The sequence below is a fragment of the Coregonus clupeaformis genome, chromosome 34 (assembly GCF_020615455.1).
Source record: "Coregonus clupeaformis isolate EN_2021a chromosome 34, ASM2061545v1, whole genome shotgun sequence".
Lineage (NCBI taxonomy): Eukaryota > Metazoa > Chordata > Actinopteri > Salmoniformes > Salmonidae > Coregonus > Coregonus clupeaformis.
This window is the reverse complement of record NC_059225.1, coordinates 43877748-43949836: the sequence shown is the minus strand read 5'-3', so window position 1 is coordinate 43949836 and position 72089 is coordinate 43877748.

The following is a 72089-nucleotide window of genomic DNA, read 5'->3' as shown; positions in this document are numbered from 1 at the left end:
GTCAGGATGCTCTCGATGGTGCAGCTGTAGAATTCTTTGAGGATCTGAGGACCCATGCCACATCTTTTCAGTCTCCTGAGGGGGAATAGGCTTTGTCGTGCCCTCTTCACGACTGTCTTGGTGTGTTTGGACCATGATAGTTTGTTGGTGATGAGTACACCAAGGAACTTGAAGCTCTCAACCTGTTGCACTACAGCCCCGTCGATGAGAATGGGGGCGTGCTCAGTCCTCTTTTTTTCCCTGTAGTCCACAATCATCTCCTTTGTCTTGGTCACGTTGAGGGAGAGGTTGTTATCCTGGCACCACACGGCCAGGTCTCTGACCTCCTCCCTATAGGCTGTCTCATCGTTGTCGGTGATCAGGCCTACCACTGTTGTGTCGTCGACAAACTTAATGATGGTGTTGGAGTCGTGCCTGGCCATGCAGTCATGGGTGAACAGGGAGTACAGGAGGGGACTGAGCACGCACCCCTGAGGGGCTCCCGTGTTGAGGATCAGTGTGGCAGATGTGTTGTTACCTACCCTTACCACCTGGGGGCGGCCCGTCAGGAAGTCCAGGATCCAGTTGCAGAGGGTGGTGTTTAGTCCCAGGATCCTTAGCTTAGTGATGAGCTTTGAGGGCACTATGGTGTTGAATGCTGAGCTGTAGTCAATGAATAGCATTCTCACATAGGTGTTCCTCTTGTCCAAGTGGGAAAGGGCAGTGTGGAGTGCAATAGAGATTGCATCATCTGTGGATCTGTTGGGGCGGTATGCAAATTGGAGTGGGTCTAGGGTTTCTGGGATAATGGTGTTGATGTGAGCCATGACCAGCCTTTCAAAGCACTTCAAGGCTACAGACGTCAGTGCTACGGGTCGGTAGTCATTTAGGCAGGTTATCTTAGTGTCCTTGGGCACGGGGACTATGGTGGTCTGCTTGAAACATGTTGGTATTACAGACTCAGTCAGGGACATGTTGAAAATGTCAGTGAAGACACTTGCCAGTTGGTCAGCACATGCTCGGAGTACACGTCCTGGTAATCCATCTGGCCCTGCGGCCTTGTGAATGTTGACCTGCTTAAAAGTCTTACTCACATTGGCTACGGAGAGCGTGATCACATAGTCATCTGTAACAGCTGGTGCTCTCATGCATGCTTCAGTGTTGCTCGCCTCGAAGCGAGCATAAAAGTGGTTTAGCTCGTCTGGAAGTCTTGTGTCACTGGGCAGCTCGTGGCTGTGCTTCTCTTTGTAGTCTGTAATAGTTTTCAAGCCCTGCCACATCCGACGAGCGTCAGAGCCGGTGTAGTACGATTCTATCTTAGTCCCGTATTGACTCTTTGCCTGTTTGAGGGTTCGTCGGAAGGCATAGCGGGATTTCTTATAAGCGTCCAGGTTAGAGTCCCGCTCCTTGAAAGCGGCAGCTCTACCCTTTAGCTCAGTGCGGATGTTGGTTGGGGTATGTACGTACGGTCACTGTGGGGACAACATCATTGATGCACTTATTGATGAAGCCAGTGACTGATATGGTGTACTCCTCAATGCTATCTGAAGAATCCCGGAACATGTTATCTTAGCAAAACAGTCCTGTAGCGTAGCATCTGCGTCATCTGACCACTTTTTTATCAACCGAGTCACTAGTGCTTCCTGCTTTAGCTTTTGCTTAGTAGCAGGAATCAGGAGGACAGAGTTATGGTCAGATTTGCCAAATGGAGGGCAAGCGAGAGCTTTGTATGCGTCTCTATCATTCCAGTATTAATACTAATTGTAATTATTTTGCACTATAGCCTATTTATTGCCTTACCTCCATAACTTGCTACATTTGCACACACTGTATATATATTTATTTCTGTTGTATTTTTGACTTTGTTTTGTTTTACCCCATATGTAACTCTGTGTTGTTGTTTTTATCGCACTGCTTTGCTTTATCTTGGCCAGGTCGCAGTTGTAAATGAGAACTTGTTCTCAACTGGTTTACCTGGTTAAATAAAGGTCTCTGTGTGTGGAGTAAAGGTGGTCTAGAGTTTGTTTTCCTTCTGGTTGCACATTTAACATGCTGGTAGAAATGAGGTAGAATGGATTTAAGTTTCCCTGCATTAATGTCCCCGGCCACTAGGAGCGCTGCCTCTGGATGAGTGTTTTCCTGTTCACTTATGGCCTTATACAGCTCATTCAGTGCAATCTTAATGCCAGCATTGGTTTGTGGTGGTAAATAGACAGTTATGAAAAATATAGATGAAAACTCTCTTGGTAAATAGTGTGGTCTACAGCTTATCATAAGATACTCCACCTCAGGCGAGTAAAACCTTGAGACTTCCTTAGTATTTGATTTTGTGCACCAGCTGTTGTTTACAAATATACACAGACCACCACCCCTAGTCTTACCGGAGTCAGCCATTCTATCCTGCCGATGTAGCGTATAGCCCGCTAGCTGTATGTTGTCCATGTCGTCGTACAGCCACGACTCGGTGAAACATAAGATATTACAGTTTTTAATGTCCCGTTGGTAGGATAAACATAATCTTAGGTCATCCAATTTATTCTCAAATGATTGAACATTGGCTAATAGGATTGATGGAAGAGGCAGTTTACTTGCTCGCTGTCGGATCCTTACAAGGCACCCCGACCTACGTCCACGATGTCGCCGTCTCTTTCTCATGCGAATGATGGGGATTTGGGCCTTGTCGGGTGTCTGTAGGATATCCTTTGTGTCCGACTTGTTGAAGAAAAATTATTCGTCCAATACGAGGTGAGTAATCGCTGTCCTGATATCCAGAAGCTCTTTTTGGTTATAAGAGACGATGGCAGAAACATTATGTACAGAATAAATTACAAATAACGCGGAAAAACACACATAATAGTAAAAAAAAATCAGTTTTAACCAAACATTATAGTTACACACTACCGGTCGAACGTTTTTGAACACCTACTCATTCAAGGGTTTTTCTTTATTTTTACTATTTTCTACATTGTAGAATAATAGTGAAGACATCAAAACTATGAAATAACACATATGAGGATAAAGTAATCCTTCTACCCCCCCCCCCCTAAAAAAAATTAATAATAATAAATAAATATTAAAAGACAAAAAGATGGTTGGTTGCAACCAAGGGTGGTCAATGGTTTGTTTGGAGTGGTGAGGGGCTGCAGCTTCTCTCTAGGAGTCTCTACAGTCTGTTCTCTGTGCTGCACCCTGTTGATGACAGACAACTCCTTTGCCATCTCCTCCTTTACCTGCACCGGCTCTCTCCTCATGGTGGCCTTTACTTCCTCAAGCGCTGTGGTAAGGCTCTCTCTCAGCTCCTGGACAGAGTTCTTCAGCTGGGTCCTGCACTGGTTGATCTGGTCCTGTAGAAGCTCTGTGTCTGGGCTGGAGGTGGTGTAGCTGGGGGGCTGCTACTTTAGCTCAGCAACCCATAGCTCTAACAGAGCCAGCCTGTCTCTCAGCAGGCTGATGGTGATGAGCTCTTGGCTCTGGTGGTCGTAGGTAGGCAGGAAGATAGACCTGTTATGTGGATCTGCGCCTGGGCTCCTGCTGTTGGGGTATGTGAGGGGAGAGGTCGGGGTGCTGTCTTTATCCTTTTTTGTTTCCGCTATCTACCCCAGGGTTGGGAAGTCCTGCACAAAAGAGCTCTCAATTCAATTCAAAGGGCTTTATTGGCATGGGAAACACATGTTTACATTGCCAAAGCAAGTGAAATAGATAATTAACAAAAGTGAAAGTAAACAACAACAAATTTACAGTAAACAGCTCACTCTCTCTCTCTCTCTCTCTCTCTCTCTCTCTCTCTCTCTCTCTCTCTCTCTCTCTCTCTCTCTCTCTCTCTCTCTCTCTCTCTCTCTCTCTCTCTCTCTCTCTCTCTCTCTCTCTCTCTCTCTCTCTCTCTCTCTCTCTCTCTCTCTCTCTCTCTCTCTCTCTCTCTCTCTCTCTCTCTCTCTCTCTCTCTCTCTCTCTCTCTCTCTCTCTCTCTCTCTTTCTCTCTCTGTCTGTCCTGTAGTGAACCCTCCAAAGCCCTGACAACCAGAGTTAAAGGACATGTGTTTTATGAATGTGACATGACTGTGATATTTCAGGCGTTTGCTACTTAAGCTTGGTTTGCTGGTTTTAGGTCAACACTACTGCTATCCGGGCTGGGTTGGATTGCATAGAATGTTGTGTCATAGACGAAACCAGAATATGACTGTTCGGGGTCATGCGGGGGTTGGGACTGAATCGCAGGCAGCTGTCAAATGAACAGGGACTGGCAGAGGTCGGCAGTGTGTTTTCCTCCATCCCAGAGTAAAGATATTGTAGAACAAATCACCTCAGAAATGATGAAAAATAACTCCAGTCGGTGACTCACTTAGAAAGTTAATCAATGGTCGCTGTACAGGGATGAACCCTTGTCACCATCTAGCTCTGTGACTTACTGCTACAGATCCTACCGCTGACACCAACAGACACCACTCACTGCAGGCGGACGGGATGAGAAACGAGAATGAAATTAGACAGTGCGACTAAGAGAGAATCACCAGAGGAAAGAAGGAGGTGAAGAATTTGTAAGTCTCTGTAGATAAGAGCGTCTGCTAAATGACTTAAATGTAAATGTAAGAATAAGAAGGGAGAAAGAAATCAAGCTTGTTTTGATGAAACAGAGCATCACCATAAGATTACATCCATAATAAATGACCAGAGATTCAGTGCATATACTATGCCACACAAGGATCACACAGAGGCTTTGTTTTGACATATCGGCCCAGCAGAGACTAATATCTGAGAAGATGGCGTGAGCTCCTCTCTCTGATAGATATGACTACAAGAGAGGCTAATTTCAAAAGTTGTACAATCTTTTCACACACAAAAAATATATTGTAGAACCAAATATCTTTGGAAATCTCATTAAGTCTCTGCGTTAGATCCCTCCAGCGAGGGGAGAATAGCTTTTTTTAAACTCTCTAACATCTCAAAAAGCCAGCCGCGCCGTAAATTGCTTTTCTAATGCACATTTCTCAACGTTTTTTTTCTCTGTCTTTAAGAGAAAGCAATCACTCTGACTGGGCAGAATAAAAGCAACATCTGAGCAGGGGAGGCCAGGGTTCTCTCTCTCTCGCTCTCCCTCCCCCTCCCTCTGTCCCTGATCTGATCTAGGAAGCCGTACAGCAGCCATTCATCTTTGAGTTCCTCTGGCGTTATCTTCCATTTAATCATGTTCTAGGTTTTATTAAGGCCTGTGTATACGTGTGTGTATGCGTGTGTATGTGTGTGTGTGTGTGAGACATTCCTCTGTCCTTTAGTCTGCATGGTAATGAGTACCTCAATATAAGAACATCAAATCAAATCAAATCAAATCAAATTTTATTGGTCACATGCGCCGAATACAACAGGTGCAGACATTACAGTGAAATGCTTACTTACAGCCCTTAACCAACAGTGCATTTATTTTAAACAAAAAAAGTAAGAATAAAAAAAGTAAGAATAAAACAACAACAAAAAAAGTGTTGAGAAAAAAAGAGCAGAAGTAAAATAAAGTGACAGTAGGGAGGCTATATATACAGTAAAATAAAGTGACAGTAGGGAGGCTATATATACAGGGGGGTACCGTTGCAGAGTCAATAGGCTTGAGAGAGAGAGAGAGAGAGAGAGAGAGAGAGAGAGAGAGAGAGAGAGAGAGAGAGAGAGAGAGAGAGAGAGAGAGAGAGAGAGAGAGAGAGAGAGAGAGAGAGAGAGAGAGAGAGAGAGAGAGAGAGGAAAGAAAGCGATAGAGAGGGAGAGAGCGATAGAGAGGGAGAGAGCGATAGAGAGGGAGAGAGCGATAGAGAGGGAGAGAGCGATAGAGAGGGAGAGAGCGATAGAGAGGGAGAGAGCGATGGAGAGAAAGAGAGAGAGAGACTGTGTTTGGAGTGAAGAAGGGGTCAGTGGGGCATGACTTAGGGAGAGTGACATGAGAGACAGAGTCTGCCGGCGGCCCAATTGTCCACTCAAGATGTGCAAACAAACACAGCTCTCATTAGCCAGGGTCCAGCTGTTACAACAGGGGAGGGAATGATGCTGGGCTGGGCACTACTGACCAATACACACATATATACACACACACAAACACGCACGTGCACACACACACACAGATATTCCAACACATCATAACACATTTTTGAAGTTTTCAAAGCACTTCAAAGCCCTATGGCTTTCACATTTGCAATTGTCTCATCTCTCTCTCTCTTTTCAATTCTCTCCCTAAATGTCTGACTCCCTCTGGTTCTCCCCATCCCCTCTCTCTCTTTTTCTCTCTCTCACCCCACTCTCTCCCTCTGCAGCCTCCTGTACCTTGGTCTCAGAGCCTGGCAAGCCAGAGAGAGAAACCTGTCTATCTCTACTCTCCCCATCTGTACTGCTTTACTGTGGGCAACAGAGCTGCACTGAGGAAGAAAGTCTCACATACAGTAGCATGTTGTAACAGTCTGTAGCACACTTCAGTGTCAGCATACAGTCAAGACAATAAGTGTAGGATTTTAGTTTTGAATATAATAATTCCCAGGAGATCTCATGTTGCCCATGTCACAGTGCATGCAGCTAATATCTATCACAACTAGTCTATTCTATAGTACTGAATAAAAAGCTAGCAGAACTGTAAAAAGGTAAGGGATTTCTTCTGATCCATCAGTAGTAGCATCCACAGCCTCCAGGCCTCCCAACTCAGCTCCCTGTGGACCCCAGCTCAGAAACTCCTTCTGGGGCTTAATACTCCTCAGGGGGCCCTGCCACCTCCAGCCCCTTCCCTGCACCGGCAGGCCCCAACATGGGGAGTGTGTGTGTGTGTGTGGTGAGTGTATTTGTGTGAGTGTGTGTGTGTGTGTGTGTGTGTGTGTGTGTGTGTGTGTGTGTGTGTGTGTGTGTGTGTGTGTGTGTGTGTGTGTGTGTGTGTGTGTGTGTGTGTGTGTGTGTGTGTGTGTGTGTGTGTGTGGTGAGTGTATTTGTGTGAGTGTGTGTGTGTGTGTGTGTGTGTGTGTGTGTGTGTGTGTGTGTGTGTGTGTGTGTGTGTGTGTGTGTGTGTGTGTGTGTGCGTGTGTGTGCGTGCCTACGTGTGTGTGAGTAGAGAGAGCTGTAGCATGGTTTTAGATGTTATTAGGATCCTCATTAGCTAGGGACTCTTGTATGTTGAGTCAGGGTGTGGAGATCTATGTTGTATATTCTATGTTTAGTTCTAGTTGTTCTACTTCTATGTTTGGCCGGGTGTGATTCCCAATCAGAGGCAGCTGTCGCTCGTTGTCTCTGATTGGGGATCATACTTAAGTAGCTTGTTTGGTATCATTAGTTGTGGGATCTTGTTCCGTGTGTAGGCTTGTTTTGTGTTTAGCCTGAGGACTTCACGTTACGTTGGTTTGTTGTTTTGTTCGTGTGTTTATCGTTGAAATAAACATGTATGCATTTCACGCTGCGCCTTGGTCTGACCCGTCCTTAAACGAACGTGACAATACTGTACATTTCCTTGAATTTGTTCTGGACCAGGGGACTGTGAAAAGATCCCTGGTGGTATGTCTGGTGGGGTAAGTGTGTGTGTCAGTATTGTGTGTAAGTTGACTACGCAAGTGAGTTGGAATTCCAACACATTAGTGTTTCTTATAAAAACAAGAAGCAATGCAGTCAGTCTCTCCTCAACTTTTAGCCAAGAGAGACTGGCATGCATAGTATTAATATTAGCCCTCTGATTACAATGAAGAGCAAAATCTGCCACTCTGTTCTGGGCCAGCTGCAGCTTAACTAGGTCTTTCTTTGCAGCACCTGGCCATATGATTGGACAATAATCAAGATAAGATAGAACTAGAGCCTGCAGGACTTGCTTAGTGGAGTGTGGTGTCAAAAAAGCATTTTATTATGGACAGACCTCTCCCCATCTTTACAACCATTGAATCAATATGTTTGACCATGACAGTTTACAATCTAAGGTAACACCAAGTAATTTAGTCTCCTCAACTTGTTCAACAGCCACACCATTCATTACCAGATTCAGCTGAGGTCTAGCACTTAGGGAATGATTTGTACCAAAGACAATGCTCTTAGTTTTAGAGATGTTCAGGACCAGTTTATTACTTGCCACCCATTCTAAAACTGACTGCAATTCTTTTGCAGTGATTTCACTAGCTGTGGTTGTAGAAAGGGAGTTGAGAAAAGGAGCGAGACAAAGAGACAAAAAGAACAGCAGTTTCAGTAGTCTCTGGCTACAGATAGCTAACCAAACTGTAACTGTATACTGCTTTGACAGCATTGAAAGCTGTTTTGAATTATTTGAATTTCATTTGAAACATGCACAAAGAACAGGGAGGGAGGGAGGGAGGGAGAAGAGAAGGCAGAGATAGAAGAGAGACGTATAAGATAAATAGACAGAGACATAGAGACGCTTTCAGAAAGAGAAAATAAACAGAGGTTGAGATAAAAGGTTGGAGTAAGGGAGTAGAGGCAGAAACATATGAAATAGATCAATGTACTTTGCTAGAAGAGGTTTGAGACGGTTAAAAGCAACAAGCAAAGAGGAGAAAAGAGGGACTGCAAACAGTGTGTTCCACAGGCCCAGGGTAAATGAAGCTTGTTGATATCAATAATTAAAATCAATTATGCAAAATAGGAAAATTATATTTTTCCATTGTTGTGCAGTTTACTGTAAATAATCATCGTATTGTTTAGCGCTTTTCTCTCTCATTAGGGCCATAACGCACCTTGAAATTGAGACTGAAATTGGAGAGAGGATGGAGAGAATCGTGGGTTTGAGGGTTAGACAGGAAGTCTAGTCGCAGAGAGAAAACGGATATATACACTGCTCAAAAAAATTAAGGGAAAACTTAAACAACACAATGTAACTCCAAGTCAATCACACTTCTGTGAAATCAAACTGTCCACTTAGGAAGCAACACTGATTGACAATAAATGTCATATGCTGTTGTGCAAATGGAATAGACAACAGGTGGAAATTATAGGCAATTAGCAATACACCCCCAATAAAGAAGTGGTTCTGCAGGTGGTGACCACAGACCACTTCTCAGTTCCTATGCTTCCTGGCTGATGTTTTGGCCACTTTTGAATGCTGGCGGTGCTTTCACTCTAGTGGTAGCATGAGACGGAGTCTACAACCCACACAAGTGGCTCAGGTAGTGCAGCTCATCCAGGATGGCACATCAATGCGAGCTGTGGCAAGAAGGTTTGCTGTGTCTGTCAGCGTAGTGTCCAGAGCATGGAGGCGCTACCAGGAGACAGGCCAGTACATCAGGAGACGTGGAGGAGGCCGTAGGAGGGCAACAACCCAGCAGCAGGACCGCTACCTCCGCCTTTGTGCAAGGAGGAGCAGGAGGAGCACTGCCAGAGCCCGGTCAAATGACCTCCAGCAGGCCACAAATGTGTATGTGTCTGCTCAAACGGTCAGAAACAGACTCCATGAGGGTGGTATGAGGGCCCGACGTCCACAGGTGGGGGTTGTGCTTACAGCCCAACACTGTGCAGGACGTTTGGCATTTGCCAGAGAACACCAAGATTGGCAAATTCGCCACTGGCGCCCTATGCTCTTCACAGATGAAAGCAGGTTCACACTGAGCACATGTGACAGACGTGACAGAGTCTGGAGACGCCGTGGAGAACGTTCTGCTGCCTGCAACATCCTCCAGCATGACCGGTTTGGCGGTGGGTCAGTCATGGTGTGGGGTGGCATTTCTTTGGGGGGCCGCACAGCCCTCCATGTGCTCGGCAGAGTTAACCTGACTGCCATTAGGTACCGAGATGAGATCCTCAGACCCCTTGTGAGACCATATGCTGGTGCGGTTGGCCCTGGGTTCCTCCTAATGCAAAACAATGCTAGACCTCATGTGGCTGGAGTGTGTCAGCAGTTCCTGCAAGAGGAAGGCGTTGATGCTATGGACTGGCCCGCCCGTTCCCCAGACCTGAATCCAATTGAGCACATCTGGGACATCATGTCTCGCTCCATCCACCAACGCCACGTTGCACCACAGACTGTCCAGGAGTTGGCGGATGCTTTAGTCCAGGTCTGGGAGGAGATCCCTCAGGAGACCATCCGCCACCTCATCAGGAGCATGCCCAGGCGTTGTAGGGAGGTCATACAGGCACGTGGAGGCCACATACACTACTGAGCCTCATTTTGACTTGTTTTAAGGACATTACATCAAAGTTGGATCAGCCTGTAGTGTGGTTTTCCACTTTAATTTTGAGGGTGACTCCAAATCCAGACCTCCATGGGTTGATACATTTGATTTCCATTGATAATTTTTGTGTGATTTTGTTGTCAGCACATTCAACTATGTAAAGAAAAAAGAATTTAATACGATTATTTCATTCATTCAGATCTAGGATGTGTTGTTTAAGTGTTCCCTTTGTTTTTTTTAGCAGTATATATATATATATATATATATATATAGAGAGAGAGAGAGAGAGAGAACAATACTCCATAACCTAATTTATCATATAACACCTTTATATGGTGTGTTGCATTCTGGGAGGTTTCCTCTCCTTTACTTCCATCTAACCATCCCCACGGATCATCCCTCCATCCCTCCATCCTCTGTTTTCATCCCCCTCTCCTCTCATCTCTCTCTTGACTCCCCAGTTTCATTAAAGACTGACACAACAGCTGTTACAAAGCACACACCTTCCCATCCCTTTCTCTCCCTCTCCCTCTCGCTCCCTCTCTCTCTTCCTTTCCCTCATTCCTCCTTTCTTCACTCCCTGTGAGAGGGGATGTCCTTTGTCTTTCTCTTGTGTGTTTGTGTGTGCTCTTGTCAAATATATAGTAGTCTAAACATAGCAGGATAGAGACACACAAACACAATTCAACACCACAATATGAAGATAGTGGAACCAAGATGATATTCGCTCATTCTTGTCGCCATAGTAGATCCACTTTTTATAACTACAGGGCCCAGAGTTTTTTCTGCACAGGCCATGTGATCAGGAAAAACAGTTTTTATTAAAACGTTGTAACATCAGAGGCAGGGAATTTGGGATTTCCACCGGTTCTAGAAGAGAAAGGAAAGGGAACCAGAGCTCGTCCTTTAACGCTGATGTCACCCCACATGTGAGGGGTTAAGTGACACATCTCACCACGAAGACAGCTGACAATAGAACACACTGTCGTTTACCATTTTAGTCATTTAGCAGAAGCTCTTATCCAGAGCAAATGTTTCACCTTGTTGGCTCAGGGATTCCAACCAGCGACCTTTCGGTAACAGGCCCAACAATCTAACCGCTAGGCTACCTGCTGCATGCCGTTTAGCACACAGCCTCCAGCTAGGAAGATGAGTCAATCTGAAATAAACTATTCGATCGTTTCCCGTCTGTCTCTGTCTACCATGTGGGAACTCAGACGTTCAAAGGAAGTCACATACGCGCACACACACACACACACTCACAGTGAGCAGGCACACACATTTTCACACACTAATGAGTCACCTATGATACCTGCTTTCTCTAACAAATGTTTCAAAGTGGCTCCAGATGTATTTTACAGTCTCTTTTCCTTCTACTTGATGTCTGCAGTGAGAGGGTTTCTGTGAAGTGGGGGTAAAACACCTCTGTCATTTCATAGAGGAAGAGTTTCAAAGGGCCTCTTTTCGACAAAGCTATATTTCAGAGAGGGAATGGAAGTGAAATGTGCTCCAGGTAAAGAGAGAACAGCTCCAGAGTAATGTATTATTATTTACTGAGATGAACTCTCATAGCTGTTACTGTTCCTTCACTTCAAACTGCTGGGAGGAATGGAGGGAGGGAGGGAGGGAGAGGGAGAGGGAGAGGGAGAGGGAGGGAGACCCGGGAGCTATGAGTGAAGAAAACAAAACTGCTGGATTCTCCAAACTCTGATGGATCCCTTAAGGCCAGATAGAATACTAGAACGATGCTACAGAATGAACAAAGACAGGGTAGATCTATAGAGGAGACAGGGTAGATCTATAGAGGAGACAGGGTAGATCTATAGAGGAGACAGGGTAGATCTATAGAGGAGACAGGGTAGATCTATAGAGGAGACAGGGTATATCTATAGAGGAGACAGGGTAGATCTATAGAGGAAACAGGGTAGATCTACAGAGGAGACAGGGTAGATCTATAGAGGAGACAGGGTAGATCTATAGAGGAGAGGGTAGATCTATAGAGGAGAGAGGGTAGATCTATAGAGGAGACAGGGTAGATCTATAGAGGAGACAGGGTAGATCTATAGAGGAGACAGGGTATATCTATAGAGGAGACAGGGTAGATCTATAGAGGAGACAGGGTAGAGGTAGGTATGCAGCCAGGCACACATCACACAACTGTCAAACACAGACATACACACACACACACACACACACACACACACACACACACACACACACACACACACACACACACACACACACACAGTGTACACTGTGTACACGGACACACAAAATGCACACACACACGCACGAAAGTACGCGCACACACACGCACACACACATACACACACGCACACACACACACCAGTGAGACACCACTAGAGAATGAAAAGCGTAGCCTAGAAATACCTCGGGGGACAATTACAACAGTGTGATCTGGGCCATAGATTTTAATAATCTAACTATCTCATTACTGTATTCTATTTTTCACGCCTCCGCTGCTCCGCACACCCTAATCATCATCATCACCACTACCATCATCATCATCTTCATCATCCACTGGAATTACAGAATCACACACTCCCCAACACCACTGAGAGAACTATTCACTGTGATGTTTTCTCTGATCCCCTACAGGTGAACACCACAGCTCCCCTCAGACCTTAACCACCACATAGCCTTCAAATAACCACCAAACAACAAACAGATCAAAGTTCCTTAGAATCTAGAGAAAGTTAGTGGCCCTTTACTAAACACCAAACAACAACTTAATAACCCACAGACAACCAAGAAATTACAGCTCCCCTCAAACTTGGAGAGAGATAGTGGTTTATAACAAACCAGCAAATAACCACCAAACAACCAACAGATGACTCATTAAGTCTAGATACACAAAGTGAAATCAATTCCCTGAAACAATCCTTTATTAATGCCATTAAAGACAGATGGGATGGGGACGTCATCATAAAACAACCAAAGATGAACGTTTTTATCAAGGAATTAGGGCACCAGTGTGAACACACGCAAGCAATACCATACACACACGCACATGCGCTCACACACACACGCACACACACACACACTCACTCCAAATCACTTAGCATGGTAACATGGCATTCTCATGGGTCAGTGAACCAATGGCTTCTCAACCAATCAGTCTCCGTCTGTAACAGTAGTGCAATGCTTTATATTTCCCAGCAGAAATACAGTCAACTCAACTAAAGTAGAGAGAGGAAGAGGAGGTGTGAAAACAAATAACGTTGGATTAATAAGAAGCATGGTTGAATACAGAGTATAGTAATGAGGTTGATGAATAATGATGATGAGAAGGCGGGAACAAAGTCTAGGGTAGATCTATAGAGGAGACAGGGTAGCTCAGTTAAAGGATACTGTTTCCTTGCACATGTATGCACTCACCCCCCCACCCAACCACCCACCCACGCACACACACGCTGGGTATCCATTCTCTAGGCATGCCTTCTAATGTCATTAGCTGCAGGCAGTGGAGAGAATAGAATAATGAAAGAGCTTTCATGGTATAAATGGGGGTAAACAAGTTCATTTTGGAACTACTCTACCCATTACTACCACTATTAATACTGGTAATAACAGGGCTATCACACTGTTCCAAATACACACTGTCCTTCGGTTCCTAACGGTTAAGGGGAAAATACAACGCCCCACCACCAATACATAGCAAGGTGGAACAAACGTGACTAAGTCACTTGCCTCAGGCACACACACACACACACTGGGGAGTTTGAATTTGAAACACACACAAATGCATGCACATACATACTCTCATCTCAATCTTCCATTTAGGATGCAAGTGAAGCACGTAGCAGTGCAGTGTATTTGTGAGGCAATAAGCCAATCAGTGTTTCACAGCTGTCTCTAACCTATATACACACACATACACACACACACAGTTTGTGGCCTCCACACACACTTTGATGTTCCACACAGGAACTGGCAGAATGCTAAGTGTCTGTTCAGCAGTAGGAGAGTGTGAGTAGATACCTGTAGCATCAGTCAGCATTAAAACAGCAGCCATCTTAGAACCTTACAGCCAATCTAAAGATAATGGTTAAAGTCAGCCCTCCACTACATCACTAGGAGACTGTCAAATAAGCCAGACTACAGTCATCTTTGGTAAGTACTTGTGTGAAATCCTGCATCCGGCTCTAATGACTGTGAAGAAAAGATTACAACAATCAGGCAAAATCTAGCTGAGAGCAGAATGCAGGTTTTCTATAACTCTCACACTAACATTATGTTGAACGGAAATTAGATATTCTATGTTTGGCAATTTAGATCCCAGAGTTTTTCTTAGCTATGTGACTTGACCAAGCACAACTCTTGTCCCTACTTATAACATGGAACTAGTCCCCAAGTTTTTTTCTGGTCTGCTGGCTGGTCGGGAAGCAATCTCTAAGTCATGAGGCTGGCAGGAGTCTTATTCCTACACCAACTTAAAACACTGGACTAGTAGTTAATATTAGAGATCTACTGAACTATGGATCTTCAAAAAGCAATATCCTGCCATAATAACTAGTCATTTTCAATATCACAGACCCCAGAGCTGTTTGAATGGAGGTAATTAAGCACTTTCATCTCTGGCTCATTTCGAATAAACGCGATCTAGATTTTCACCAGGGGAACGGTGAGAGAGAGAGACATAGAGAAAGAGAGATGGAGAGAAAGAGAGAGAGAAAGAAGATATAGAAGCAAACCGGATGGACATCATGAAAATGATCGGAGAGGTTGAGGGTAGAGGAAGTTCAGGAGTAAAAACAAACAAAATATAATTATTTCAAATTGACTGTGTCCATAAAATGTATATAGTATGTATAAGCTGGAAATAGAGGCCTAAGCATTGTTGTTCAATAGTTTACTCCAATTAGGGAAGGGGTGGTGGGGTTGGAAAGTAATAAAGGGAAATATATATTTTTTAAAGGATATGTATATATATGAATGTATATGTATTTATATTTATGTATGTGTATGTATATGTATGTATATATATATAGGCGAGAGAAAAAAACATATGGGGGATTGGAAGTGATGCAGACAATTACATTGATGGAAGTTACAATCTATCTGCAATATTAAAGCTGATCTACCCCCTAATTTTTTTTTTTTATCAGAAAAAGACAGAGAGAAAGAGTGAGGGAGAGAGAGAGAAAGATAAAGAGAGAAAGAGAGAGAGGGAGAAAGAGAGAGAGGGAGAATGATGAATATCTACTGCATAACCAACAATTGATTAATTTGATTAACTTGGTTAATTTGGTTTACTTAAGTTTAGTTCTTTTATCAACACTTTTAGAGGCAAACAAGATGAGTTTAACCCCATTTACACTAGGGCCAGGAAGATACCAGTATCGCAATATTTTTTTTCATGGCAAAAATGAAAACACGAAGCAGACCTAACTCTTTGGTCCTTTAAAACCCTGCTGTATGTAAAATATAATGTGCTATATAGTGTGGAAAATAAATGTGACTCATGATGACAACATAATGATGTTTGTTTCCAACATTAGGGCTGCTTTCCTTAAGAAGTCAAATCCGCTTCGTGTTTTCTTTCCTTGCCACGATACTAATGAGTGTTGCCCCGGCCCTAATTTACACTCATGTTTGTACAGCATGGTCAACTACCATTACGCCAAAGCTCCTCTGTTTACTTTTGTTGAAAGCTCACAATGAAGACAAGCTAGACCGGAGAGCAGTTCAAGACTAATATTTGCATTGTTGGCATTGTTCACTGGAAACATAATAGCAGTCGGGAAAGAATCCGCTAGGTCAGCTGTGTGTGTGTCTGTGTGTACAAGTATGTGTGTGTGTGTGTCGCTGTGTGTGTGTGTCGCTGTGTGTGTGTGTGTGTTTGTGTGTGTGTGTGTGTGTGTGTGTGTGTCTGCCCCTGTGGCGGAAGAAGGATTGGGATAATAATTGCTCACCATCTGGCCGCTGGTCTGTATGAAAGTGTGTCTGAAGGACAGCCATGTGATGTCTGTCCGGAGGTCTGAACCAACATCATGGCTGCTCCACTATGAGGCTCCGAGACAAGGCAGCAATAGAGGCTGGCACTGCCAAATGTGTGTGTTTGTGTGTGTGTGTGTGTGTGTGTGTGTGTGTGTGTGATGCAGCAACCGAAGCTAGCACTGCCAGCAGACCATTAGTCTATCAGCCAGAGAAAGAGAGAGGGAGAGAGAGAAAGATAGAGAGAGAGAGACGAGAGAGAGAAAGATAGAGAGAGAGGGAGAGAGAGAAAGATAGAGAGAGAGAGGGAGAGAGAGAAAGATAGAGAGAGACAGAGAAAGATACAGCCCACTAGCTCTTCAATATCACAACAGAGTGCTGAAGGACAGGGTGATTTCAAATGATGAGCCATAACATGAATGTGTCATTCATTTTGTTGAGGAATTAAAGAATTTAAAATGCATTGGAGGTTTAATTAGTTCAGGCTACAGATAATGAATGTAAGGATGAGTCACAGCAGGAGGGTGTTTTTCTACACTTCTCTGAGCAGTAGAGAATAGATAGAGTAACCCCCTGAACACAACGCTGTAGCAATGTAACGATAACATCCATATGACAACTATTCTGCAACATTATTGCGATATGATGCTCTAATGTGGAGCTCTCTTTGCCAAAAATCTAACCTGGCTGAGATTTACGAGGTTTTCAACATTATTTTTTCATAGATGTTTCTTTCCTCAAAGAAGCCCAGCAGCCGACACTGCTGCAACGTCTACATCAGTACTGATGTGGATCAGAGAGGGGTGGGTGACTGGCATCCAGGGAGGAGAGGAGAAGGTGAGGAGAGGCGAGAAGAGGAGAGGAAAGGAGAGGAGAGGAGCTGGCAGTGATGTGATTTCCCAGGCTTTAAAGGCAGCTATTCCCAATCTGCTTGAGGACATTGCTTTGGTTAATTATCGACACACACGTTTTCACGTCTTGTACAAACAATTAATTTGAAAGCTGTTTTCAAATATTTAACAAGGCCGAAGCCACATAAAATAACACAAAATAACCCCAATACTCAATACAACCAGGCCATTTTAGAGCCGTAAAACAAAAATAAACTATTTTGCCGATTCAGAGTTTTCAGACTCGTGCTAGAGAAATGAGAGAGACTGAGTTTGAGTTACAGTAATAAAGTGGTGACATCACTGTGTAGTTGTTGGGCCTACATGACTGGAAGGGAGTGTCCTAACAGTACTATCCACAGCTGTGGCCATGGCAACCACAACCCCTCCTCATCAGTTTGTGTCTGTTTGTGTTTTTACCTAATAGAAACATCACCACGTGAAGATATTTGCAAATATGTACCGGTATGTATCTACTGTGCATTCGGAAAGTGTTCAGACCCCTTGAATTTTCCACATTTTGTTACGTTACAGCCTTATTCTGAAATTGATTAAATTGTTTTTTCCCCTCATCAATCTACACACAATACCCTATAATGACAAAGCAAAAACAAGTTTTTAGAAATGTTTGCAAATTTATTAAAAATAAAAAACAGAAATATCACATTTACATAAGTATTCAGACCCTTTACTCAGTACTTTGTTGAAGCACCTTTAGCATCGATTACAGTCTCAAGTCTTCTTGGGTATGACGCTACAAGCATGGCACACCTGTATTTGGGGAGTTTCTCCCATTCTTCTCTGCAGATCCTCTCAAGCTCTGTCAGGTTGGATGTTACTTCAGGTTCAAGTCCGGGCTCTGGCTGGGCCACTCAAGGACATTCAGAGACTTGTCCCGAAGCCACTCCTGCGTTGTCTTGGCTGTGTGCTTAGGGTCGTTGTCCTGTTGGAAGGTGAACCTTCGCCCCAGTCTGAGGTCCTGAGCTCTCTGGAGCAGGTTTTCATCAAGGATCTCTCTGTACTTTGCTCCGTTAATCTTTTCCTCGATCCTGACTAGTGTCCCAATCCCTGCCACTGAAAAACATCCCCACAGCATGATGCTGCCACCACCATGCTTAATAGTAGGGATGGTGCCAGGTTTCTTCCAGACATGACGCTTGGCATTCAGGCCAAAGAGCTTAATCTTGGTTTCGTCAGACCAGAGAATCTTGTTTCTCATGGTCTGAGAGTCCTTTAAGTGCCTTTTGGCAAACTCCAAGCGGGCTGTCATGTGCCTTTTACTGAGGAGTGGCTTCCGTTTACTGAGGAGTGGCTTCCGTTTTCCCCCGATTGCTCAGTTTGGCCGGGGGCCAGCTCTAGGAAGAGTCTAGGTCAGGGGTGTCAAACTAATTTTAGCACAGGGGCCACATGGAGGAAAATCTATTCCCAAGTGGGCCGGACCGGAAAAATCATGGTATATATATATATAAAAACAACAACTTCAGATTGTTTTCTTTGTTTTAATACGATCAACATACAACATAAAGCTGGAGCCTGAGGACAGTGTGTCCAAAATAGTACAAGCACAACATCACTATTAATCATAAAACACGTCAAGTTTATTTGAAAATTCTAAAGAAAAAGAACACACAAACACACAATGCCTCAGTGATTAACAGAACTGTTTCACAGATCACAGAACTATATCAGGGTGTCATTTCTCAGGCAGAAATGTAGATAAAAATAATGAAATCCTGTTCCCCAAACAAGTGCAAGAACCACAGACTCAAGAATAGGTTAAATATACAAATAAAATAAAATCTATTAAAAACAATAGCACATCAACATAAAAACATATAAACATAAAGCTGGAGCCTGAGGACAGTGTCCAAAAGCACAACATCACTATTAATCATAAAACACCTCAAGTTATTTGAAAGTTCTGAGGACAAAGAACACACAAACACACAATGCCTCAGTGATTAACAGAACTGTTTCACAGATCACAGAACTATATCAGGGTGTCATTTCTCAGGCAGAAATGTAGATAAAAATAATGAAATCCTGTTCCCCAAACAAGTGCAAGAACCACAGAGTCAAGAATAGGTTAAATATACAAATAAAATAAAATCAATTAAAAACAATAGCACATCAACATAAAAACATATAAACATAAATCTTAAAGCGTTGCTCAAACTCCCGTAACAGTCCCGTTATTTTATCTTTGAACCGCTTCATGTCTGCCACATGTTGGGTCGCGCACACATTTTTCAGACAGGGGAAGTGAGCTGCATCACCACCGGCAAGTTGCGTCTCCCACAATGACAGCTTCAACTTGAAAGAACGTATGCTGTCATAATACTGCGTGACAACTTTGTTGCGCCCTTGCAGCTGTTTGTTCAAGTTATTCAGGTGCTCTGTAACATCCACCATAAATGCAAGGTCCTGCATCCATTCTGCGGAATGAAATTCTAACACTGGTTTGCCCTTTTCTTCCATGAACTGTTCAATTTCTTCTCGTAAATCAAAGAAACGCCTCAGCACAGCACCTCGGCTTAACCATCTTACCTCAGTGTGGTTTGGCAGGCCATAGATGTGGTCTTTCTCTCTGAGAAGGCTGTCAAACTGACGGTGATTCAGGCTTCTGGATCGGATGAAATTAACAGTTTGGATGACCAACTTCATGACGTTATCCATCTTTAATGACTTGCAACACAAAGCCTCCTGGTGCAAAATACAGTGAAAAGTCAAAAAATCACATCCTCCATTTGCAGATTGCACTTTCTCTCTGAATTTTGTCACAACGCCTGCTTTTTTCCCGATCATTGAGGGCGCACCATCTGTAGCCAGGCTGACAGCACGGGACCAGTCCACTCCGACACTGTCCAGCGCGCCGACGAGTGCGGTAAAAATATCAGCTGCTGTCGTTGTATCTGTCATCGGCACCAACTCCACGAACTCCTCGGTGACGGTCAATGTGTCATCAACTCCGCGGATGAAAATGGCCAGTTGTGCAACATCTGTAATGTCCGTGCTTTCATCAATTGCAACCCAAAACGCAATAAATGACTTTACTTTTTGCTTCAACTGGCTGTCCAAATCCACTGAAAGATCGGAAATCCTGTCTGCAACTGTGTTTCTTGTCAGGCTGATATTTGCAAAAGCCTGCCGCTTTTCAGGGCACACAATCTCCGCTGCCTTCATCATGCATGTTTTTACAAATTCACCCTCACTAAATGGTTTTGAAGCCACTGCGATTTCATTAGCAATGAGGTAGCTAGCTTTCACTGCAGCGTCACTGATGTCTCGGCTGTGAGTAAACACAGACTGCTGTTTATTCAGACCCGCCAACAGTTCATTCACCTTCTCTCATCTCCGCTGTCCTTGAAAGTTGTCATATTTGTCGGCATGAAGACTCACATAGTGGCGACGAAGGTTATATTCTTTCAGCACTGCAACATGCTCTGAACACACCAAACATACAGCTTTCCCATTCAATTCCGTGAATAAATAGGATGAGCATTTTTCTTGGAACACTCTGCACTCTGCGTCCACTTTTCTCTTTTTTGACAGAGACATATTGGGGCAATGAGGGTGCCAAAGCACATAATGTTAAAAGTAGAAGCCGTAATAAATATCGCGGGCAAAACGAAGTAGCTCATTGGCTGCACGTGCTTGACCTACTTGCTCTGCCCCGGTATAAACAGTTTGCTTGCTTAACACAATTGCTATTGCGCCATCCAGTGGACGCAATTGGAACATCCGTTTATTTTATTGAAAAATTGCAGAAGATAACCCTATTTGGTAAAAGACCAAGTCCATATTATGGCAAGAACAGCTCAAATAAGCTAAGTTAAATGACAGTCCATCATTACTTTAAGACATGAAGGTCAGTCAATACAGAACATTTCAAGAACTTTGAAAGTTTCTTCAAGTGCAGTCTCAAAAACCATCAAGCGCTATGATGAAACTGGCTTTCATGAGGACCACCACAGGAATGGAAGACCCAAAGTTACCTCTGCTGCAGAGGATAAGTTCATTAGAGTTACCAGCCTCAGAAATTGCAGCCCAAATAAATGCTTCACAGAGTTCAAGTCACAGACACATCTCAACATCAACTGTTCAGAGGGGACTGTGTGAATCAGGCCTTCATGGTCGTATTGCTGCAAAGAAACCACTACTAAAGGACACCAATAAGAAGAAGAGACCTGGTTGGGCCAAGAAACACGAGCAAATGACATTAGACCGGTGTAAATTTGTCCTTTGGTCTGGAGTCTGGAGAGATTTTTGGTTCCAACCGGCGTGTCTTTGTGAGACGCGGTGTGGGTGAACAGATGATCTCCGCATGTGTAGTTCCCACCGTAAAGAATGGAGGAGGAGGTGTTATGGTGTGGGGGTGCTTTGCTAGTGACACTGTCTGTGATTTATTTAGAATTCAAGGCACACTTAACCAGCATGGCTACCACAGCATTCTGCAGCGATACGCCAATCCATCTGGTTTGGGCTTAGTGGGACTATCATTTGTTTTTCAACAGGACAATGACCCAACACACCTCCAGGTTGTGTAAGGGCTATTTGACCAAGAAGGAGAGTGATGGAGTGCTGCATCAGATGACCTGTCCTCCACAATCCCCCGACCTCAACCCAATTGAGATGGTTTGGGATGAGTCGGATGGCAGAGTGAAGGAAAAGCAGCCAACAAGTGCTAAGCATATGTGGGAACTCCTTCAAGACTGTTGGAAAAGCATTCCAGGTGAAGCTGCTTGAGAGAATGCCAAGAGTGTGCAAAGCTGTCATCAAGGCAAAGGGTGGCTATTTTAAGAATCTCAAATATAAAATATATTTTCAACACGTTTTTGCTTACTACAGGATTCCATATGTGTTATTTCATAGTTTTGATGTCTTCACTATTATTCTACAATGTTGAAAATAGTAAAAATAAAGAAAAACCCTTAAATTAGTATGTTTGTCCCTAACCTTTGACTGGTGCTGTATGTAAATAAGGTATTCAAAACTAACCTCTTTTTGCTTTGTCATTATGTTTTTATTTATTATTATTATTATTATTATTATTATTATTATTATTATTATATTTGTTGTACTTTTTACCCCTTTTTCTCCCCAATTGGTAGTTAGTCTTGTCACATCGCTGCAACTCCCTGTGGTCAGTGATTTTGAAGGAGTCAGGCGCAGGAGGGTAAATCATAGAATAAAAGGGTTTATTCCGAAAACACAGTGGTACACAGCAATGCGTCAAACACTCCAATGCGTGAATCAGGCGCACTGGGAAACAACAAGGCACACAGGGAATATTCCGGTGATACAAAATACAAAGAGCTCCACCGAGCTAATCTAACCTCCACAATAAACAATCACACACAAAGACAAGGGGGCAGAGGGAACACTTATACAGGTACTGATGAGGGGATATGAACCAGGTGTGTGTAATAAACAAGACAAAACAAATGGAATGATGAGATGAGGAGCGGCAGTGGCTAGAAGGCTGGTGACGACAAACGCCGAAACCTGCCCGAACAAGGAGAGGAGGCAGCTTTGGAGGAAGTCGTGAAACTCCCGTACGGACTCAGGAGAGGCGAAGGTCGAGAGCCATGCGTCCTCCGAAAAACTGCTTCTTGACACACTGCTCGCTTAACACGGAAGCCAGCCGCACCAATGGGTCGGAGGAAACAGTGACCGAAGTCAGCGTGTATGCGCCCGGCCCGCCACAAGAAGTCGCTAGAGCGCGATGGGACAAGGACATCCCGGCCGGCCAAACCCTCCCCAAACCTGGACGACGCTGGGCCAATTGTGCGCCGCCTCATGGGTCTCCCGGTCGTGGCTGGCTGCGACACAGCCTGGGATTGAACCCGGGTCTGTAGTGACGCCTCCAGTGTCTTAGAACGCTGTGCCACTCGGGAGGCCCCATTATGGGGTATTGTGTGTATATTGATTATAAAAAAAAAAAAAAAAAAAAATGCTATCAATTTTAGAATAAGGCTGTAACGTAACAACATGTGGAAAAAGTAAAAGGGTCTGAATACTTTCCGAATGCATTGTATATATTATAGGTACTTAGCTTTTTTTAGTTGTATTAGTAATTGTAGCAGTAGTTTTTATTAGTTGTAGGCCTATTAGTAGTTTTTTATGTCACTGTGACAACACACAGCCAGACTGAAAGCCCACGTGGCAACGACAGGAACTGACATGACATGTCAGTCTAAATTGGCATGAAGTTAGCCTTGTCCCACATCTGTTTGTGCTATCTTACCATCTCATTGTCAATGATATTGTCAATGTAAATAATGCCTGTAGGAGTTGGCAAAAGAGCACAAACAGACTGGCAGTCAGGCTAGCATCATACAGCAATACTTTCTTACGGCTGCAACAATGTGCATTTGGTTTAATCCAAGATGTTTACAGTACGAAGAAAAAATTATACTTCACAGAATAATGACATTCACTGACAGAATCTATCAAAAAGCAGTTGTTCCACATAATCTGTTTTCAAATGTCTGCTACAGAATGTGCTGCGCTATCAAATAAAGAGGAAGTCACTGTAAATATCTCCCCACTCTCTCTAGTGCAGGGGTGTCAAACTCATTTTAGCTCAGGGGCCACATGGAGGAAAATCTATTCCCAAGTGGGCCGGACCGGAAAAATCATGGTATATATAACTTAAAAACAACAACTTCAGATTGTTTTCTTTGTTTTAATACGATCAACATACAACATAAAGCTGGAGCCTGAGGACAGTGTGTCCAAAATAGTACAAGCACAACATCACTATTAATCATAAAACACGTCAAGTTTATTTGAAAATTCTAAAGAAAAAGAACACACAAACACACAATGCCTCAGTGATTAACAGAACTGTTTCACAGATCACAGAACTATATCAGGGTGTCATTTCTCAGGCAGAAATGTAGATAAAAAATGCTATCAATTTTAGAATAAGGCTGTAACGTAACAACATGTGGAAAAAGTAAAAGGGTCTGAATACTTTCCGAATGCATTGTATATATTATAGGTACTTAGCTTTTTTAGTTGTATTAGTAATTGTAGCAGTAGTTTTTATTAGTTGTAGGCCTATTAGTAGTTTTTTATGTCACTGTGACAACACACAGCCAGACTGAAAACCCACGTGGCAACGACAGGAACTGACATGACATGTCAGTCTAAATTGGCATGAAGTTAGCCTTGTCCCACATCTGTTTGTGCTATCTTACCATCTCATTGTCAATGATATTGTCAATGTAAATAATGCCTGTAGGAGTTGGCAAGAGAGCACAAACAGACTGGCAGTCAGGCTAGCATCATACAGCAATACTTTCTTACGGCTGCAACAATGTGCATTTGGTTTAATCCAAGATGTTTACAGTACGAAGAAAAAATTATACTTCACAGAATAATGACATTCACTGACAGAATCTATAAAAGCAGTTGTTCCACATAATCTGTTTTCAAATGTCTGCTACAGAATGTGCTGCACTATCAAATAAAGAGGAAGTCACTGTAAATATCTCCCCACTCTCTCTAGTGCAGGGGTGTCAAACTCATTTTAGCTCAGGGGCCACATGGAGGAAAATCTATTCCCAAGTTGGCCGGACCGGAAAAATCATGGTATATATAACTTAAAAACAACAACTTCAGATTGTTTTCTTTGTTTTAATACGATCAACATACAACATAAAGCTGGAGCCTGAGGACAGTGTGTCCAAAATAGTACAAGCACAACATCACTATTAATCATAAAACACGTCAAGTTTATTTGAAAATTCTAAAGAAAAAGAACACACAAACACACAATGCCTCAGTGATTAACAGAACTGTTTCACAGATCACAGAACTATATCAGGGTGTCATTTCTCAGGCAGAAATGTAGATAAAAATGCTATCAATTTTAGAATAAGGCTGTAACGTAACAACATGTGGAAAAAGTAAAAGGGTCTGAATACTTTCCGAATGCATTGTATATATTATAGGTACTTAGCTTTTTTAGTTGTATTAGTAATTGTAGCAGTAGTTTTATTAGTTGTAGGCCTATTAGTAGTTTTTTATGTCACTGTGACAACACACAGCCAGACTGAAAACCCACGTGGCAACGACAGGAACTGACATGACATGTCAGTCTAAATTGGCATGAAGTTAGCCTTGTCCCACATCTGTTTGTGCTATCTTACCATCTCATTGTCAATGATATTGTCAATGTAAATAATGCCTGTAGGAGTTGGCAAGAGAGCACAAACAGACTGGCAGTCAGGCTAGCATCATACAGCAATACTTTCTTACGGCTGCAACAATGTGCATTTGGTTTAATCCAAGATGTTTACAGTACGAAGAAAAAATTATACTTCACAGAATAATGACATTCACTGACAGAATCTATAAAAAGCAGTTGTTCCACATAATCTGTTTTCAAATGTCTGCTACAGAATGTGCTGCACTATCAAATAAAGAGGAAGTCACTGTAAATATCTCCCCACTCTCTCTAGTGCAGGGGTGTCAAACTCATTTTAGCTCAGGGGCCACATGGAGGAAAATCTATTCCCAAGTTGGCCGGACCGGAAAAATCATGGTATATATAACTTAAAAACAACAACTTCAGATTGTTTTCTTTGTTTTAATACGATCAACATACAACATAAAGCTGGAGCCTAAGGACAGTGTGTCCAAAATAGTACAAGCACAACATCACTATTAATCATAAAACACGTCAAGTTTATTTGAAAATTCTAAAGAAAAAGAACACACAAACACACAATGCCTCAGTGATTAACAGAACTGTTTCACAGATCACAGAAGTATATCAGGGTGTCATTTCTCAGGCAGAAATGTAGATACAAATAATGAAATCCTGTTCCCCAAACAAGTGCAAGAACCACAGAGTCAAGAATAGGTTAAATATACAAATAAAATAAAATCAATTAAAAACAATAGCACATCAACATAAAAACATATAAACATAAATCTGAAAGCGTTGCTCAAACTCCCGTAACAGTCCCGTTATTTTATCTTTGAACCGCTTCATGTCTGCCACATGTTGGGTCGCGCACACATTTTTCAGACAGGGGAAGTGAGCTGCATCACCACCGGCAAGTTGCGTCTCCCACAATGACAGCTTCAACTTGAAAGAACGTATGCTGTCATAATACTGCGTGACAACTTTGTTGCGCCCTTGCAGCTGTTTGTTCAAGTTATTCAGGTGCTCTGTAACATCCACCATAAATGCAAGGTCCTGCATCCATTCTGCGGAATGAAATTCTAACACTGGTTTGCCCTTTTCTTCCATGAACTGTTCAATTTCTTCTCGTAAATCAAAGAAACGCCTCAGCACAGCACCTTGGCTTAACCATCTTACCTCAGTGTGGTATGGCAGGCCATAGATGTGGTCTTTCTCTCTGAGAAGGCTGTCAAACTGACGGTGATTCAGGCTTCTGGATCGGATGAAATTAACAGTTTGGATGACCACCTTCATGACGTTATCCATCTTTAATGACTTGCAACACAAAGCCTCCTGGTGCAAAATACAGTGAAAAGTCAAAAAATCACGTCCCTCCATTTGCAGATTGCACTTTCTCTCTGAACTTTGTCACAACGCCTGCTTTTTTCCCGATCATTGAGGGCGCACCATCTGTAGCCAGGCTGACAGCGCGGGACCAGTCCACTCCGACCCTGTCCAGCGCCCCGACGAGTGCGGTAAAAATATCAGCTGCTGTCGTTGTATCTGTCATCGGCACCAACTCCACGAACTCCTCGGTGACGGTCAATGTGTCATCAACTCCGCGGATGAAAATGGGCAGTTGTGCAACATCTATAATGTCCGTGCTTTCATCAATTGCAACCGAAAACGCAATAAATGACTTTACTTTTTGCTTCAACTGGCTGTCCAAATCCACTGAAAGATCGGAAATCCTGTCTGCAACTGTGTTTCTTGTCAGGCTGATATTTGCAAAAGCCTGCCGCTTTTCAGGGCACACAATCTCCGCTGCCTTCATCATGCATGTTTTTACAAATTCACCCTCACTAAATGGTTTTGAAGCCACTGCGATTTCATTAGCAATGAGGTAGCTAGCTTTCACTGCAGCGTCACTGATGTCTCGGCTGTGAGTAAACACAGACTGCTGTTTCTTCAGACCCGCCAACAGTTCATTCACCTTCTCTCATCTCCGCTGTCCTTGAAAGTTGTCATATTTGTCGGCATGAAGACTCACATAGTGGCGACGAAGGTTATATTCTTTCAGCACTGCAACATGCTCTGAACACACCAAACATACAGCTTTCCCATTCAATTACGTGAATAAATAGGATGAGCATTTTTCTTGGGAACACTCTGCACTCTGCGTCCACTTTTCTCTTTTTTGACAGAGACATATTGGGGCAATGAGGGTGCCAAAGCACATAATGTTAAAAGTAGAAGCCGTAATAAATATCGCGGGCAAAACGAAGTAGCTCATTGGCTGCACGTGCTTGACCTACTTGCTCTGCCCCGGTATAAACAGTTTGCTTGCTTAACACAATTGCTATTGCGCCATCCAGTGGACGTAATTGGAACAGCAGTTTATTTTATTGAAAAATTGCAGCGCATTTTTATACTTTACAAAAAAAAAATCTTTTTTTTTTTTTTTTCAAAATCGTCTCGCGGGCCGGATTAAACCCGTTTGCGGGCCTGATCCGGCCCGCTGGCCGGACGTTTGACACCCCTGCTCTAGTGTCTCCTATCACAAAGACAAGAGGAGAGCTCCCTCCCTATCAATATCTCTCCTAACGCCATCTGCCTCCGCTACAGTTCAGCTACAGCAGTACGTAGAAGATCATATAATTAATTTATAGATCCAAACACTCTGTCAAACAGCATTAACATTATATACTATTTGTGACTTGTTTCAGGAAACTAGGCATATGTCGCGCATCACTGCTTCACATGAGAGGCATTTGAATGTAAACATTCATTTTTTATCAGAATTAGTTTTTTTGCAGGAATGCCTTCTGGAACATGTGAACTTTAATGTGCCTTAATAACAGATGTGTATGCCATCTGTAAATATGAATAAAAAAAATTACATTACAAGCCTAGTTGGTTTAGCCACGGAAAAAGACAGGAATCTTCCCGCTAGCCATGATTGGCTGAGATAATGGATGGGCTGGACATGCCGAGAGATGACTTTGGATTGGTATGCCATGTAGCATGCTTCTGTCTATAACATGAGCTGCTCAGTATGTGTAGGTAATCCTTTCTAACTGGGCTTTTTTGAAAGATGCTCTCCACTTTCTGGAGGACCGAGTTTTGAAATCAGTGGAAGGTCCGGTGGAAGCGGAGTATGATAGCAAAGGAGATGGAGAACATTCTGGCGTTTGATAGCAAATATGTGGAGGGAGTCGAAAAGAGAACACACAGAAGGCTGTTATATACAACACCTGTCTCCAGATTACATCTTCAAACTAAGGGCAACCATGGTATCAATGACAGATAGGGAGAAGCGTTCATCCATGTATTCGGGTAAGTGAGTCTAGCTAGCTACATTTTCAGATATTATACGTTTCTACTCTCCTTAAAGAGATGGGTGGGGCTAAGGCTTAAGAGGGTGTGAATGATGCTGAATGGGTGTAGACAAAGAAGAGCTCTCCAGTAGGTGTACCAAAACATTCAAGGGCCATTTTCTCAAAAGTGGAGTTACCAGTTTATCAACTTTCAAAGCAGAATTACTTTCCCATTGTCCCTCAACTGTAGTGTATGATATATCGTTTGCCAGAGATGGAAACTCAAGTCTGAGACTCGGACTGGAGTCGCACTTAAGTTGCAAAGAAAATGACTTACGACTTGACTTAGACTTGTGATCAATTGACTTGAGACTTGACTTGGACTCTAGATGAGAGACTTGTGAACAATGCAAGTCAGTACTGGGATATGTTTTTGTTGGGCATTCTGTCAGATGACATGGAACAGGCAGCATTGTAACACAGAGAAAATAGTTTAATACAGAGGGCTGAAAAGCGTTCTAGAACGTCTGCGTCATTTGTACGTCACTGTAGTACTACAGCTAAACAATCGTAATCAGCAACAACGTCATCAGGTGGTGAGGCTTTCGTTATTAAATTTGCAGTATAATGCCAGTGGCAAAAAACGAAATGCTGTTTGCAAAAGTTGTGGAATTAACATTAAAGATGCTGGCGCAACTACATCTAACTTCATCCAACATTTGAAAACTCACCGCGAAAGGTCAGTTAGGCTAGCTAGCTAACAACGTTACAATGTGGTTAGACTAATAATAGCCTGTTTAGCATATACAGTAGCTAGCTTTCTTGTGTGTCATCTTTTAGCTAACTGGAAATGTATTACTGCCGAATATTTCTTGAAAGGTTAAGAGGTGGGTTGTCAGCTAGCTAGGCGTACTTGATAGCAGTGATTACTAAATTACATCTCGGCGATATGCATATCACTCTGAGATTTAATATACTTTCTGTTGTAGCCTGGTCCTAGGAAGTAACTTAGTATAAAACGAGAGTTCAAAGCATGCAACTTCTTGGATATTTCTGCTGAAAAATCCCATAGACCATATATATTTGTTTGTGTCCTTGTACTTCCATCTCAAGTCAGCAACAACTATCCATCATGTTGTTCATCTGCAGGTTCACTGAATTCTGCAAAGCAAACGTGGCCATTGCAGGGACAGAAGGACAGAGCAGCATTGACTCATTCTTGACCACCACAGGTGTCCATGTGTACAGCCAGGGCCACCCCAGGAAGAAGGCCATAACAGAGGCTATACTGCAAGACCTGATCATTTCCTGCAACCTGCCTATGTCCTTAGTGGACAACCCTCACTTTAGGCATTTCATGTCAGTGGTAGATGACAAATATAGACCAGTAAGTAGGCCCACGTTGACCAGGTGCCTGCATGACTTAACACTGAACAAAGAGGCTACAATCAAAAGTACCCTAGAGAAGACAGAATCAGTGTATGTCACTGTAGATATATGGACTGACAGGACCATGAGGGGCTTCATGGGAGTAACGGCCCATTACATGGCCATGGAAGATTTAAAAAAACTCCCAGACTGGAGTCAGTTCTGTTGAGCTGTGATAGATTCACAGGGTCACACACTGGGGAAAGAATCAGTGATACATTTGAAGTAATATGTGTTAATTTTGGCATAAAACATAAATTATATTATATCATATGTGATAACGCTGCAAATATGAAAAAGGCCTTCACAGTTTGTTTCCCCAAAGCAAGCAATGATCATGATGATGATGATGATGTGGATAACCCCAGACTATGGGAAGAATTTGGTGAAGAGTACAAACCTGATGTTGAAGCTATCCATACCAACTGCAGGCAACAGCGCTTACAGTGTTTTGCCCATTCATTACAACTGGTGATTAGAGATGGACTAAAGGAAACAAAAATCATAAACAGTGTGATGGCTAAAGTAACTAAACTTTGCAGCTTACTACATACTACCTGTGGTCTGAAAGAAGCATTTGAAGCTGAGTTCGGAGCCAATCGTAGTATCCCTGCTGCTGTGTCTACCAGATGGAATTCCATCCTCCGGCTTGTTAAAGCAGTCACCAATCTGAATCAACAAAGCCTCAATACTCTACTTGAGGCCCAAGGACACAAAGAGCTTTGCTTATCACCAAGGGAATGGAGCCAGCTATTGGAGCTAGTGGACATTTTGGACCTTTTTGTCCAGGCCACCGACCTTACTCAGGGGGAGAAAGCGGTGACTCTCAGTGATGCCCTTCCTTGTGCACTGTCACTCAACTATCATCTGCAAAGTATACTGAGCACAAGTCGTCACCTAGTCAAGCACTGCAGCAGTCACTCAAACGCCGATTCCAGGGGGTGTTTGTGAATGTCAGAATGGAGCACTCGGATGAACAGGCAACAAAAGTCCATTTGATGACAAAGTATACATAATGGCTGCACTGCTGGACCCATCTTTCTGCCTGTTCTGGCTTGATCATTATAGGATTATTTTATGTATCATTATGGCACATGTAGGGAGATGCCAAAGGTAAAATGTAATAAACATGGTTGATATTGTATAATTCAGAAACATGCTTAAATAAGAAATATAGACATTAAGTGTATGCTATGTTTTAAATGAATGCATGTGTTATTTCACAGAGGCTCTTAAACAGTGTGCAGTACATTAGTGTTTTAAGAAGGGGCCCAAGTCACGTAGCCAATAGAATGATAGAATGAGAGGCTGCATATGGAAAGGGGGCATTCATGACATTTTGGAGTGGATAATGTGTAACAGCTGGACGTTGAAAAAGAGGGGGTGGTGCAGAGTGCAGAACTAAAAAAAAGTTGGGACTGTATGCATGTTTTTTTCCATATGTGTCTATATAAGAGACATCTTGGCCAGAGGGAGTCAGTTGCTCCATGGAGAAAAAACTCAGGCTTTTTGTTATGCAATAAAAGGTCTAATTCTTGAATTCACAGGCTCCTGTGTCTTTAGAGATATTTTTTTGAGTTGATTATCTCTTAGTCAAATGTTTCTACAACATAATGATGTCCTCATACCACATGAAGATAAAGCTGAATTGAAGGAGAGTCTGATTGGTAGGTACAATGCATTGCAACATGCAACGTTTTCTATGTCACTTGCATTCAAATAATAATTATTTTATTTTCATGTATAATGTATACTGTTATATGCTTGATGATATATATATAATTTTATGACATGTCTTCAGACCTTGTTTTGGCTGAGGCACGGAAAGTCATCTGTCAGAGCAGAGATTATTCGCTACATTCAAGTATCTTCTGATTGCTTGGATTTTTTGAGAATCCATGCAAAAGCCATTCCAAGGCTCAAGCAGGTAGCAATGACAGTGTTGGCTGTGCCTGCCACCAGTGCCCCAGTGGAGAGAGTGTTTAGTCATGGAGGCCTCATCATGCGCCCTCATCATGCCAGGCTCAGTGCAAGAACGCTGACAAACTTGATCTTTCTGAAATGTAACCTGTCTGCACCAGAAATGTTCTCTGTCTTAGGGCACAGGACGTAATTTGCTACTTGTTCAGGAAATTGTATTTCTGTTGTTAAGTGTCCAGGTCAGTAAGTATATTTTAGGGATAAAGGTAATTACATTTGATGTATAGGACACTTTAGTAGTGCAGTTATTGAACTGGTTTACATTCATACTTGTCATCTATCTTCCCTCACCTACAGATTTTCTGTTTGTGTGACAGAATGAAGTGAAATACAGACAATGTCTGCCACAAAATACCATGCACTTTAAAATGTTATGTTTGCTTTTTTTTTCATATCCGGTACAATTACTTGTATTAATGTAAACTGTCTACATTTTAAAAGGAACGTTATTTTGATTTACATAGTGCCTGATGTGCTTTCTTTCATACAGGTATGGACTAATTGTCAGAAAATGTGTTGATGTGGATGCGGTGGGTGAGTCAATCGCAGGACACAGAGGATCAGTCAAAGCGACTTTACTGTACTTGTAAATAGACACAAAAAGAAACGGCCTCAAACACAGGAGGCGAACAAAATATGCGCAGTGCGTAAAACACTAAACTCAGACAAGGCACCGAACCTACAACACACAACATGTGGAACAATAACACACAACTACAAAACATAATACAGGGAAACTTATAGGTGACATAATCAGGACAGAATACGAAACAGGTGCACTAAACTAGACATGACCAAACAAACATCGAAAACATCAAACGGTGGCAGCTAGTACTCCGGGGACGACGAACGCCGAAGCCTGCCCGAACAAGGAGGAGGAGCAGCCTCGGCGGTATTCGTGACACTAATGAACAAGGGAGTCTCTTCAAATAATTTACAAGGTTTATAGACCTAACCCACAGCAGGCAGAAAGCCATTGCCAAAAGGGACTTAAGACTAGACTTAGACTTGGCCCTAAAAGACTTGAGACTTGACTTAGACTCGGCCCTAAAATACTTGAGACTTGACTTAGACTCGGCCCTAAAAGACTTGAGACTTGACTTAGACTCGGCCCTAAAAGACTTGAGACTTGACTTAGACTCGGCCCTAAAAGACTTGAGACTTGACTTAGACTCTACCTCAGAGACATCTCTGCCATTTTCTAGTCTCTACTTTTATCCAATGTAAAAAACACAATTTCAAATGTTGCTACATAAGACCAAACCGAGCCGGTCGGTCACATTTTCCATATTTCACATATATACAGCATGAGCAATTGAGCTGCCTGTCTTCTTCTCTGTCTGCATCCCCTTGTTCAGAGGGTTTTTGTGATAAACAGAGAGAGAGCAAGAGAGAGAGAGAGAGGGAGCGAGCTGCACCCTGCCTACGATAATGAATAATAAATGATGGGATGAGTATATGCATAGACTCTTTATGTGTTTTTCTCCTCTTTGAAGTTCTGGAGCAGAGCCACTACAGTACACTGGCCTCTCCATCTGTGATGGGTCTGTTAGTCTGGATACCTGGGGACTGGACCCAGGCTCACACACTGCTAGGACTGTTAGTCTGGATACCTGGGGACTGGACCCAGGCTCACACACTGCTAGGACTGTTAGTCTGGATACCTGGGGACTGGACCCAGGCTCACACACTGCTAGGACTGTTAGTCTGGATACCTGGGGACTGGACCCAGGCTCACACACTGCTAGGACTGTTAGTCTGGATACCTGGGGACTGGACCCAGGCTCACACACTGCTAGGACTGTTAGTCTGGATACCTGGGGACTGGACCCAGGCTCACACACTGCTAGGACTGTTAGTCTGGATACCTGGGGACTGGACCCAGGCTCACACACTGCTAGGACTGTTAGTCTGGATACCTGGGGACTGGACCCAGGCTCACACACTGCTAGGACTGTTAGTCTGGATACCTGGGGACTGGACCCAGGCCCACACACTGCTAGGACTATTAGTCTGGATACCTGGGGACTGGACCCAGGCTCACACACTGCTAGGACTGTTATTCTGGATATCTGGGGACTGGACCCAGGCTCACACAATGCTAGGACTGTTAGTCTGGATACCTGGGGACTGGAGCCAGGCTCACACACTGCTAGGACTGCACTAATGGCAATTAACTATTGTATACTACTCTAAACACACATACATATATACATACATACATACACACACACACACACACACACACACACACACACACACACACATACACTTGTATGCACATTAACGATTCCACGCATATGCTCGACAAGAGAGACCAGGCCCCTCTGAACCACTAGAATAAAATAGGGAGGTTAAGTAGAAGAAAAGCAATATTTTGAAAGGAAATGTGGTGGTACAGATGTTAAATATGTTTTCATACAGGGAATCACATGTGCACGCACACACGCACACACAGTATAAATATCTCATCTCACAGTCAATCTTGCCATGTGTGTGTGCATGCGTGTCAGGGACAGGTTGTGTTGGTTTGGACCCTGGACCTCAGTCAAAGCTTCTTATGTTTCCAGACATGGTCTCTCTCTCCTATATGATAGTGGATCAGTCCAACCTTAACCCTTTCCTTCTGGTTCAGTTTCAGACCATCTGTAATAACCGCCCTGTCAGAACAGTCAGAACCTGGAATGTTCCCCCTCCCCTGTTCTAGAATTCCATCCCAGTGTTCCGGGCCAAAGAGTTTCTCTCCGCCCTTCCTTCCCTCTCTCTATCTCCCCCTACTCAAGCAGAGAGAGCTCAGGGGATGGGAAGTTAATATTAGGAATTATATCATTACAGCACACTGTGCCAGAGTCAACACCGGAGGGGAAAAAAATAATGAGAAAAATTACAGAAAGAGAGAGAGAGACTGATCTGCTTAGCGACCTTGCTGGTGAGAAAGCTGGATGGACTGGGGTGTTTGAATTCGAAAAGCACACAGGCACAGTTAGGGAGGTCAGTCCCTCGCAAGATGCGCTACTTTGTTCAGGTTAAGGAGAGAAAAAATCAATTTCACATCTCTGCTCTCCCCACTTTGAGAAGCTTACAGTTGAGAACACTCTGGCTGGAGAATAAATGTTAAATTAACATTAAAGGCTCATGGACAAAACCCTTAGTAATGAAGATGGCTGCCCAGACCAGACCCAGACCCAGACCTGCTGAGAGTCTAAGCAGACAGACAAGGCCAAGACAGAGCTGCTGGAGAAAGCTAGGACAATGTCACTCGCTAACTCGCTATGCTTTTTATAACAGTGTTATGAAGACACACAGGACATACAGTAAGAGAGGGCACGGGGGAGAGAGAGATAGACAGAGAGAGATAGGGAGAGAGAGGTAGAGCGACACACACACACACACACACACACACAGATCAGCACGTTCCCACCAAGGGCAAGCAGAAAGACACCTGGGCTGGTTGGTTGCTTGGCAACAGCTCAGAGGCATCCCATAGTCCTCGAGTACCCCTAACAACACACATTTTTGTTGTTGCCCTGGACAAACTCATCTAATATCACTAATTGAGGGCTTGATGATTAGTTGACAAGTTTAATCAGGTGTGATTGTCAGGGGCCACAACAAAAATGTATGCTGTTGGGGGTACTCGAGGACTGGAGTTGGAAAAACCAAAGATTGTCTATTTAATTGACAAGATATTCGAGTGACCGCTCTAATAATGGAAATACATGTCCTCAAAGATGGAAGGCAGGCGGGAGGAGGCGAGGTCAGGTGGGACCATTTTAGCCAATAAGAGGGCAGATACACGTGTGAACAACAGGCCATAGAGATAGATAGAGGATCTTTGTATCTGTGCCATTATAGCGTCCGTGACAGCATCTCCATTTTAAAGTAGTACATTTTCTTCTTCTTCATTGGCTGATTTCTTCCAACTCAAAGGAAGTTGACTACTTTAAAATGGTGGAAATACTCAATGGCAATGTCCATGCTGAAACCGGTTATATCCATGATGAGTCCTCTATCTATCTCTATGACAACAGGCACAACCCCAATATAAACTAGTTTTGGGTAAGTTGCCCAAATGCCACATGCATCCACTTATATCAGTGCATTCGTAACAGCCTAACCAATACAAAACTTATATTAGATCAAATAAGCCTCACATGGCAAATTAGCAAGAAAAAAATGTGTTAGCCAAATTCAACGCTCTCTCATTGACCTCCATACTTATTTTAGTGGACAGATTTTGGGCGGGGTAAAACCTTTTGCTTCACCTCTTCCTCTCTAGAAACACTGCCAAAGAGAACATCCCATAATGTAGTGTGTTTGAGAGGACAGGACCAATATATTCCCTGTGTGGTGAGGTCATCCCTCTCTAAACTACAGCAATTAGCTGAGAGGACCTCAATTAGGAGAGAGGACACCAGGGAGGATTCCCATAACTCACTACTTTACTGCTGTATGTCATGGTGTGAACAACACAGTCTAGATGCTATTCCCAAAACTTACTCTACTGCTCTGGTACTATGTCATAGTGGTAACACCATAGAAATAGAATCCATAGAACGGGCCTCTCCATTCAAGTCAATGATAGCATAATGGGTGGACTGTCAGGATTCTATTTCCATGGGTAATAGTTAGTATGGGTGCTCCCTTCTAGATGCACTTTGAAGGAGTAAGGACTTCTTTACCTATGTAAACGTAATGTTTAATGTTCTTTATTTCAGGCTCCAAAGGATTTTACAGACGTCTGTCCTGTCCTCAGTGCACCTCTCCTTCAGACTACTACAGGAGGCCTGTCTGTGTATTAGAGTGGTGTACTTTATAGACTGGGCACCAGACCAGAGTGCAATTGACAAAGGTCAAGCTTTTTCATTAAAAAGGCCTACTCCTCCACCTTCTCCTCCCCCTCTTCCCCCCCCCTCCTCCACCACCTCTTCCTCCTCCTATCAGTAAGACTGCTGCCAAAGAGGATCTAGCCCAGGCCTCCTCCCTGTGTCACCAGGACTCAGATAAATACTCCAGACAGATTCAGGTCAGAGTGGAAGACAACATCAGCATATATAATTTACTGTACATTCACATTTCAGAGCTAGCATAAAGAATGGCATCACTGAAGAGTGAACATCAGCAGGTGTCAGGATCCTCCCCCAGTCAACAAGGAACTTAATATGATTTTCAAAAATCTGAGAGACAGTCACGTTCTGGGTCCCAAACGGTACCCTACTCCCTACATAGCGCACTACTTGGGCCCTGGTCAAATGTAATGAATAGGGTTCCACTTTATGATGCAGACATTGTTTTTCCAAATGCTAGCTAGGATGTCTGAGATGGATAAACATCCAGTCTATATGCCACTTCAGTTGGCAATCAGCCACTATAATAAGCCTTTGTAAAACCACACAGCCTCTCCAGATCCAGAGTAACACAAAGGGATGAAATAATAACAAACCATTACAAAAACAGATCAGAGCAGATTCCTTCTGAGCATTGCATCAGAACGATTGAAATTGAAAATGCATTGCTGCGATGCGGCTATAAAAAACAGGTAATGTAGTATTCATATTACATGAGAGATGAGACCTCAGTGATGCCTAGCTAGCTTTCCAGGAGGCCTGGGTTAGGGTAGGAGCTGAAGCAGGAAGCCTATTATGGCTGCTGCTATCTGATAGGTCCATCTAGAGCTGGAGTTAAAGGCATCAGCAGCCCAGTGCCTCAACTCACTGGGATAGAACACACAGAAAGAGGCTACTTTATAATTACATATGGGCTGAAGATGGGAATGGGACGTGCTCTTATCCCAGCACACTGAGGCTGGGACCTGATACTTTAGAGAATCATCTTGTCCTACCCCAGTAGAAGAAGAAGAAGAAGAAGAAGAAGAAGAAGAAGAAGAAGAAGAAGAAGAAGAAGAAGAAGAAGAAGAAGAAGAAGAAGAAGAAGAAGAAGAAGAAGAAGAAGAAGAAGAAGAAGAAGAAGAAGAAGAAGAAGAAGAAGAAGAAGAAGAAGAAGAAGAAGAAGAAGAAGAAGAAGAAGAAGCTGGCCTGCAGGAATGTAGGGAAGTGTCAGTCAGATGTCAAACCAACAGCCCCATACTGTCACACAGACAGCCCCCATTTAGAGTGTGATGGGAGTGAGGACAGATCATAGACAGGACCGTTGAGTGATGACAACCATAGTAAAGCCTTGGGCAGTACTTCCCTTCACTTTACACCAGCTGTCTGAGGCATCATTAGCGTCTCTAGCTAGCATCGTTAGCATGTGGGAGAGGGAAGCCTGCTAGTCTGGGCACACTGCTCTGTGAGAAGCCCAGGGGAGTGGTGGATGACGGCCTGGGTTTCACCTCTGGGTGACCTCCCCTCCCCCTCTCCCAGGAAGGCAGGCAATCCCAGCCCCATACAGGCCCATGCAGCCGCTGAGCAGCAGGATTCCCCAGGAGAGCAGGAAGAGGAGGGCCATGTCCAATAGGGGGCACTCACACAGCTGGTTGAACTTGGTGAGGTGTGTTAATTTGCATCATGCCCAAACACGGAAACATATGCTCTAGTGCAATGAACACATGCACTCTCTCAAGCAGAAACATAGACACACACGTGCACGCGCATGCACACACACACACACAAATGATGCATGCACTCTCATTCATAGAATATACCTGACTGGCAATATGATAGTCCACAAACTATAAAACACTATAAACAAATAACATATTTCAACCATAAGATGTTAGTCCCATGCATGTACAGTATAAGTGTTGTGGTCCTATCTAACACAGGGTATTCTAACTCTATATGTGCCCTGTCCTACTAGCTGTAACTCAGCCCGACTGGTTCCTACTAGCTCTAACTCAGCCCGGCCTGTTCCTACTAGCTGTAACTCAGCCCGGCCGGTTCCTACTAGCTCTAACTCAGCCCGGCCGGTTCCTACTAGCTGTAACTCAGCCCAGCCTGTTCCTACTAGCTGTAACTCAGCCCGGCCTGTTCCTACTAGCTCTAACTCAGCCTGGCCGGTTCCTTTGAGTTCTCTTCACATAATCAAGTCCAGATCTCTTTCAAGTGTCCCTCTACACGCCTCTCTGGCAAGGCTCTGCTGTAAACCAATGGCCCACTTTCAAACCAAACAAAGACCCAGCCAGAACTCTCCTACTCTTCTCTCTGCAAAGCTTCAGAGGTACATCACTGCTAAGGGAATGGGAGGGGATGAAATAGAGATGAGAGGGATAGAGAGAGAGAGAGAGAGAGAGAGAGAGAGAGAGAGAGAGAGAGAGAGAGAGAGAGAGAGAGAGAGAGAGAGAGAGAGATATGGGGAGAGAGAGAAAGAGATATGGGGAGAGGTTATTCTTTTGGAACTTCTGAGTGTAATGTTTACATTTACATTTACGTCATTTAGCAGACGCTCTTATCCAGAGCGACTTTACTGTTCATATTTATTGTTTATTTCACTTTTGTTTACTATCTACTTCACTTGCTTTGGCAATGTTAACATATGTTTCCCATGCCAATAAAGCCCTTAAATTGAATTGAAATTGAATTGAATTGAGCGAGAGAGATTATTGTTATTATTATTGTTGCAATAATTTTTCCAAATAGTAGTGGTACTAGTAGGGGTGATGGTAATGATAGCGGTTTAATGATGGTGGTGGTAGTGGTGGTAGTAGTAGTAGTAATGATGATGGTAGTTGTAGTACTGATGTAATGGTGAGGATGACAGTTAGTGTCACGGATTCAGACGAGGCTGCTCCTCCTCCTTGCTCGGGCAGGCTTCGGCGTTCGTCGTCCCCGGAGTACTAGCTGCTACCGATCTATGTTTCGGTGTTTGTCTAGATTGGTCTGTATTGTTTACACCTGTGTCCCATTAGTGTTGATTGTATTCCCTTTAAAAAACCCTGTCTCTCATTTGTTTGTTGTGTGTGATTGTTTTCCGTTAGGTCGGCAGTGCTGGTTGTATGCGATTATTGTTCCTCCCTGTTTGGAGTTTTTGTTTTGTACTTTCTTTACTGTGTTGAGTAAAGTACGTTCTGCCAGTAGTTCGGTGTCCTGTGCTTGACTTCGTTTCCCGCATACACGTCACCTTGACAGAATCACACACCACACATGGAGTCAGCAGGAGCGCGGTGCCAGCTGGATCAATGGAAGAACGCGTCGAACAACAAGCGGCCATGATCCAGGCTCTCGGCACCGCCATGGAACGGGTGGTGAGCACTATGGGAGCGATGGGAAAGAGGGGGTCTGCCTACACCTCCTCCGACGATACCACCACCATCGGCGATGCCCATCGCTTCACCTCCGGTGTCCAGTGGGATTCGGCTCTCGCTCCCGAGGGCTTATGATGGCACAGCTGCCGGGTGTCAGGGTTTCCTGCTCCAGGTTGAACTCTACCTGGCAACCATCCACCCGGTGCCCTCGGGATACGAGAGCGTGTCAGCCCTCATCTCCTGCCTGTCCGGCAAGGCGCTGGAGTGGGCCAACGCCGAGTGGGGCCGAATAGATGCCGCTACTGTCAACTATGCAGAGTTCACCCGCCGCTTCAGGGCAGTATGCGATCATCCACCAGAGGGTAAAGTGGCGGGTGAGCGTCTATTCCACCTCAGGCAGGGGAGGAAGAGCGCACAGGAGTTCGCACTGGACTTCCGGACGCTGGCTGCCAACGCGGGATGGAATGAGCGGGCCCTCATCGACCACTACAGATGTAGCCTGAGGGAGGACGTGCGTCGGGAATTGGCCTGCAGGGACGCCAACCTCAGCTTCGACCAACTGGTGGACATGTCCATTCGCCTGGATACCCTGTTGGCTACCCACGGACGTCCAGAGTCAGGGCCGTCCATTCCATCCCCCAGCACTTCCGAGCCGACCCCTGTGAAGCTCGGAGGTGCTGGTGCTAGGGAGACCAGGAGAGAGACCAGGAGGGAGACCGTCCCCTGCACCAACTGTGGCCGCAGAGGACACACTGCTGGTCGGTGCTGGGGAGGGTCTCCTAGGAATCAAGGCAGTAGGCAGCGCACTGATGAGTCATTCCAGGTGAGTAGGCACCCAACTCACCCAGAGCTCTCTGTTGCGCATATGTGTATTCAAGTTGTGTTTCCCGAGGTTTCTCCTCATTCCCAGCATAAGGCGCTAGTAGATTCAGGCGCAGCTGGGATTTTTATCGATCGCCAGTTCACCTATAAGTTAGGGATCCCTATTGTACCCGTTGATGTGCCTTTCCCTATCCATGCCCTAGATAGCCGCCCCTTGGGGTCAGGATTGATTAGGGAAGTCACAGCGCCTCTCAGGATGAAAACGCACGAGGGACATGAGGAGAATATTCGGTTGTTTTTGATAGATTCTCCTGCGTTTCCCGTGGTGTTGGGGCTTCCCTGGTTAACATCTCATGACCCCAATATTTCATGGCAACAGAGGGCTCTCAAGGGCTGGTCTGATCAGTGTTTCAGGCGGTGTGTAGGTGTTTCCGTAGGGGCAACGACGGTGGAAAGCCTGAACCAAGTTCCCACCATGCACATTCCACCTGAGTATGCCGATTTGGCACTCGCCTTCTGTAAAAAGAAGGCGACTCAATTACCACCTCATCGACAGGGGGATTGTGCGATAGACTTCCAAGTAGGCGCTGCGCTTCCGCGTAGTCATGTGTATCCTCTGTCTCAGGAGGAGACGGCGGCTATGGAGACATATGTCACCGAATCTCTGAGACAGGGATACATATGGCCGTCCACTTCCCCTGCGTCATCGAGTTTCTTTTTTGTGAAGAAGAAGGATGGAGGTTTACGCCCGTGTATTGACTACCGTGGTCTCAATCAGATCACAATCAAATACAGCTATCCTCTCCCTCCGATTGCTAGTATGACGGAGTCATTACACGGGGCGCGATTCTTCACTAAATTGGATCTCAGGAGCGCGTACAACCTGGTGCGCATTAGGGAGGGAGATGAGTGGAAGACAGCATTCAGTACCACTTCGGGTCACTATGAGTACCTCGTCATGCCATACGGTTTAATGAATGCTCCTTCAGTCTTCCAATCGTTTGTGGACGAGATTTTCCGGGACTTGCATGGACAGGGTGTAGTGGTGTATATTGATGACATTCTAATATACTCCACTACACGAGCCGAGCATGTGTCCCTGGTGCATCGGGTGCTTGGTAGACTGTTGGAGCATGACCTGTATGCGAAGGCGGAGAAATGTCTGTTCTTCCAGGATCTCCTTCCTGGGACATCAGTTGTCCGCGTCAGGGGTGAAGATGGAGATTGACCACGTTTCAGCCGTGCGTAATTGGCAGACTCCCACCACGGTGAAGGAAGTGCAGCGGTTTTTGGGTTTTGCCAATTACTACCGGAGGTTTATCCGGGGTTTTGGACAGGTAGCAGCTCCCATTACCTTCCTGCTAAAGGGGGGTCCGGTGCGTCTGCAGTGGTCGGCAGAGGCGGACAGGGCTTTTCGACATCTGAAGGACCTGTTTACCTCGGCTCCAGTGCTGGCACATCCGGATCCCTCTTTGGCGTTCCAAGTTGAAGTGGATGCGTCCGAGGCTGGGATCAGTGCTGTACTGTCTCAGCGCTCGGGTACGCCACCTAAACTCCGCCCCTGTGCTTTCTATTCTAAGAAGCTCAGTCCAGCGGAGCGCAATTATGACGTGGGGGACAGGGAGCTGTTAGCTGTGGTGCAAGCCCTGAAGGTGTGGAGGCATTGGCTTGAGGGGGCTAAACACCCTTTTCTCATTTTGACTGACCATCGTAACCTGGAGTACATCCGGGCAGCGAGGAGGCTGAACCCTCGCCAGGCAAGGTGGGCTATGTTTTTTACCCGATTTGTATTTAAACTCACCTATAGACCAGGGTCACTTAACGCTAAGGCAGACGCCCTGTCCCGACTAAATGACACAGAGGAGAGGTCCATTGAGCCCACTCCCATACTTCCAGAGTCTTGTCTGGTGGCATCGGTGGTGTGGGAGGTTAATGCGGACATCGAGCGGGCGTTACGTACCGATCCTACTCCCCCACAGTGTCCAGAGGGTCGGAAGTACGTGCCGCTCGAGGTTCGTGATCGATTGATATATTGGGCTTACATGTCCCCTCCTCTGGTCATCCTGGTATTGGTCGGACAGTGCACTGCCTTAGTGGGAAGTACTGGTGGCCTACTTTAGCTAAGGACGTGAGGGTTTATGTTTCCTCCTGCTCGGTGTGCGCCCAGTGTAAGGCGCCTAGACACCTGCCCAGAGGGAAGTTACATCCCCTACCCATTCCAAACGGCCGTGGTCTCACCTATCGGTAGATTTTGTCATGGACCTTCCCTCCTCCCAGGGGTACACGACGATCTTGGTCGTTGTGGATCGGTTTCCGAAGGCCTGCCGTCTCATTCCCTATGCCAGGTCTCCCTACAGCCCTACAAACTGCTGACGCCCCTGTTTACACACGTCTTCCGGCACTACGGGGTACCTGAGGATATAGTGTCTGATCCCCAGTTCACCTCTAGAGTCTGGAGGGCATTTATGGAACGTCTGGGGGTCTCGATTAGCCTTACCTCAGGTTTTCACACCGAGAGTAATGGGCAGGTGGAGAGAGTGAACCAGGAGGTGGGTAGGTTTCTGAGGTCCTATTGCCAGGACCGGCAGGGGGAGTGGTCGGGACATATCCCCTGGGCAGAGATAGCCCAAACTCACTCCGCCACTCCTCCACTAACCTTACGCCTTTTCAGTGTGTGCTGGGTTATCAGCCGGTCCTGGCACCTTGGCATCAGAGCCAGATCGAAGCCCCTGCGGTGGACGAGTAGTTTCGGCGCTCGGAAGAAACCTGGAACGCTGTGCATGTCCATCTGCAACGGGCTATCAGGCGGCAGAAGGCGAGCGTCGATTGCCACCGTACTGAGGCTCCGGTGTATGCACCGGGAGATTGGGTCTGGCTCTCGACCTGAAACCTGCCCCTTCGCCTGCCCTGCCGGAAGCTGGGTCGGCGGTTTGTGGGGCCATTTAAAGTCCTGAGGAGATTGAACGAGATATGCTATAGGTTACAACTGCCCATTAATTACCGCATTAACCCCTCGTTCCATGTGTCTCTCCTCAGGCCGGTAGTAGCTGGTCCACTCCAGGAGAGTGAGGTACGAGAGGCTCCTCCGCCCCTATTGGACATCGAGGGGCTCCGGCATACTCAGTCCGTTCCATCTTGGATTCGAGGCGTCGGATGGGGGGCCTGCAGTATCTCGTGGAGTGGGAGGGGTACGGTCCGGAGGAACGGTGCTGGGTCCCTAGGAGGGACATCCTAGATCCCTCCATATTGAGGGATTACCACCGGAGTCATCCGACTCGCCCTGCTCCGCGTCGTCCTGGCCATCCCCGAGGCCAGGGTCAGCGCACGGCTGGGGCCGCGCGTCAAGGGGGGGGTACTGTCACGGATTCAGCCGAGGCTGCTCCTCCTCCTTGCTCGGGCAGGCTTCGGCGTTCGTCGTCCCCGGTTCCTACTAGCTCTAACTCAGCCTGGCCGGTTCCTGGGAGTTCTCTTCACATAATCAAGTCCAGATCTCTTTCAAGTGTCCCTCTACACGCCTCTCTGGCAAGGCTCTGCTGTAAACCAATGGCCCACTTTCAAACCAAACAAAGACCCAGCCAGAACTCTCCTACTCTTCTCTCTGCAAAGCTTCAGAGGTACATCACTGCTAAGGGAATGGGAGGGGATGAAATAGAGATGAGAGAGAGAGAGAGAGAGAGAGAGAGAGAGAGAGAGAGAGAGAGAGAGAGAGAGAGAGAGAGAGAGAGAGAGAGAGAGAGAGAGAGAGAGAGAGAGAGAGAGAGAGAGAGAGAGAGAGAGAGAGAGAGAGAGATGGGGAGAGAGAGAGATGGGGAGAGAGAGATATATGTGGAGAGGTTATTCTTTTGGAAGTTCTGAGTGTAATGTTTACATTTATATTTACGTCATTTAGCAGACGCTCTTATCCAGAGCGACTTTACTGTTCATATTTATTGTTTATTTCACTTTTGTTTACTATCTACTTCATTTGCTTTGGCAATGTTAACATATGTTTCCCATGCCAATAAAGCCCTTAAATTGAATTGAAATTGAATTGAATTGAGCGAGAGAGATTATTGTTATTATTATTGTTGCAATCATTTTTCCAAATAGTAGTGGTACTAGTAGGGGTGATGGTAATGATAGCGGTTTAATGATGGTGGTGGTAGTGGTGGTAGCAGGGACGGCCTGTTCAATAGGGCGATATGGGCGACGCACTGCCAAACGGGAAAAGGAAGGGATTTTTTTCTAATCAATTATATCACGGCAACAGTAGTTATCAGTGTTCTAATCTGATCTGACTGCCACTAAATGTCAAATCAGGCTAAAGTCGTGCTTCAAATGGCCCCGCCCGTTTTTGGGGCGATTTCAGTCAGGTTGAAAATCGCCCAGAAGTCTCTCATAGCCTGTCATGTAAAATCTATTTTTTTCAAATTTCAAAGCTTTCAATACATTCTCTATGGGTGTCTGTGGGCTTGCACTTACGCGCTTTCGTCATACGTGACGTAACCATGAACGTAACTAAGAAAATAGCGGCTAGCAGCGTCTCTGTTGCGACCTGCAGTGTGGCGTTATTTTATGTTTTTAATTTGTAGACTTAGTTTACAAACATTCTGCCAACCATGGATTTCCAGTGGTGGGTTTTGGACTGATCTTGTTGATCGTGTACATACCCGCTACGAACGGACTAAATAATGAAAACGCTGCTGGCAGCGGAATCCAATACAGCTGGGAGACTTGGCTGGATGACAGAGTCCCGGACAGAGAAGTGGAGCCGGCCGGCTTCACCCTGGTCAGAGCGGACCGCGATCCTGGTAAGAGAGCGACTCTGTACCCCCGACATTGAACTGCTTTCTGTGTCACTGCGACCTTACTATCTGCCCCGTGAGTTCCCCCAATTGTTTGTTACCGTTGTGTACTGTTGATAATCACAAGTTTACTGGAGAACTGAGACCAAGTAGAGACTTTGGACAGGGTGGATATGGTATAATAAAGGCAGTTTATTCAGAGGTAAAGATATCTGGAATCGCGTGCACGGACCCGTTCGTCAAACTCTTAGGGAGCTATCTGAAGAGAGCCCCGAAAACATTGTGTGCAGACATTTTATACAATAAATGATGTAGGTTGAATCTAGTAGTTCTGATCTTCTGATTGGTCCTGATGAGTTGGGCGAGGTCCCCTCCACTGTTGCATTGGCTCTGAGTCGGGTTCTCTGTCTTCAAATGTTCAGCCTAAAGAGAGGGGATTTTTGTGTGTGTGTGTGTGTTTAACAGTGATGATGTGTGTGTGTGTGTGTGTTATCAGTGATGATGTGTGTGTGTGTGTGTGTGTGTGTGTGTCCTCAGAGCAAGAACTCGTGAGTTGGAAGAACTGAGAGACCTATGGCGTGGGTGTTGTCCTTGGCCACCTGCTGACAAGGCTGACAAGATAGGACTCTTTTGTCCATTGTTATAGGATAGGAACAGCATTGATTGAAAACAAACGCCCAACACAAAATGGGTCATGCACAAGATTTTAGTCAGACCAAGCTATAACATTATATATTTACTACGACAGTACATTCAACCAAAAGCTAATATAACAAAGGCATCAGAGATTATTTATAATCTGTCACAGAAACTGGAATCCATCTCCCCAGATCAGTCAATAAATGCTTCTGGTATTGACTTATATGCTGCCCCTGTCTTCATGTTGTTGCTGGACATATCTTTTTTAAAATGTGTGTAGGTCACCTAAATCATCAGAAAAATTGCCCCTCCTGAGAATTTTTTCAGGAGCCGCCACTGGGTGGTAGTAGTAGTAGTAATGATGATGGTAGTTGTAGTACTGATGTAATGGTGAGGATGACAGTTAGTGTCACGGATTCAGACGAGGCTGCTCCTCCTCCTTGCTCGGGCAGGCTTCGGCGTTCGTCGTCCCCGGAGTACTAGCTGCTACCGATCTATGTTTCGGTGTTTGTCTAGATTGGTCTGTATTGTTTACACCTGTGTCCCATTAGTGTTGATTGTATTCCCTTTAAAAAACCCTGTCTCTCATTTGTTTGTTGTGTGTGATTGTTTTCCGTTAGGTCGGCAGTGCTGGTTGTATGCGATTATTGTTCCTCCCTGTTTGGAGTTTTTGTTTTGTACTTTCTTTACTGTGTTGAGTAAAGTACGTTCTGCCAGTAGTTCGGTGTCCTGTGCTTGACTTCGTTTCCCGCATACACGTCACCTTGACAGAATCACACACCACACATGGAGTCAGCAGGAGCGGCGGTGCCAGCTGGATCAATGGAAGAACGCGTCGAACAACAAGCGGCCATGATCCAGGCTCTCGGCACCGCCATGGAACGGGTGGTGAGCACTATGGAGCGATGGGAAAGAGGGGGTCTGCCTACACCTCCTCCGACGATACCACCACCATCGGCGATGCCCATCGCTTCACCTCCGGTGTCCAGTGGGATTCGGCTCTCGCTCCCGAGGGCTTATGATGGCACAGCTGCCGGGTGTCAGGGTTTCCTGCTCCAGGTTGAACTCTACCTGGCAACCATCCACCCGGTGCCCTCGGGATACGAGAGCGTGTCAGCCCTCATCTCCTGCCTGTCCGGCAAGGCGCTGGAGTGGGCCAACGCCGAGTGGGGCCGAATAGATGCCGCTACTGTCAACTATGCAGAGTTCACCCGCCGCTTCAGGGCAGTATGCGATCATCCACCAGAGGGTAAAGTGGCGGGTGAGCGTCTATTCCACCTCAGGCAGGGGAGGAAGAGCGCACAGGAGTTCGCACTGGACTTCCGGACGCTGGCTGCCAACGCGGGATGGAATGAGCGGGCCCTCATCGACCACTACAGATGTAGCCTGAGGGAGGACGTGCGTCGGGAATTGGCCTGCAGGGACGCCAACCTCAGCTTCGACCAACTGGTGGACATGTCCATTCGCCTGGATACCCTGTTGGCTACCCACGGACGTCCAGAGTCAGGGCCGTCCATTCCATCCCCCAGCACTTCCGAGCCGACCCCTGTGAAGCTCGGAGGTGCTGGTGCTAGGGAGACCAGGAGAGAGACCAGGAGGGAGACCGTCCCCTGCACCAACTGTGGCCGCAGAGGACACACTGCTGGTCGGTGCTGGGGAGGGTCTCCTAGGAATCAAGGCAGTAGGCAGCGCACTGATGAGTCATTCCAGGTGAGTAGGCACCCAACTCACCCAGAGCTCTCTGTTGCGCATATGTGTATTCAAGTTGTGTTTCCCGAGGTTTCTCCTCATTCCCAGCATAAGGCGCTAGTAGATTCAGGCGCAGCTGGGATTTTTATCGATCGCCAGTTCACCTATAAGTTAGGGATCCCTATTGTACCCGTTGATGTGCCTTTCCCTATCCATGCCCTAGATAGCCGCCCTTTGGGGTCAGGATTGATTAGGGAAGTCACAGCGCCTCTCAGGATGAAAACGCACGAGGGACATGAGGAGAATATTCGGTTGTTTTTGATTGATTCTCCTGCGTTTCCCGTGGTGTTGGGGCTTCCCTGGTTAACATCTCATGACCCCAATATTTCATGGCAACAAAGGGCTCTCAAGGGCTGGTCTGATCAGTGTTTCAGGTGGTGTGTAGGTGTTTCCGTAGGGGCAACGACGGTGGAAAGCCTGAACCAAGTTCCCACCATGCACATTCCACCTGAGTATGCCGATTTGGCACTCGCCTTCTGTAAAAAGAAGGCGACTCAATTACCACCTCATCGACAGGGGGATTGTGCGATAGACTTCCAAGTAGGCGCTGCGCTTCCGCGTAGTCATGTGTATCCTCTGTCTCAGGAGGAGACGGCGGCTATGGAGACATATGTCACCGAATCTCTGAGACAGGGATACATATGGCCGTCCACTTCCCCTGCGTCATCGAGTTTCTTTTTTGTGAAGAAGAAGGATGGAGGTTTACGCCCGTGTATTGACTACCGTGGTCTCAATCAGATCACAATCAAATACAGCTATCCTCTCCCTCCGATTGCTAGTATGACGGAGTCATTACACGGGGCGCGATTCTTCACTAAATTGGATCTCAGGAGCGCGTACAACCTGGTGCGCATTAGGGAGGGAGATGAGTGGAAGACAGCATTCAGTACCACTTCGGGTCACTATGAGTACCTCGTCATGCCATACGGTTTAATGAATGCTCCTTCAGTCTTCCAATCGTTTGTGGACGAGATTTTCCGGGACTTGCATGGACAGGGTGTAGTGGTGTATATTGATGACATTCTAATATACTCCACTACACGCAGCCGAGCATGTGTCCCTGGTGCATCGGGTGCTTGGTAGACTGTTGGAGCATGACCTGTATGCGAAGGCGGAGAAATGTCTGTTCTTCCAGGATCTCCTTCCTGGGACATCAGTTGTCCGCGTCAGGGGTGAAGATGGAGATTGACCACGTTTCAGCCGTGCGTAATTGGCAGACTCCCACCACGGTGAAGGAAGTGCAGCGGTTTTTGGGTTTTGCCAATTACTACCAGAGGTTTATCCGGGGTTTTGGACAGGTAGCAGCTCCCATTACCTTCCTGCTAAAGGGGGGTCCGGTGCGTCTGCAGTGGTCGGCAGAGGCGGACAGGGCTTTTCGACATCTGAAGGACCTGTTTACCTCGGCTCCAGTGCTGGCACATCCGGATCCCTCTTTGGCGTTCCAAGTTGAAGTGGATGCGTCCGAGGCTGGGATCAGTGCTGTACTGTCTCAGCGCTCGGGTACGCCACCTAAACTCCGCCCCTGTGCTTTCTATTCTAAGAAGCTCAGTCCAGCGGAGCGCAATTATGACGTGGGGGACAGGGAGCTGTTAGCTGTGGTGCAAGCCCTGAAGGTGTGGAGGCATTGGCTTGAGGGGGCTAAACACCCTTTTCTCATTTTGACTGACCATCGTAACCTGGAGTACATCCGGGCAGCGAGGAGGCTGAACCCTCGCCAGGCAAGGTGGGCTATGTTTTTTACCCGATTTGTATTTAAACTCACCTATAGACCAGGGTCACTTAACGCTAAGGCAGACGCCCTGTCCCGACTAAATGACACAGAGGAGAGGTCCATTGAGCCCACTCCCATACTTCCAGAGTCTTGTCTGGTGGCATCGGTGGTGTGGGAGGTTAATGCGGACATCGAGCGGGCGTTACGTACCGATCCTACTCCCCCACAGTGTCCAGAGGGTCGGAAGTACGTGCCGCTCGAGGTTCGTGATCGATTGATATATTGGGCTTACATGTCCCCCTCCTCTGGTCATCCTGGTATTGGTCGGACAGTGCACTGCCTTAGTGGGAAGTACTGGTGGCCTACTTTAGCTAAGGACGTGAGGGTTTATGTTTCCTCCTGCTCGGTGTGCGCCCAGTGTAAGGCGCCTAGACACCTGCCCAGAGGGAAGTTACATCCCCTACCCGTTCCAAAACGGCCGTGGTCTCACCTATCGGTAGATTTTGTCATGGACCTTCCCTCCTCCCAGGGGTACACGACGATCTTGGTCGTTGTGGATCGGTTTTCGAAGGCCTGCCGTCTCATTCCTATGCCAGGTCTCCCTACAGCCCTACAAACTGCTGACGCCCTGTTTACACACGTCTTCCGGCACTACGGGGTACCTGAGGATATAGTGTCTGATCCCCAGTTCACCTCTAGAGTCTGGAGGGCATTTATGGAACGTCTGGGGGTCTCGATTAGCCTTACCTCAGGTTTTCACACCGAGAGTAATGGGCAGGTGGAGAGAGTGAACCAGGATGTGGGTAGGTTTCTGAGGTCCTATTGCCAGGACCGGCAGGGGGAGTGGTCGGGACATATCCCCTGGGCAGAGATAGCCCAAACTCACTCCGCCACTCCTCCACTAACCTTACGCCTTTTCAGTGTGTGCTGGGTTATCAGCCGGTCCTGGCACCTTGGCATCAGAGCCAGATCGAAGCCCCTGCGGTGGACGAGTGGTTTCGGCGCTCGGAAGAAACCTGGAACGCTGTGCATGTCCATCTGCAACGGGCTATCAGGCGGCAGAAGGCGAGCGTCGATTGCCACCGTACTGAGGCTCCGGTGTATGCACCGGGAGATCGGGTCTGGCTCTCGACCTGAAACCTGCCCCTTCGCCTGCCCTGCCGGAAGCTGGGTCGGCGGTTTGTGGGGCCATTTAAAGTCCTGAGGAGATTGAACGAGATATGCTATAGGTTACAACTGCCCATTAATTACCGCATTAACCCCTCGTTCCATGTGTCTCTCCTCAGGCCGGTAGTAGCTGGTCCACTCCAGGAGAGTGAGGTACGAGAGGCTCCTCCGCCCCTATTGGACATCGAGGGGCTCCGGCATACTCAGTCCGTTCCATCTTGGATTCGAGGCGTCGGATGGGGGGCCTGCAGTATCTCGTGGAGTGGGAGGGGTACGGTCCGGAGGAACGGTGCTGGGTCCCTAGGAGGGACATCCTAGATCCCTCCATATTGAGGGATTACCACCGGAGTCATTTGACTCGCCCTGCTCCGCGTCGTCCTGGCCATCTCCGAGGCCAGGGTCAGCGCACGGCTGGGGCCGCGCGTCAAGGGGGGGGTACTGTCACGGATTCAGCCGAGGCTGCTCCTCCTCCTTGCTCGGGCAGGCTTCGGCGTTCGTCGTCCCCGGTTCCTACTAGCTCTAACTCAGCCTGGCCGGTTCCTGGGAGTTCTCTTCACATAATCAAGTCCAGATCTCTTTCAAGTGTCCCTCTACACGCCTCTCTGGCAAGGCTCTGCTGTAAACCAATGGCCCACTTTCAAACCAAACAAAGACCCAGCCAGAACTCTCCTACTCTTCTCTCTGCAAAGCTTCAGAGGTACATCACTGCTAAGGGAATGGGAGGGGATGAAATAGAGATGAGAGAGAGCGAGAGCAGAGAGAGAGAGAGAGAGAGAGAGAGAGCGAGAGAGAGAGAGAGAGAGAGATGGGGAGAGAGAGAGATGGGGAGAGAGAGAGATATGTGGAGAGGTTATTCTTTTGGAAGTTCTGAGTGTAATGTTTACATTTATATTTACGTCATTTAGCAGACGCTCTTATCCAGAGCGACTTTACTGTTCATATTTGTTTATTTCACTTTTGTTTACTATCTACTTCATTTGCTTTGGCAATGTTAACATATGTTTCCTATGCCAATAAAGCCCTTAAATTGAATTGAAATTGAATTGAGAGAGATTATTGTTATTATTATTGTTGCAATTATTTTTCCAAATAGTAGTGGTACTAGTAGGGGTGATGGTAATGATAGCGGTTTAATGATGGTGGTAGTGATGGTAGTAGTAGTAGTAATGATGATGGTAGTTGTAGTACTGATGTAATGGTGAGGATGACAGTTAGTTAGTTATACGTTAGTTATAGTTTCATTTCCCATGTTTAGCCTTTTATTGTCCTTATTATTTATTATATTTCTACTTTTGACTGTTAACATTTTATGTTGTTATTTGTTATTTATTTTATTTATTTGTATTATTATTTACTACCATTTTATATTATTGTTCTTCATTATTTTATTAGAATGTATATTGTATACATTGTTGCTTTGGGAATGTTTTTTATGCCAATAAAGCAGCTTGAGAGAGAGGTAGTGTGGGTTCCTGAGTTCTTCTGCAAAAAGATAGAATTAGAGTTAGATAAATGAAGATAAACTTGCTTTTTTTGCAAGGATTTATACAGGATACTAACATCAACATCAAATCGTTCAATCCAAATCCAAATTCCATACCTAAAACCTTGATTTTGCACAAACTTACCTGAATGGACTATTACTACCAAGGACTATCAAGAAAAAAAACTTATAACAAACCAAAACCTGCAGAAGAAACACAGCGGAACCTAGAAAACCATCCAACACAAAACTGAGTGAGTAATTTCAGTCTGAACCTACTTCTGAAGCCAAAAAGTAAAAGACAATCATCTCTAGGTAATTTTGTTATATAAAGCTTAATAAATAAGGCTACTAAGCTACCAAGCTGCTAGGATAGAACTGACCTGAACTGGCTGCAACTTCATTTAGCACGGAAGTATGAAGTGAGAGGTGTGAAAACTCTTGAGCCTAACAATGGCAGGAGAGTTCCACAGCCACCCCCACCCAAATGCAGAGGCCTTTGAAGCCCCCATGGCTTATCCCTGTGTAGAGGTCATTACAATAAAGTACCCCATGGATATTAAAAATAACACTGCAAGGAATAAGTACAAAAAAAAGCTCCTCAATGACAATCCAGTGACACTATTTGCTGACTGCTACAAAGAGGGGAACGTAAACAACTTAATTTTCCATACAGACCATCCCCTGGCATGGCACAGTGCTATAAGAGCACACGACCCCTATGTCAAGAGAGAGGGTATTGGCCCAGGGTGGAAACTCAGAATACTAGACATTGAGGAAATTGAAACAACCTCTGTCAACGTCTACAAGTCTGGAACAGTAATGGTACAGGGCATCCTCATGCAGTTCCAGCAGGACTTTTACGGGATCAAAGAGAGAGCACAGCAGGAAAAGCTCCCTCTCTGTGACGACTCCCCCATCCTGAGTGAGTCTGATCACACCTCTTCAAACTGTCCTGCAGACAAGGATAGTCACCCCCCCAGCACTGACTGAATACACCCAGGTCCCACAACTGCACTGCTCCTCCATCATTGAGAGGGATAAATTCACAGAGCTGGAGAGAGACATGGTGGAGCTCAGAGAGCTAGTCCACACAATCCAGACAGAACAAACCCACAAAACAGACCAGCACAACAACACCCCCCAAACAAGACCAGAGTTTAGAAGGTGGAGATGGACGGCCGTCTGAGAGAGCTGGCTGCTCTACGGACTGAGGTGAGATAACTTAAAGAGGCACACATGGCACTGAAAGAAGAGGTGAGAAAGCTAAGGTGTGACAGAGAGCAGGAAACTCCCCCAGAGAAGCAGCAGATCATCCCACCTCAGACCCGGACCACAACATCAACAACACAATGAGACAGACAACACAGGACCCACCAACCCAACAGACCCCACCCCCTCCTAACAGCCCCCCTGTCAGCTCCCCTGATAGCCCTCTTGACAGCCCCCACACATCCACTGAGGACACACAAAAGCCAGAGATTGTGCTCCTCATTGACTGAAATGGCAAATACATTCAAGAGGATAAACTTTTTCCCAAACACAAAGTGGCTAAACTCTGGTGCCCAAACACTAGGCATGCCCTTGAGCTGTTGTCAGAGGACAGACTAGGGTCCCCAGCAGGGGCGGTGTGTTCAATAGGGCGATATGGGCGACGCACTGCCAAACGGGAAAAGGAAGGGATTTTTTTTCTAATCAATTATATCACGGCAACAGTAGTTATCAGTGTTGTAATGTCCAATCAGGCTAAAGTCGTGCTTCAAATGGCTCCCCCCTTTTGGGGGCGATTTCAGTCAGGTTGAAAATCGCCCAGAAGTCTGTCATAGACTCCCATGTAAAATCTATTTTTTTCAAATTTCAGAGCTTTCAATACAATCTCTATGGGTGTCTGAGGGCTTGCACTTACGCGCTCGTCATACAGTAACGTAACCATGAACGTAACTAAGAAAAGAGTGAATTGTGTCTTTGAAAGAAGTTCCTTTTTGTCGGCGAACAAATGAAGATAAATTGGCAACGAAACAATTAGGACCTCCCAGACCAAATTTAATAATTCAACAGGTTTCTACTAAAGGCGGAAAGTCCTACACCCGAGGATTTTCCAAAAATTGGTACTAACGAAAAAAGAACATTGCCACTCAACTGGATGAGGGATACAGGCTAGCTGTCCGCCGCCACAACGATGAGGTTAGTGTTGATAATCACAAGTTTACTGGAGAACTGAGACCAAGTAGAGACTTTGGACAGGGTGGATATGGTATAATAAAGGCAGTTTATTCAGAGGTAAAGATATCTGGAATCGCGTGCACGGACCCGTTCGTCAAACTCTTAGGGAGCTATACATTAAGCCCCATTACTTACCATATCAGATAAGAGAAATTGCTGCAGCTACATATATTTTACATCCTGGCCCTACATAGTTCACTATTTGCATCACTTACCAAAATATTACATGTGGTCATATATGCTTGGAAAGTGGAGATGCCATAGAACGTCAAAAAAGTAAACATTGCTGGAGACACATTGCCGTTTTGGAGAAGACATCGCGTTTGCTAGCGAAGAGATTTGTTGTGGCAAATGAACTTGGGCTGGGAATTGCCAGGAACCTCACGATAAGATATATGCATTGCGAGTCTCATGATTCTATACGTATTGCGATTCGATACTGTGATTTTATTGCGCACCATATGTCTGTTGCAGAGGGATCAGAAAGCCATGAGAACGAGTTTTGATCAGTCATGGAAATAAAAGTGCTGAAAACAAATTGGCTCCCAATGTGAAAAGATTGAGAACAAGCTATGAAGGAACAATAATGGTGTTTTGGTGCAGGTACAGCCAACTAGCGCTAAAATATTGCGATATTGTCAATACAGTATATCGTAAAGTATCACTATGTAACTCGATTTCTTTCACCCCAATCCCTCAAATTAACGGTAAATAACTGAATTGTTTGCCCCACATTTAGCTAAGATGATTAGCTAGCCAGCTAAAATGTTTTATTTAGTTAGCAGTCGCATCTACAATAGTTTACTGTCAATAACATGTCTCCAAAAATGACGTGGTGTCTCCAATTGTGTTGACATTTTACAATTGCGATGCGCATCCATGAGTATCCACTTTCTGTAGCTCAGCTGGTAGAGCACGGCGCTTGTAACGCCAAGGTAGTGGGTTCGAATCCCGGGACCACCCATACACAAAAATGTATGCACGCATGACTGTAAGTCGCTTTGGATAAAAGCGTCTGCTAAATGGCATATTATTATTATTATTATTATTATTATTATTATTATCTGAAGAGAGCCCCGAAACATTGTGTGCAGACATTTTATGCAATAAATGAAGTAGGTTGAATCTAGTAGTTCTGATCTTCTGATTGGTCCTGATGAGTTGGGCGAGGTCCCCTCCAGGCTACTGTCACTGTTGCATTGGCTCTGAGTCGGGTTCTCTGTCTTCAAATGTTCAGCCTAAGAGAGGGGATTTTTGTGTGTGTGTGTGTGTGTGTGTGTTTAACAGTGATGATGTGTGTGTGTGTGTGTGTGTGTGTGTTTAACAGTGATGATGTGTGTGTGTGTGTGTTTGTGTGTGTGTGTGTGTCCTCAGAGCAAGAACTCGTGAGTTGGAAGAACTGAGAGGCCTATGGCGTGGGTGTTGTCCTTGGCCACCTGCTGACAAGGCTGACAAGATAGGACCCTTTTGTCCATTGTTATTGGATAGGAACAGAACTTATAACCAGCTCCTGACCTAAATAGATCTTAGCACAACATTTTACTCAACATATCATATTCCATATTCACTATAACAAATATATTTACTACGACATTAGCAAGAACCGCCACATCCTCAGCCGGCTAATCCAGTGTGTGAAGTTTTGCGGAGTGTTTGAGTTAGCTTTGCGAGGCAAAGATGAAACTGAGGGCTCCACCAACCCTGGTAAGCCAACACTTTTGAGATCAGTCAATAAATGCTTCTGGTATTGACTTATATGCTGCCCCTGTCTTCATGTTGTTGCTGGACATATCTTTTTTAAAATGTGTGTAGGTCACCTAAATCATCAGAAAAATTGCCCCCCCTGAGAATTTTTTCAGGAGCCGCCACTGGTCCCCAGCCACATCATAATTCACACGGGCACAAATGACCTGAGGGCCCAGCAGGAAAGGGTGGCCACAGCACTCAAGGGAGTGATTGAAAAAGCTTCTTCCACTCTCCCCAACGCACAAGTAGTTATCTCCACTCTGCTACCACGAAACGACTTTCACCCTGCCACCATACAACGGGTGAATGCAAGCATTTCGTGAGACTGTGCCTCAAAACCTAATGTCTACCTGGCCCACCACTCCACCCTGGACTTGAACAGCCTTTACAACCAGGTCCACCTCTACAAGGCAGCAATCCCAACTTTTTCCAGGACCCTGAAGGACGTCACCCTCAACCGTAGCCCCAGCAACTCACACAGGAGCAACAGAGCAAAGGACACCCTGCATAGTTCAGCGAGACAAACTCCCAGACCTGCAAGACCCCGTCCTGAAGGACCTGCACTGAGAGAACCCACGCCAAGAGGACCTACACCCAGACCACGGCATCACCAGCCACACCCCAACCAGCTAAGACCACCTCAAGCAAACCCTGGCCACACCCTGTATAGGCCCCCACATATCAGACCTATGCCCCTTCTGCCCACCCCATGCCCCCCTACCCCTGCGGCAAGGACCTCAACATGACAGCAGGACATATGCCCAGGCCGTGAGCAGAGCAACAGGCCCAACCCCAACTATTACACCCGCCCAAGCACCATCCTGCAACCTAAGAGGTATGTATCAGATGCTCAACATGCTCTGCTCACACCTACTGTGATGGTCCGGGCCTTAACCACAAAAAAACAACACTAGACACTATGGAACACAAAGCTTTTCCTATCTCATCCTGGAATATACAAGGTCTGAGTTCATCTGCCTTTGGATTAAAGAGCAGGAACCCAGACTTCATCAAATAAATTGGAAATACAGACATTGTCATCCTACAAGAAACATGGTATAAAGGAGACAGACCCACTTGTTGCCCTCTAGGTTACAGAGAGCTGGTAGTCCCATCCACCAAACTACCAGGTGTGAAACCGGGAAGAGACTCAGGGGGTATGCTAATTTGGTATAGAGCAGACCTAATCCACTCTATTAAATTAGTCAAAACAGGAACATTTTACATCTGACTAGAAGTGAATAAGGAAATATCTCAACAGAGAAAAATGTCCTCATATGTGCTACCTATATCCCCCCAATAGAATCCCCATACTTTAACGATGACAGCTTCTCCATCCTAGAGGGGGAGATCAACCATTTCCAGGCCCAGGGACATGTACTAGTCTGTGGAGATCTAAATGCCAGAACTGGACAAGAACCTGACACCCTCAGCACACAGGGGGACAAACACCTACCTGGATGTGACAGCATTCCCTCCCCCATATGCCCCCCTAGACACAACTACGACAATATAACCAACAAAAACGGGTCACAACTCCTGTAGCTTTGTCGGACGCTTGGTATCTACATAGTCAATGGTATGCTTCGAAGGGACTGCTACAGTAGGTATACATATAGCTCATGTCTTGTCAGTAGTACTGTAGACTACTTTATCACTGACCTCAACCCAGTCTCTTAGAGTGTTCACAGTCAGTCCACTGACACCCCTATCAGATCACAGCAAAATCACACTCTACTTGAACAGACCTATTTTCAATCATGAAGTATCAAAGCCAAAGGAACTGAATAATATTAAGAAATGCTATAGATGGAAGGAAAGTAGTGTGGAAATCTACCAAAAAACAATTAGGTCAGAACAAATTCAATCCCTTCTAGCCAATTTCCTGGACAAAATGTTTGACTGTAATAATGAAGGTGTAAACTTGGCAGTAGAAAACCTAAACAGTATATTTGACCTCTCAGCTTCCCTATCAAATAAAAAAAATTCAAGCAGACTACCTAAGAAAATTAACAACAATGACAAATGGTTTGATGAAGAATGCAAAAACCTAAGAAAGAAATTAAGAAACCTATTCAACCAAAAACATAGAGACCCAGAAAACCTGCGCATACGCCTTCACTATGGTGAATCCCTAAAACAATATAGAAATACACTACGGAAAAAGAAGGAACAGCACGTCAGAAATCAGCTCAATGTAATTGAAGAATCCATAGAATCTAACCACTTCTGGGAAAATTGGAAAACACTAAACAAACAACAAAACGAAGAGTTATCAATCCAAAACGGAGATGTATGGATAAACCATTTTTTGGCCCTATAACAAAGAACAAACAGCAAAAACATATACATGATCAAATACAAATCTTAGAAACAACTATTAAAGACTACCAGAACCCACTGGATTCTCCAATTACATTGAATGAACCACAGTACAAAATACAAACCCTCCAACCCAAAAAGGCCTGTAGGGTGGATGGTATCCTAATTGAAACGATATAATATACAGACCACAAATTCCAATAGGCTATACTTAAACTCTTTAACATCATCCTAAGCTCTGGCATATTCCCCAATATTTGGAACCAAGGACTGATCCCCCCCAATCCACAAAAGTGGAGACAAATTTTACCCCAATAACTACTGTTGGATATGAGTCAAGAGCAACCTTGGGAAAATCCTCTGAATTAGCATTAACAGCAGACTCGTACATTTCCTCAGCGAAATAATTGTACTGAGCAAATGTCAAATTGGCTTTTTACCAAATTACCATACGACAGACCATGTATTCACCCTTCACACACTAATTGACAAACAAACAAACCAAAACAAAAGCAATGTCTTCTCATGCTCTGTTGATTTCAAAAAAACTTTACTCAATTTGGCATGAGGGCTTGCTATACAAATTGATCGAAAGCGGTGTTGGGGGAAAAACATACGGCATCATAAAATCCATGTACAGTGCCTTGCAAAAGTATTCATCCCTTGTAAGGTTCTGTATTTCTTTTCTTAGTCAACCTTGTTCTTGAACTTAGCACTGTTTCTTTGTGTTCTTGAACGTAGCCCAGTCTTTCATTTTTGTTCATTGATTTCACCTGTGTTAGTTACTCACCTGGTCTCATTAGCTCCTTATTTAGTTCAGTTCATTCTGTTTGTGCCTTATGAGTTATTGTTTGTTTTGACTCTACTAAGCCTTTTTCTAGCTCGTTTGTGAGAACCAGTTATAGCCTTCAGTCCTAGTTTTTGATTCTCCTGCCTGTTTTCCTACCTGTGTATGACCATTGCCTGCCTGTGACCACGATTCCTGCCTTTTTCGAAAGCGAAATAAACACCTGCCGCGCTCTGCGCGTGAATCTGCACATTTTTACACCTTTTTCTCCCTGAGTATTCATTACAGAATACCTCACCATGCCTGGAAAGTATGATGGTTCACCTGGGAAATGTCAGGGATTTCTGATGCAATGCAGCAAATACATTGAGCACAACCCCACTAACAAGAGCAGGGTGGATTTTGTTGTGTCTCTACTCACAGGCAAAGCCCTGGATTGGGCCACCGCCATATGGACAGCCAACAGCACACAACTTGGATCCGAGACCCATTTCCACACCCTCTTCAAAGAGATATTCAATCACTCTCCTTCCGGTCGTCCTATAGGAGACCTCCTCATAGAACTTCAACAAGGACACAATTCAGCTGCCGAGTATGCCCTTGAGTTCCCCACCATGGCTGCAGGGAGTTGATGGAGTGAGGCTGCTTTACTTACCGTCTACCGAAGCTGGCTCAACAGGGAACTTCAGGCGGAGCTGGCCTGTAGAGGTGACCTTCAGGATTTAAATCAATACATTCGTATGTCCATCTCCATCGACCACCTCATCGCCGACCGTCGAAGAACTCTGCCACCCAGGAACCTGAAACCTTCTCTTTCCATGATTCCGTCATCCCGTCCGAGTCTTCCAGAGCCCATGCAGTTGGGCCATGCTCCTCTCCCGTGTATCGAACGTCAAAGGCGGATCCAAGAAGGGCTCTGCCTATACTGTGGAGGGAAAGATCATCTACTCAGCCATTGCCCTGTTCGCCTCCCACGGGGAGATGAGAAGGGTCCCTCCGCTGTCATGCAGGTAGGCGTGTCCTTATTTCTAAATGTCTCCCAGAAGCAATTCTCCTTCCCAGTATTGATAACCTCGAAGGGGGTTACTAAGTACTGTGATGTCACGAGAGGCTACACAGCTTTCAGCGGGATTGCTCAAGTAGTGCAAGGAGACCAGGTTCAACCAAAACAAGGATTTTATTAAAGGTCTTGGGAAACTAACGAAAGTATAACACAATTCTGTTCTCTGGTGGCTCTTTAAGGGTTAACAGTTCAGGGATGTCTCTTCCACATCCAAAATCATAACTCTCCCTCGCTCAAATAACTTTTCCCCAGTCTTACTGTATTCCACGTTGCAGCTAGTGGCCAACCCAGCAAAACGTCCTTCCAAATGTCCCACACGTATTTCCACAGGTGCATATATCCAAAGGTGAGTATTTCCCAAAGGTAAGTATCTCCAAATCCTTATATTCCTCATGGAAGTGGACGTGCAGCACTCTTGTCCTCCAGAGAGCCCAGCTTGGAGACCGTGTCTCTTCCCTTCAACAAACCTTCAGCTCATCAGCTCCTGATTGGTTTCAGCTGCGTGGGAAGATTGGCCATAGAGGGTTGGAGTTCCCGACCATACCAGCAGATGGAGCCATAGCTGTCTGGGTTTGCAGCCATCTCAGGGGGATGTAACGTCCCTCCAGGACACAGCCTCTCGTGACATCACACATCCCCCTCCTCGGGACCGACGTCCTCGTCGGGTAAAGGCAGCGAAGAAGGCATCACGCCGGGAGAGGGCGTCCGCATTGCCGTGGTGCTTGCCAGCCCTGTGGACAACAGAAAAGTTAAACGGTTGCAAGCTCAAAAACCATCTGGTTACTCTACTGTTTGATTCCTTGTTCTTGGCCATCCACTGCAGAGGGGCGTGATCAGATACCACCATGAAACGTCGGCCCAGGAGATAGAACCGAAGGGACTCCAGGGCCCAGACTACAGCCAGACATTCTTTCTCCACCGTTGAATAGTTCTTCTCTCTCTTGGAAGTAACTTCCTGCTTAGGTAGAGAATGGGATGTTCTTCACCGTCATGTGCCTGGGTGAGGACAGCACCCAGACCCACCTCCGAAGCATCCGCTTGGACAATGAATTCCTTCTTGAAGTCTGGTGCCACCAGGATCGGACTGGAGCAGAGTGCTCGCTTCAGGTTGAGGGAAAGCCGCCTCCGCCGCAGGGTTCCACTTCACCATTCGTGAGTGGCGTTTGGTCGTCAGCTCCGTCAACGGTGCAGCTATGGTAGCAAAATCTGCAATAAAGCGTCTATAGTAGCCAGCGAGGCCCAAAAATGACCTTACTTGCTTCTTGTTGATGGGCTGCGGCCAGTCCTGTATGGCCCGCAGTTTGGCTTCCTGTGGTTTGACCAACCCCCGCCCAATGGTGTACCCCAGGTAGTTTGTCTCACTGAAGGCCACCTTGCACTTCTTCGGGTTTGCCGTGAGCCCTGCTTCCCTGAGCGAATCCAGCACCGCTTGTACCCGGGGTAGGTGGCTGGCCCAATCCTGACTTTGTATAACAACATCATCCAAATAAGCCGCTGCGTGCACTCTTGTGGGGCGCAAGGACTCGATCCATCAGGCGTTGGAACGTGGCAGGTGCCCCGTGGAGACCAAACGGAAGTCGGGTATACTGGTAGAGCCCCTCCGGGGTGGCAAAGGCTGTCTTCTCCTTAGACGCCGGGGTCAAGGGCACCTGCCAGTAGCCTTTGTGAGATCAAGAGTGGTTAGGAAACGAGCATGCCCCAAGGAGTCTATTAAATCATCGACACGAGGCATTGGGTATGCATCAAATTCAGACACTTCATTCAACTTTCGATAGTCATTACAAAATCGTACTGAACCGTCTGGCTTGGGAACTAGTACGATGGGACTTGCCCAGGCACTGTGGGACTCTTCGATTACTCCCAACTCCCGCATCTTCCTTACCTCCTTCTGTATAACCACTTTACGAGCCTCTGGCACGCGGTGCAGGGCGCTGGTTTACCGTTCGGCCAGGCATGGTGCGGATCTCATGTTGGACCACCTCTGTGTGACCGGGAAGGGAGGAGAAGACATCCTGGTTCTGCTCCACGAGTTCCAGGGCCATCTGTCGTTGATGTGGGGACAGATTTGGACCCAGCTGAACCTCTTCTCGCGCCGGTTCCTGGGTCTCTGTGGGGGGTAGAGAGCTGAACAGCGCCTCTCTGGCGTGCCACTTCTTTAAAAAGGTTAACATGATAAATCTGCTCAGTTTTCCTTTTATCGGGTTGCCTCACCTTGTAGTTTACTTCTCCCATGCGTTCAATGACCTCATATGGTCCTTGCCAGGTTGCCAGGAATTTGCACTCAACGGTTGGCACCAGGACCAGCACTCTGTCCCCCGGCTTAAACTCCTGGGTTGAGCAGATCTGTTGTAGGAGGCTTGCTGTTGCCGCTGACTGGCCTCCAGGTGTTCCCGCATCATGGGATAGATGGCCTTCATTCTCTCCCTCATAGCCCCTACATGGTCGATCAGTGTCCGCTGTTGGCATGGCTGCTCCTCCCAGGCCTCCTTGGCGATGTCGAGCAGTCCTCTGGGTCTGTAGGAAAGCAAGAGCTCAAAGGGTGAAAAACCAGTAGAAGACTGAGGTACCTCTCTCACCGCAAATAATATGTATGGTAACAGCTGATCCCAGTTGCGCCCATCTTCCCCTACCGCTTTCCGCAGCATGGATTTTAGTGTTTTGTTAAAAACGTTCGACTAGACCATCTGTCTGGGGGTGGTAGACCGAGGTTCTCAGCTGTTTGATTTTCAGTAAAGCACAGAGTTCTTTCATCACCCTGGACATGAATGGAGTCCCTTGGTCCGTCAATATCTCTTTTGGGATTCCCAGACTAGTTGAGAGACGGAACAGCTCCTTGGCGATTTGTCTGGATGTAGCCTTCCTCAGCGGAATGGCCTCCGGGTACCGGGATGCATAGTCCAGAATGACCAGAATGTATTGATGTCCCCTGGCACTTTTCGGTAAGGGCCCGACTATGTCTAATCCAATCCTCTCAAAAGGAGTTTCGATAATGGGCAAGGGAATGAGCGGGTTTCTATATGTGGGCTTTGGCGCAACCTGCTGACACTCAGGGCAACTACGGCAGTAGTTCTCTATCTCTTTGTGTACTCCTGGCCAAAAGAAACGTTGCATGATTCTTTCCCTTAGTCTTCTCTACCCCCAAGTGGGCCCCTAGCGGGTGTGTGGGCTAGGTTGAGTACTGTGGCCCGATAGGGCTGTGGCACGAGGAGCTGTTCATGCACTTCCTCATTTTTCTTGACTATCTGATATACTAACCCCCGGTTTACTGCGAAATGGGGGTAAGTAGGGGTTGTCTTATCACCTACCACTACACCTTCTAATACCTGCACATTTCTTAAGGCATTTGCAAGAGTAGGATCTTGTAATTGAGCCGTACCATACTGGCCTGTGAGAGGGGAAGCTCTTGGGTGCCTGGGGCGTCTTCTTCACTGGAGAACGGAGCACTTTCCTGGGCTGCGTTCTCTTCTCCCGTATCCGGACCAGTCTCGGTGTCGGTCTGGGCACCTGCCATCCCTATCAGAGCCCGGGCGGGAGTGAGTAACTCGGAGGATTGCACCGGAGCCTTCCCAGGATGAGTCTTGCCTCTCCGTTTCCGAGGTACTCGGGTTATCCTCTCCTGAGACTCTCTCCAGAGTGGGTAAAAGGCGGGGCAGTCTCGTCCAATTAGGACAGGGACGGGGAGGGAATCAACCACCCCCGCCGTCGTGTGTATGGTTCCCCGTGTGCTGGTCATTGTAAGTTCAGTAATGGGGTATTCTCTGGTGTCCCCATGGACACAGGAAACTGGGAGGACTTTCCCCGGGTCAGACACGTGGGGCCCACCAAATCCTTACGCACCAGGGTGGCCCGGCTACCAGAATCCAGTAAGGCCTCCACATCATGGTGATTCACAGTTACCGGGCAGGTGGGGGGTCGATCTGGGCCGCCATCTACGACTCCCAAGAGCGAGGCAAAACGGTGTGTGGGTGCTGAGCTGGAGGACTCCGCAGTGGGCATAGGTTCATCGGCTGGTTTCCCACACTGCCAGGAGATATGTCCCATCTCCCCACACCGGTAACACTGTCGAGTTTCCCCTCCTGGTGTACTCTTCTTGGACCCGCCTGGTTTCTGGCTCCCCCTGGAGCCGGGATAAGTCCTGACGTGGCTGGGTTCGAGACCTTGGGGTCCTTTGGACGGGTTCTTCCCATTTGTGGTGGGGCCGCACTCCTGGGGTCTTTTCGGGAAGCATTCAGCATCTCCGCTGTGGCCTGGTACTTTTCCACAGCTTCCACGGTCAGATCAGCCGTGGTCAAGGCCTGTTGACTGATGAACCGTTTTGCCTCATAAGGCAGGGGCGCGTAGGTAACGATCCACCACAACGGCCTCCACCACCGCCGCTGCTGTATTCCTCTGCGGATCCAGCCATTTCCTTGCGATTCGGACAAGTTCATGCATCTGCGCCCGAGGAGGTTGGTCTGGTTGGAAGGTCCAGCTGTGAAGCGCTGGGCCATACCAAACTTTGTGAGTCCATATCTGCTGAGGATCTCAGACTTCAGGGCATCATAGTCAGTAACCTGGTCAGGGCCCAGGTCCCGGACAGCATTCAGCGATTCCCCGGTTAGAAAGGGGGCTAACAGACCAACCCACTGTTGCTTGGGCCAGGCTTCCCTAGTGGCCGTGGCCTCAAATGCATGCAGGTATGCCTCAATGTCATCGGTAGCTCCCATCTTAGATATAAAGTCACTTGCCTTTATTGGGCGGGTATTTTGGACCACCCTCTGTCTAGTGCAACTGCAATTCCTCTGCCTTCAGAAGGTTGGCTTTCTTTTGCTCCTCCAAGAGAGCCACGTTTACTTGCATCTGGGCTTGCTGGCCAGCAACAAGGGCTTTCAATATGTCCTCCATTTCAGTCGGCGGGGAGCCTACGGCCAACTTGGAAAACTGGGTGATCAAACCTTCGGTATCCTCCTCTGACATGCACTATTAACGCTTGAGCGTGCCCGTATTCTCCACCATCTGTGATGTCACGAGAGGCTACACAGCTTTCAGCGGGATTGCTCCAAGTAGTGCAAGGAGACCAGGTTCAACCAAAACAAGGATTTATTAAAGGTCTTGGGAAACTAACGAAAGTATAACACAATTCTGTTCTCTGGTGGCTCTTTAAGGGTTAACAGTTCAGGGATGTCTCTTCCACATCCAAAATCATAACTCTCCCTCGCTCAAATAACTTTTCCCCAGTCTTACTGTATTCCACGTTGCAGCTAGTGGCCAACCCAGCAAAACGTCCTTCCAAATGTCCCACACGTATTTCCACAGGTGCATATATCCAAAGGTGAGTATTTCCCAAAGGTAAGTATCTCCAAATCCTTATATTCCTCATGGAAGTGGACGTGCAGCACTCTTGTCCTCCAGAGAGCCCAGCTTGGAGACCGTGTCTCTTCCCTTCAACAAACCTTCAGCTCATCAGCTCCTGATTGGTTTCAGCTGCGTGGGAAGATTGGCCATAGAGGGTTGGAGTTCCCGACCATACCAGCAGATGGAGCCATAGCTGTCTGGGTTTGCAGCCATCTCAGGGGGATGTAACGTCCCTCCAGGACACAGCCTCTCGTGACATCACAGTACGTAGAGAGCTTGATAGATTCAGGAGCAGCAGGTCATTCTATCGATCACCAGCTAATACAAGAGCTTGACATTGATCTAACACCTGTCACCCCTCCCTTAAAGATTAACGCCCTGGACGGGCAGCCATTGGGCACACTAAACAAACAACAAAACGAAGAGTTATCAATCCAAAACGGAGATGTATGGATAAACCACTTTGAGGAGTGGCGCCACTGGTTGGAGGGCGCACAACATCCCTTTCTCGTCCTAACAGATCATCGTAATCCGGAATATATCAGAGGGGCCAAGAGGTTAAACTCCAGACAAGCCCGCTGGGCTCTCTTCTTCACACGCTTCCATTTTCATGTTACTTACATCCCTGGAAAGAAAAACGTAAAAGCTGATGCTCTCTCCCGCCAGTTTGACCTTCCGACCAGTAACTCAGACCCTACACCCATTCTTCCTTCCTCTTGCATTATGGGACCGGTACAGTGGGAGGTTCACTCTGCTATACAAGAAGCCCTAACCTCCTCCTGAGACATCAGCTGGGAAGAGTTACGTACCAGCAGCTTTTAGACCCCAACTGATGCAATGGTGTCACACGTCCTTGGGGTCAGGACATCCGGGCATTACACGAACCACCGAACTTCTAACCCGTAAGTTCTGTTGGTCCTCACTGGCATCCGACGTAAGGTTTTACGTACTCTCCTGTCCAGTCTGCGCCCAAACCAAAAGCCCTCATCTCCCTTCCGGTAAACTTTAACCTTTGCCAATCCCTCACAGAACCTAGTTCCACATAGCTGTTGACTTCATCACAGACCTTCCTGAATCCTCTGGTAACACCACCATCCTTGTCATAGTAGACCGTTTTTCTAAAATGTGTTGTTTGGTTCCTCTTCCGCATTTACCTAACACCATGGAATTGGCTGAGTGTATTTTCCCAGCAGGTGTTCCGTCTGTATGGGATTCCGGAGGACATCGTCTCTGACCGCGGGCCCCAGTTTGTCTCCCGGGTGTGGCGAGCCTTCTGTGACCGACTGGGGTTCACCCTCAGCCTCTCCTCTGGGTACCATCCCCAGACCAATGGGCAGACAGAACGCCTGAACCAAGAAATAGGGAAGTACCTTGCCAACAATGTTCTGCCTCTCCACACAACTGGAGTCGGTATATGGCCTGGGCCGAATACGCTCAGAACTCACTCATGCATTCATCCCTTTGTCTTACTCCGTTTCAGTGTGTACTTGGTTACCAACCCCCCATGTTTCCCTGAGAGGGTCGACGACTGGTTTCAGGAGAGTGGGCGGGTATGGGAGACTGCTCACCTGCATCTGCAGGAAGCCTTGAATACCCAGAAACGCTTTGCTGACAGACGCCACCGACCTACGCCACTCTTTCACCCTGGACAGCGTGTGTGGCTCTCTACCAGAGACATCCGGCTCCGCCTCCCCTGCAAAAAGTTCTGTCCTCACTTCATTGGTCCCTTCAAGATAATCCATCGCATCAACCCTGTCACGTACCGCCTCCAGTTACCCCGTCAGTATAAAATCTATTCGTTCTTCCATGCATCTCTGTTAAAACCGGTCACCTACAGTCCTCTTCATCCTCTAGTCTCAACCCGCAGTGCGCCCCCACCGTTGGACATCGGAGGGGAACCTGCCTAAGCCATTCAGGCCATCCTTGATTCCAAACGCCTGAGAGGTCGCATCCACTATCTAGTGGACTGGGAAGGTTATGGACCTGAAGACCGGTCCTGGGTTCCCGACCAGGACATCCTTGACCCAGAGATGATTCAGGCAATTCCACCGTAACCGTCCAGATCGTCCCGCTCCCTGACCTCGGGGTCGACCCCCGAACAGACCCACTGGACATCAGCGTCGACACAGAACGTCGGGTCAGTCCACGACCTTGTCAAACCAGCCTGCTGGACCTTGGCCGCCTCTGCTCCCCCGCTTGCCAGCTCCACCCTCCGGTGTCGTTGGGTCGTCTGGAGCCTCCCTTTGTTTTGACTCTACTAAGCCTTTTTCTAGCTCTTTTGTGAGAACCAGTTATAGCCTTCAGTCCTAGTTTTTGATACTCCTGCCTGTTTTCCTACCTGTGTATGACCATTGCCTGCCTGTGACCACGATTCCTGCCTTTTGCGAAAGCGAAATAAACACCTGCCGCGCTCTGCGCGTGAATCTACACCTTTTTCTCCCTGAGTATTTCTTTACATCCCCCTTGCCGTTTTACCTGTTTTGTTGCATTACAACCTGTGATTTAAATGGATTTTTATTTGGATTTCATGTAATGGACTTACTCAAAATAGTCCAAATTGGTGAAGTGAATATGTATTCACCCCCTTTGATATGAAGCCCCTAAATAAGATCTGGTGCAACCAATTACCTTCAGAAGTCACATAATTAGTTAAATAAAGTCCACCTGTGTGCAATCTAAGTGTCACATGATCTGTCACATGATCTCAGTGTATATATACACCTGTTCTGAAAGGCCCCAGAGTCTGCAACACCACTAAGCAAGGGGCACCACCAAGCAAGTGGCACCATGAAGACCAAGGAGCTCTCCAAACAGGTCAGGGACAAAGTTGTGGAGAAGTGTAGCTCAGTTGGTAGAGCATGGTGTTTACAACGCCAGGGTTGTGGGTTTAATTCCCACGGGGACCAGTATGAAAAAAAAATTGATGCACTCACTAACTGTAAGTCGCTCTGGATAAGAGCGTCTGCTAAATGACTAAAATGTAAAAAATGTAAGTACAGATCAGTGTTGGGTTATAAAAAAATATCAGAAACTTTGAACATCCCACGGAGCACCATTAAATCCATTATTTAAAAAATTGAAATAATATGGCACCACAACAAACCTGCCAAGAGAGGGCAGCCCACCAAAACTCACAGACCAGGCAAGGATGGCATTAATCAGAGAGGCAAAAAAGAGACCAAAGATAACCCTGAAGGAGCTGCAAAGCTCCACAGAGGAGATTGGTGTATCTGTCCATAGGACCACTTCAAGCCGTACACCCCACAGAGCTGGGCTTTATGGAAGAGTGGCCAGAAAAAAGCCATTGCTTTAAGGAAAAAATGAGCAAACACGTTTGGTGTTCGCCAAAAGGCATGTGGAAGACTGCCCAAACATATGGAAGAAGGTACTCTGGTCAGATGAGACAAAAAATTAAACTTTTTGGCCATTAAGGAAAATGCTATGTCTGGCGCAAACCCAACACCTCTCATCACCCCGAGAACACCATCCCCACAGTGAAGCATGGTGGTGGCAGCATCATGCTGTGGGGATGTTTTTCGTCGGCAGGGACTGGGAAACTGGTCAGAATTTAGGAATGATGGATGGCGCTAAATACAGGGAAATTCTTGAGGGAAACCTGTTTCAGTCTTCCAGAGATTTGAGACTGGGATGGAGGTTCACCTTCCAGCAGGACAATGACCCTAAGCATACTGCTAAAGCAACACTCAAGGACTTTAAATCCTCCTGAGACCCAGCCCATTGACTTATGTCCACTGTAGTGGACATTTGAGTTTCATCCCTCTTCTTGGAATCTTTTGTGCAAGTCTCTTAATTCCTGATGTACTGTACAGAGGACATCCTGGGCTTTTCAGTGATATGTCATTTGATTGGCTGGGAGGCCGGGAACCGCCTCTATCTTTCCTTTCAAAATGGACGGCATAGGAACAAGCACATTTTATGGAAAGATGAGAGGTAAGTCAAATATTGTTTGTCTATGGTTTTGTTACTATGATAATCATATATTTTCTTGTTCATGAAGGTGTTAGGAATCATATATTTAGTTCTGATAGCAACTAAATTATGTATCTTTTGAAAGATTTGCCATTTTATGAATGTCAATTATAGTGGACATCAGGACTATCTTCATGTAAATAATGACTCCACATTGTCGTAGGAAACAGAACTGAAGCAGAAAGAATTCTTTACCGAATAGTCGAGGGAGATTCAGATTTGGAGTTGTCAGATGATGAGAGAGATGAGGATAAGTTTCAACCAGTGATACAAAACGGTGATGAAGAAGAGGAAGACAATGCAGAAGGCTCAGTTGAAGGGACAGATGCAGACACAGACACAGATACAGACAGGGATGAACAGGAAACTGTCGCCCTCTGTGGGCCAGGAGTAACATATATGTTTGATGCAGTTCCACAATTTTAAATTCAGCTGCATTGAGTATTTAAACTGTTATTACTTATCATTTTATTATTCTTTTTCCTTCATATCAGATTTGCACCTGTGTTACCTGGGCTTCCTGTGTGTCAAGATGACCCTACAACACGTGCAGACTGGAGTCCAATTGAATACTTTTCACAGTACATTGACAACAAGGTCTTTGAAGATTTGGCAACATACACACATCAAAGAGAGCTGCAAATCAAAGGAGTGTGCATGAACACCACGCCACAAGAAATAAAAATCTTCTTGGGCATTTCAGTCCACATGGCCTGCCTTGGCTATCCCAGAATTAAAATGTTTTGGGCCAACAAAACTAAAGTGCCAGTCATAAGTAGCAAAATGACTAGGGATAGATTCTTCAGGATAAGAAATTCCCCTCAAGATTGTCAATGACCTGGCTGTAACAGAGGAAACAAAGAAGGCAGATATTCTTTGGAAAGTCAGGCCAATACTCGATCGTGTGCGCCAAGGCTGTCTCAGCCTTGCAAAGCCAGAAAGGGTCTGCATTGATGAGCAAATCATCCCATTCACAGGCCGTTGTCCAGTCAGGCAATATGTTCCCGGCAAGCCAAACCCTACTGGCCTAAAGGTCTTTGTCCTTGCATCCCCAAATGGTCTGATGCTTGATTTTGAAGTCTACCAAGGGAAGAATACCTTTACAGTCCAAAGGTTAGGAGTTGGAGCTGCAGCAGTTCTACGCATGGTTGAATCTGTTCCAACAGGAAGCCACATATTCTTTGACAGGTACTTCACAACCATAGATCTATTGGATGCATTGCTGGCAAAGGGCCTTCCTGCAACTGGAACTATAATGAAGAACCGTGTCCCAAAGCTGTGCCAGCTGCCAGTAGACAAACAGTTGAAAAAAGAGGGGAGAGGAACATCAGTGTCAGTGGCCAGAAAGAGTCCTGAGCTGGCCATCACAAAATGGTTCGACAACAAACCAGTGCTCATGGCATCCACTGTACATGGGAAAGACCCAGAAGACATCTGTACCAGATGGTCCCAGAAAGAAAAGCACCTGGTCCAGGTTAAAAGACCAGCAGTAATTAAGCAGTATAATGATAACATGGGTGGCGTAGATCTTTGTGATCGCATGCTTAGCTTCTATCGTATGTCAAGCAGGACCAAGAAGTGGACATCGCGACGTGATCAGTCACTTCTTTGATGTTGCCATCACCAACTCCTGGATACAATACCAGTCTGACAGCAAAGCTCTGCACAGACCATCCAAGAACACACATCAGTACCTGGACTTCAAACTACTCCTAGCTGAGGAGCTGTTGGAGAGTCCGGAACTGGAAAACAGCTGTGAAGAGAGTGAGGATGAGTATGAGCCACCATCTAAAATGAGGATCCCACAACCAGAGCCATCTGTGCGCAGACTAGGAGCCATGCACATGCCTGAGATGATGGATACCAAGCATGCAGAAAGATGCAGAAATAAGGGCTGCAAGAGCAAGACGTACATGAGATGTACCAAATGCAAGATGTTCCTCTGCATTACCAAAAAGAGAAATTGCTTCCAGGACTTTCACCACTAACAAAGAAAATACTAAGAACAAAATGAAGAGTGAAGGAAAAAGCTAGATTGGATTCAGTTTGACAGAAGGAAAAAATCCAAAATAAATCTGTTACACATTAGTTATATGTTCATTGTTCAAATAACACTGAAAGGATTCAAGGGGACCAATCAAAGGATATGGACATAACAAAGTGTTAAGCTTTAATAGTAAAGCTATCCTTGCGAAATGTAAGGAAAAGGATTCAAGAATGATTAATGTGTATTGTATAATCAAAATGTCTGTATTCTTGGATAATAATCAATCTACA